The 72,089-nt window shown below is 40.3% G+C and overlaps 1 non-coding gene across 1 annotated transcript; it reads right to left on the bottom strand.

Annotated features, from left to right (window-relative positions):
- Nucleotides 1-21,226: 21,226 nt before the first annotated feature.
- On the bottom strand, nucleotides 21,227-21,298 carry trnae-cuc (transfer RNA glutamic acid (anticodon CUC)). Its single transcript has one exon. It is a non-coding gene; the product is annotated as a tRNA-Glu (tRNA).
- Nucleotides 21,299-72,089: the final 50,791 nt, after the last annotated feature.

Genomic DNA, 72,089 nt, shown 5'->3' with positions numbered 1-72,089 from the left:
ACAATGCACTTCTGCCATGACCCTCCCCCGCCAAATTCTTATTGGCTGACGTATATGTGATGATTGCTGACGTGTGTGTGTGACGATTGCTGACATTTTCTTTGTCTCTTCCGCGAATGAGATAAATAATATTATTTGATATTTTACGGTTATGTGGTTATAATTTCACATTTAAGTGGCTCCGGAGTATATGTCGCACTATGAAAAAAACTGCGACTTATAGTCCGAAAAATACGGTACTCAATATCTAAACTATTTTGAGCAAAATGGTCAACTATGTTTGCTTGCTATGCAATACAAATATTGGGTTTTTGCAAGCAGAACCGGAATTGGCATAAGATACACAAAACCACCCAGAATATGGTGTGACTGTACTGTAGGTTCTGCAAAAGAAGCAAAGATATCACTGCAAAGGTTAGTTTCCTGGCTTTATGCCAGATGGTCCTCGGGTCACTGCCCAGTTGAGTGTTTGCCTGTCAGGGAGACAGTGAGGGTGCCTCACTTTCTAATAGAATATGACTGCCAAGTCCTTTACAAATCAATAGGATAAAGGACACAAGTGTTAAAACAACATACATAATTTGCTTTCTTGCAAGCTAAAACAAAAAAAATATCCTAATTCTCACACTGCATGGTAGGATGTCCATTTCTGATTGTTTTTGGCCAAATGTTTTTATTACAAAAAAATGTGAATGCAAACTGACCCTCATGCAGACACCTTGTCCAAATCTCCCCGAATTTGTACCAATCATTAATCACACGTTAATAACATAGACACTATAAAACGCTAATAATTTTAAAACAATAAGACTTAGACTTAAAAACTATAAGAGTCAGACCAAACATTTTTGCTGCATAGATGTAGCACAGACCAATCGGACATGTTTGGGAAGATTCTGACATCGTTGTGGGAGATGGCTCTAGTTAGGGTTAAGAACATGTTAATGTCACGTTAATAACATAAGACTATAAAATTCAACCAGAAACGTTTGTGGCAAAAACAATTGGGACTGATATAGGGAGGTTTTGAAATGTTGTGGGGACTGATTATGAATATTTAAGACTTGAAGAGCATCTGCACTTTTTTTTTAATGTTGCCTATCATTCAAAATTTTTATTAAAGACATGGCGACAAATTGATTTTTTTCAAATGCATTGTAAATATTAAATAGGTGTAAATAAAAGTCTGGTTACAGCGGAGCCAATGGGAGCTCCTCTGTTCCGCCCATAAAATACGAAAAATAACCATTCAAAAAGTGCCATTCATCCATCCATCCATTTTTCTACCGCTTGTTCCTTTTGGGGTTGCGGGGTGTGCTGGAGCCTATCTCAGCTGCATTCGGGCGGGCAAGTTGCCACCTCAACAAAATTGAATTTAAAATTTTTGACCTGAACACCAACCAAGTATTGTTAATATTGTTATTTTAAGCACTAACACAGAAAGTATTTAGCGGGGTCGTGATTACTTCCATGTGTGCCTATGTTTACATCATCGAGTGGTCTGCTGCTTCGTCGCATTCCTTCTCCCTATAAGTTTATTGCAGATCAAAAATCATGCATCCCACCTGAAAAGGAGATGGATGAGAGGATAATCCAACAAGGTGGGCCACTTTGACAGCCATTTAGGACCTAGAACTGACAAGAACTACATAGAAAGCACTTGTTCATTTGCATCACAAATGAATGGAACACGTTTGGGAGTGATTCATATTATATTGATGGGGGGTGTTTTTGGATGGATGGCTATAACCAAGTGTCTCTGATCAAATCCTTATATTATAAATCCTACATCCTTTTTTTCTACAAAATCATTGTTGTTACGCTTCAATCAATCAATTGTGCTGAAAATTTTAATTTTCCTGAAGGACCTCTCCTGACGGAATAAATAAAGTACTATCTAATCTAATCTAATCTAATCTAATCTAATCAGCACTCTGCTGTGTGGTGGAAAAGATGGTGTGTGTATGTACAAGCATGTCCGTGTGTGTGTGTGTGTGTGAGTGCGTTGTGCACGCATGGGTCCATATGAGAGGTCAATTTGGGGATGGCAAAAAGCCGCTGCCTGACCAGGGCTCAGAAAATCTGCAGAGACTCTTCCCACTCCCCACCAAAAATAGTTTTCACTGCTGGACTCTAGAAAGAGGTTCTGTAGCAGAACATCCAGGTTCTGTAACAGTTTTCCTCCTTCAGGACGTAAGACTCTTGAACGCATTAAAATAATCCCCTCAATTCCCCCCAAAAATGGACTAACTCGCTGGAATATAAAGACAATATAAATACATCCATAAACGTGGATGCATATGCAAAAGTGCTATATATATATATATATATATATATATATATATATATATATATATATATATGTACAGTAATGTATTTATTTATATCTGCACCTTATTGCTTTTTTATCCTGCACTACCATGAGCTAATGCAACAACATTTAGTTCTTATCTGTACTGTAAAGTTCAAATTTGAATGACAATAAAAATAAGTCTAAATCTAAATATTACAGTGTATTGGTGAGTTCCCCTGAAATTTGGGCTTTATCAGAGATTGTACTGCATTCATGTTTGGAAAAATTCCCTCACAATCAGTTGGAATAAATAAAGAGAAAGAAACAGTGAGAAATTGTAACTACAGATTACTCTAACGTTATACAGTTCTGAAGTTAGTGTAGTTGTAAAGACTTCTTCAGGTCATTTGTCGTTGTAGGTGCCCACACCTGTGAACAAGAAGTATAGCCAGTAGCCTGTATGTTTTAAGGTCAGGTTCGCCAACTGCGAGCTGCTACACCAATAAGCAGTGAACTGATAGCTTTGGGCAGAAGCTACTGCTAACTGCGTTCAAAAGCCTCCAGTACACTTTGGATTCTTCTGCTGACTGGAACACACAGGAAGCATTTGCTAAAAGACCTAGGGAGAAACTCCACTCCTGGCAGCAGTCATCTGAGGGCCCTTGTCCCCATGATTGCACAGAGACCCTCCATAGTTGGCAAGATGATCGCTTAATCAAACCCTGGGTTATGGGCCCAGCACTCTTCCGCTGTCCTCCAATCTGCTCCATTGCACCTGAGTCTCACCTGCTGCTCCATTTATATAGAGGAGGGGACTGGTGTGGCCAATCTGAAGCAGTTGATTGACAGAGGCAGCTGTCAACTCACACCTGCAATCATTGTGTATAGTCTCTGCTGTGTCCATTAACACAAGCATACAAGCAAAATGTTCTAATCAAGAAAAGTCTAGCTCAAATTGGGAGTATCTAAAATTTGTACTATATACACAAAATACCTATTCCTCTGAAATATTGTTCACAAATATGTCTAAATCTGTGTTAGTGAGCACTTCTTCTTTGCCAAGATAATTCATCCCACCTCGCAGGTGTGGCATATCAAGATGCTTAATAAACAGCAGCATTATTTGGCTATTATTAGGCTGCCCACAGTTAAAAGGCCACTCTGAAAGGTGCAGTTTTGCTTTATTGGGGCTCTGGAGGGGTCGGAATCTGGTGTGACCACTATTTGCCTCACACAGTGAAACACATCTCCTTAGCGTGAATGGTAAATGGTTTATATTTGTATAGTGCTTTTCCACCTTCAAGGTACTCAAAGCGCTTTGACACTATTTCCACTTTCACCCATTCACACACTGATAGCGGGAGCTGCCATGCTAGGCCCTAACCACGACCCATCAGGAGCATGGGTGAAGTGTCTTGTTCAGGGACACAACGGATATGACGAGGTTGGTAGAAGGTGGGGTTCGATCCAGGAACCCTCAGGTTGCTGTCACGGCCACTCTCCCAACCTCACCACGCCATCCCCAAGGGTAGAGTTGATCAGGTTGTAGATTGTGGTTTGTGGAATGTTGGTCCACTCATCTTCAATGACTGTACGTCGGTGTTGTTTAGGCAGTTTATGTAATGTTGAATGTGTTGGATGTACATGTCCTTGTGTACAGTGAGACCAGTTTTTTTGTAAAGACGTTCAAGTTGGCGTTTCTTTGTTTTTAATTTGCGGAGTGTGGGAGTAAACCAGGGGGCAGAGTTGGTGAAACAGAGACGCTTCAGATTTTTTCTGGAGCCAGCATGACCAGTAGATGAAGATTATTGTTGTAGTAGCTGACCAGTGTCACAGTTCCTGCAGTGTCTTGTGTGTCTGTCTTGTCTGTCTGGGGGTGGTCATGTGTGGGCGGAGTTTGGGTTCCTGGCTTCCCAGTCTGGCACACCTGGCGCTGATCAGCTCACCCCCCTGCCTGCCATCTACTAATCACCTCCACTCCACAGAAGCCCTGGTCTCCTTACACGACGCTGCCAGATCGTTACACAGCTCTCCAAGTGGTAATGCTTCTCGCCAGTTCTCGTAGTATTTTGATAATCTTGTTGATCTTTCGTTTGTGCCTTTTGTTCCTGGTATCTTGTTCCTCAACTCACCATTGTTTTCCTCTGCCTCCAGTGCCTACCTCCTCTAAGCCTGCCTGCCTGCCAGACACTTCCTCTCCAGCCAACGACGCCTATCCCTCACCTGCTTCTCTTGTCTGATTTTGGGTCTGTGGGCTTGTTAAATCGTGACAACCAGTTCATCGGCAGAGGAAAGAGAGTTACTGTTCTGGAGGGTGTCAATGGCCGTGGAAAGATTGTCAGAGTTGATGTAATTGATTTTGCGAAAACAGGAAAAGGTAATTGTAGAAAAACTTTATTTGACATTAAAAGATAGTAGCAGGTGATTGGAGTAAGGTAGTGAATTGGAAGTGGCATTAACAACATTTACACCTGAACAGCAAACCAAATCCAGTGTGTGTCCTTTACAGTGGGTAGGGAAGTTGATGTACTGCTGCAGAACAAAGCTTTGAAGACAGGATGAAAAGTCACTGGCGATTGTACTGTTGGTGCTGTCCATGTGAAAATTCAAATCCCCCAACAGTACAATATTAGTTTAAAGTGAAGAATGATGAGCAAGAAAAGCAGGAAAATCACTAATAAAATCTTTGTTTTATTTTGGTGGACGGTAACCAGCAGCAATGATTATGGGAGTAGGTCCAGATAGCTGCAAAACTGTGTATTCAAAGGAGCAGAAGACAGTAGAAGACACCGGTGAAATTTTCTACTTCTTGCGATAGATCATAGTGAGACCTCCTCCGGGACCAGTGGCGCAAGGTTTGTAAGTGTAAACAAACCCGGTAGGAGTAATTAACAACAATTTCAAATTAGAAATGGTCTCAACTGACGAGGTGCTTAATAAATTGAGCGCGCTCCACCCAACAAGGCCACTGACCTTGACAATATCCCCTCCAGATTCCTCATGGACTCTGCCACCGCCATTGCCCCAATAATCACACATACAGTGGGTACGGAAAGTATTCAGACCCCCTTAAATGTTTTACTCTTTGTTAAATTGCAGCCTTGTGCTAAAATCATTTAAGTTCATTTTTTTTTCCTTTTAATGTACACACAGCACCCCATATTGACAGAAAACATAGAATTGCAGACATTTTTACAGATGTATTAAAAAGAAAAACTGAAATATCACATGGACATAAGTATTCAGACCCTTTGCTGTGACACTTGTATATTTACCCCAGGTACTGTGCATTTCTTCTGATCATCCATGAGATGGTTCTACACCTTCATTGGAGTCCAGCTGTGTTTAATTCTAATGATTGGACTTGATTAAGGAAGCCACACACCTGTCTATATAAGACCTTACAGCTCACAATGCATGTCAGAGCAGATGAGAATCATGAGGTCGAAGGAACTGCCTGAAGAGCTCAGAGACAGAATTGTGGCAAGGCACAGATCTGGCCATGGATACAAAAAAATTTCTGCTGCAGTAAAAGTTCCCAAGAGCACAGTGGCCTCCATAATCCTTAAATAAAAGACGTATGGGACGACAAGAACTATTCCAAAAGCTGGCCGTCCAACCGAACTGAGCAATCGGGGGAGAAGAGCCTTGGTGAGAGAGGTAAAAAAGAACCCAATGATCACAGTGGCTGAACTCCAGAGATGCAGTGAGGAGATGGGAGAAAGTTCAAGAAAGTCAACCATCACTGCAGCCCTCCACCAGTCAGGGCTTTATGGCAGAGTGGCCCGACGGAAGTCTCTCCTCAGAGTAAGACACATGAAAGCCTGCATAGAATTTGCCAAAAAACACATGAAGGACTCCCAGACTATGATAAATAAGATTCTCTGGTCTGATGAGACAAAGATATAACTTTTTTGCCTTAATTCTAAGCGGTATGTGTGGAGAAAACCAGGCACAGCTCATCACCTGCTCAACACCATCCCTACAGTCAAGTGTGGTGGTGGGAGAATCATGCTGTGGGGGTGTTTTGCAGCTGCAGGGACAGGACGACTGCTTGCAATTGAAGGAAAGATGAATGCGGCCAAGTACAGAGATATCCTGGACGGAAACCTTTTCCAGAGTGCTATGGACCTCAGACTGGGCCGATGGTTCACCTTCCAACAAGACAATGACCCTAAGCACACAGCTAAAATGACGAAGGAGTGGCTTCGGAACAACTCTGTGACTGTTCTTGAATGGCCCAGCCAGAGCCCTGACTTGAACCCAATTGAGCATCTCTGGAGAGATCTCAAAATGGCTGTCCACTAACGTTCACCATCCAACCTGACAGAACTGGAGAGGATCTGCAAGGAGGAATGGCAGAGGATCGCCAAATCCAGGTGTGAAAAACTAGTTGCATCATTCCCAAGAAGACTGACGGCTGTATTAGCTCAAAAGGGTGCTTCCATTCAATACTGAGCAAAGGGTCTAAATACTTATGTCCATGTGATATTTCAGATTTCTTTTTTAATAAATCTGTAAAAAATGTCTACAATTCTGTGTTTTTCTGTCAATATGGGGTGCTGTGGGTACATTAATGAGGAAAAAAAAAATACTTAAATGATTTTAGCACATGGCTGCAATTTAACAAAGAGTAAAACATTTAAGGGGGTCTGAATACTTTCTGTACCCACTGTATACTGTAATAAACCTCTCAATTGAACAAGGCCAAGTAACCAAGGATTTCAAGATAGCAAGCGTAATCCCCCTTTATTAAAAAAAAGAAGCAAATTACAACCTGGTAACTACCGACCTGTTTCTATTCTCAGTTCCATTTCCACAGTAATGGAAACAATAGTTTATGGTCGATAGATATCTTGCTACTAATAAACTAATGTACAAATTCCAATCCAGCTTCAAAACTAACCACAGCACTGACACATGCCTTCTCTATCTGACCAACCGTATCAAACATGAGGTGGATGCGGGCAAATACTGCGGCATGGTCCTGCTGGACATTCAGAAGGCCTTTGACACCGTTAACCACGCTATACTGTTGGATAAGCTCAGAGCAATCGGATTTTCGATAAAACCTCATTGAGCTGGATGCAATCTTACTTGGAGGGGAGGAAACAGGTGGTAGAGGTGAAGGGCAGCGTGTCCCCTCCCCTCTCAGTAAGCTTTGGAGTGCCACAAGGCAGTATACTAGGACCTTTACTGTTCTTAATATACGTAAATGACATGCCATCAGCATGCGACTGTGAATTGTTCCTGTTTGCGGAGGACTCGGCCCTGCTGGTATCCGGCAAGGACAAGTCACAGGTAGAACAAATCCTCAGTGCTGAACTCCTTAATATTTGCACCTGGCTCGCTGACAACAAGCTATCCATACACTTAGGTAAAACGGAATCCATCCTATTTGGGTCCCATATCAACCTTAAGAAAGTCAGTGACTTCACTATAAAAGTGGGTGACATTGTTATCACCAGGAAAGATGAGATCACCTAACTAGGTTCCATTCTAGAGGCCAATCTTTCCTGTGATAAAATAGCAACCAAGGTAATCAAAAAGGTCAACCAACGAACGAGATTCCTTGACAGAATCTCCTCTCTGGTCAACAAAAGCACCTTAAAGATTCTAGCGGGAACTCTCATTCAATCTTTTTTCGATTACGCTTGCACCCCCTGGTACCCCAGCACCTCTAAACCCCTCAAATCTATACTTCAAACATCCCAGAACAAGCTAGCCCGGTTACTTTCAGACCTCCACCCCAGATCATACTTCACTCCAACCCACTTCTCCAAAGTGGGCTGGCTCAGGGTGGAGAGCAGAGTAAAACAACTTGCACTGAGCCTAGTCTATAAAATCCGCTACACCTCCCTGATACCTAAGTACATGTCAAACTACTTCCTTAATGTAAATGACCGCCATAACCACAACACCAGGGGGGGCTCCACAAACCACGTTAAACCCAGATTCCGATCTAACAAAGGTCTTAACTCATTGTCTTTCTATGCCACATCAATGTGGAATGCACTCCCAACAGGTATAAAAGTAAGTGCATCTCTATCCTCCTTCAAAACCGCTCTAAAACAACACCTCCAGGCAACTTCCACCCTTTACTAATACCCTCCTCCATTCACATCCCATCCCCCCGGATTGTAAATGACCTAATGTAAATAACAAATGTTTTTCTAATGTATATACTTGTTCTTATGCTATCTGAACTCACTATGTTGTCTGCTCGCTGTACATATCCTACTAAGTAAGACATACAATGTTTCAATGTCCATTTCTCTGTTGATGACTGAAGTACTGATATCAACCAAAGTTCCTCATCCAACCCCCCCGATTGTAAATAATTCAATATATATACCATGATGATTAACTTGTGTGATGACTGTATTATGCTGATTGTTTATGTTTGTACCATGAATTGATTGACTTGGACCCCGACTTAAACAAGTTGAAAAACTTATTCGGGTGTTACCAGTTAGTGGTCAATTGTACGGAATATGTACTGAACTGTGCAATCTACTAATGAAAGTTTCAATGAATCAATCAATCAAAGTCATTAAGGTCCGAGTTATCACTGACGTGTTGCCATGTTTCTGTTAGGCAGATGAAGTCCAGTTTATGGCCAGCAAGGAAATCCTGGACGAGATGTCCTTTGCTCGTGAGTGAGCGAATGTTAAGAAGACCGAAGTTGGCATTAGCGCTGCCTTTTTTATATATTGGGTTAGCCGACCTAGCTAGGCCGGCTAACACTTTGTGGTCGACTCCCCGGCCAATGTTCCGTGGTGGGCGACGTGTTTTGGACCAAATTGATTTTATTGGTGTGTTTTCACTGAGCTGGTGATTGCTGCGGGACCCATGGTGGATGTATCTTTGGTAAGGCTGGTAGGCTATGTCGGGGCTAGCGGGTATGAACCGCAGGGTGATGTGATGCGTATAGTGCAGCCATCCTTGAGTAGCATAGTCGCATGCCTGTCTGCTGCTTGCTTTGTTGCATGCCTGCTGCTTGCTGCCTCTTGCTTCCAGGAACTGCCGCTAGCTAGCTGAACAAGAATCAAGTGATGGAAAAGAAGAATGCGTAAGTCTTTCCTCGCCAGTACATAGCCTCTCCATCACCATTTCCTTTGCTGTGCCTCCTTGTGGCAGACCCCCGTAACTGTGTGCCTTGCGGCCTCATGTTAAACAGCAAGGGATCCCCGGGGGTGCATAGCTTAGCCTTCATCCTGGCTACCGCCATACGACTGTCCAGTGCCTACTGGCTAACCACTTGGTTATAGGCTACGGGAGAAAACACCTAATGAAAAATATGTGGCGAGGACCCGCATTAGGCAGTCCCCAACAGACCGGTGCTCTGGCAGTTCTTTTGCAACCCCATGCGGCAGAACGTCGTCATCAGCTTTTCATGCCACTGGAGGACACCACATGGGGCCAAGAAAACACAGTGCAGGTAGAGACTGCGCACTTCTACCACCACTTAAATCAATTCACCGCGCAGGTGTTTTTGCTCCTCCTCAGCAGTACCCCCCCCCCCGCCTACGCCTCCCACCGACAAGATCATACTTCTTGGGGATTTAAACGCGAGGGTGGGCTCTGACAGTGGAATCTGGACCGGAACACTTGGTCAGCAAGGGGTTGGTAGGCTCAATGATAATGGCTTCATCCTTACACTCTGCTCTTAACATCAGTTGATCATCAACAACACCCAGTTCCAGCTCAAGGATAAATTCAAGACCTCCTGGCAACATCCTTGCTCCAAACATTGGCACCTCCTCGACTATATTATCACCTGATAATCTCCAGAATGATGCGTGGAGCGGACAGCTGGATTGACCATCGAATGATCAGAGCCAAATTTAAATGGAAGTCTGCCCCCAACTAAAGAAAACACCACCAAACAAGAGACTCAGCTGTGAAGCACTCAAATCCAAGCACTTTGTAGACCAGCTCAGAGCACAGCTTGTAGAAAATTTGTCTGCAATCCCTGATACCCACCTGGACCCTGACATCAACACCTGCTGGAATTCCCTAAGGAGTGCCATCCATCAGGCAGCAGACGAATCCCTTGGGTACACCAGGCATAAACATCAGGACTGGTTTGACAACAGTGCACCGGATATCCATAAACTTCTCAAGGCAAAACACAAAGCCCATGCTGCTTACCTGGCCAACTCACAATCCATCACACTAAAGACTTGACTCTCTTTCATAAGAGCCGAAGTCCAGCGTACCCTCAGAGCCATGGAGAATGACTGGTGGATCAAGAAAGCCAGCGAGATCCAGCTCTATGCTGACACCAACAATTTCCATGGATTTTATGATGCCGTCAAATCCATATATGGTCCACAGAGAAAAAACATAACCCCAGTCAGATCGGCAGACAGAGTCACCCTCTATAAGGACACACCCCAGATCCTAAATAGATGGGCTGAACATTTCAACACTCTCCTTAACTCCAAAAATCCCTCTGACCAGGAAATGTTCACCAATATCCCAACCACTCTCCCCGTCGACCACCTGGATATTCCAAGCCTACCTTTGCTGAGGTCAGAAAAAGCCTTCAAGGGCCTAAAAAACAACAAAAGCCCAGGCCCTGACGGTATCCCAGCTGAGGTCCTGAAGCTTGGTGGCTATCTCGTCACCCGCCGGCTTCACCAGTTGATTGACTCCATCTGGTCCTCTGAAGCCATCCCCCAGGAATTTAAGGATGCTGCTATAATAACCATCTTTAAGAGGAAAAGTGACAAAGCCGACTGTGGAAACAGCAGAGGAATTTCCCTGCTCTCGGTTGTTGGGAAAGTTCTTGCTCGTGTCATGCTCTCTTGCTTAGTTACTCACATCTCTAAGAACATCTTGCCTGAATCACAGTGTGGATTCAGAAGAGATCGCAGCACTACTGACATGATCTTTGTAGCCAGGCAGGTACAAGAAAAGTGCCGGGAACACCACCAGGATCTGTACATCGCCTTCATCGACCTGTCCAAGGCATTTGACACCGTAAACCGGAATCTCCTCTGGAACTTACTGGGAAGGCTGGGGATTCCGCCAAAGTTCCTCAACATCCTGAGACAACTTCATGATGGATTGCGAGCCTGTGTCCGCATTGGAGGCCAGTAATCCCCCTCTTTTAATGTGAAAGTCGGGGTCAGGCAGGGATGTGTCCTATCCTCTGTCATATTCAGCCTCTTTTTCTCAGCAGTCACTCTCTTCTCACACAAAGCTCTGGGAACCACAGATGGCATCCACATACAGTTCCGGCTGGACGGCAGTCTCTTCAAAATCCGGCGCCTCCAGTTCTTCACTAAAATTACAAAACAACAGATCCTAGAACTTCAGTATGCTAAAGATTGTGCTCTTCTTGCCCACACGCCAGACTCTCTACAACGTGCACTTAACATGGTCTCATCCACGTACAGTGCCCTAGGACTCAAGGCCAACATTTCAAAAACACAGATCACTGCGCAACACTCTATCCACCAGTCAGAAGTGCCTGTCTTCAACATTGATGGCCAGCAGCTCACCATCGTTCCACTTTTCACCTACCTCGGAAGCGCCCTGTCCCCCACCTCTAACATCGTTAATGACATCCATTCCGTGTTGGGTATAGAGTCTGCTGCCTTCGGTAGGCTCAAAACCAGGGTCTTCCTGAACAGAAACCTGACAGTTTCCACCAAATCAGCTGTTTACAGAGTTGTTTGTCCGTCGGAAGCCTGGACCCCTTACCAAAGGCACGTCAGAATCCTGGAGAGATACCACATCCGCTGCCTGCAACGTATTCTGGGTCTGACCTGGGAGGACAGGGTCCCTCATGTGGATATTTTTGACCGGACCCAAACACCCAGCATCCAAGTGTTCCTTGCGCAAAGACATCTGCGCTGGGTGGGGCATGTAATCCGCATGCCCGCCCAGAGACTCCCCAGACAGATCCTCTACGGCCAACTCCAGGAAGGCTGTAAGTCTCCTGGGGGTCAGCGGAAACGCTACAAGGACCACATAAAAACCTTCCTGAAGCGCTGTGCTATCCAGGCTTCCGCACTGGAAGTCTTGGCTGCTGATCGCCACACCTGGCGCAACTGCAGTCACGCCGGCGTTGCTCATCTCCAGGAGCAGACCACTGAGAGGAGAAAACAACAACGTATACAGCGACATCAGCGCGCTGCACGGGCCCCCCTCTCAAACGTGGACTACATGTGGCAAACCATGTGGGTCTCGCATTGGCCTGCACAGCCACATTTGGTGGCAAACGAGAAGTGGCGTTTTCCGCCAAACTCCGATGATCAGCAGGTGAGGTATTTCTCAGATTACCATGACAAGATAATCATTTAAAAGTGCAGTAAAAGTGAGCATGTGCCATGATCAAAAAAGAAACTTCAAAAGCACCCAAAACAACTTAAGGCAAGAGATAAAACCGATGAGTAGTTGCAGCAGCGCGCGCCAGCGTTCACTCAACCGGTAGTGCAATGATCAAACACCTGTCGCCCTTATTAGCAGCAGCCGGACGAGGCACATGATTGGAGTGGGAGGAAGAGACACATGCACGAGCAGACTGAAAAATGCACAATAGCGAAGACTGCTTGAAAGCAGACTATCCTTGGGCGTGTGTGCTTGAAATAAAAGACTTTGTTCAAAACCTGACAACTTGGCTCCCAGAAAATCTATCGGCACCAGGAGAACCCACCATAGAGGGAGACTTTCACAACGTGTTAACATTGATGGCCCTAATACATTTATATATATATATATATATACATATACACACACATACAGTAGTCAAATGAATATATGTTTATATATATATATATATATATATATATACATATACACACACATACAGTAGTCAAATGAATATATGTGTGTGTGTATATATATATATATATATATATATATATATATATATATATATGTATGTATGTGTGGGAAAAATCACAAGACTACTTCATCTCTACAGAACTGTTTCATGAGGGGTTCCCTCAATCGTCAGGAGATTGAGATTGATGTTTCCACCCCCATGCTTCACAGTAGGTGTGGTGTTCTTGGGATGCAACTCAGTATTCTTCCTCCTCCAAACACGACGAGTTGAGTTTATACCAAAATGGATACATGGATGATACAGCAGAGGATTGGGAGAATGACATGTGGTCAGATAAAACCAAAATATAACTTTTTGGTGTAAATTCACTCGTCGTGTTTGGAGGAAGAAGAATACTGACTTGCATCCCAAGATCACCATACCTACTGTGAAGCATGGGAGTGGAAACATCATGCTTATGTGCTGTATTTCTGCTAAGGGGACAGGACGATTGATTCGTGTTAAGGAAAGAATGAATGGGGCCATGTATCGTGAGATTTTGAGCCAGTTGAAGTGTACCTATGATGAAAATTACAGACCTCTGTCATCATTTTAAGTGGGAGAACTTGCACAATCGGTGGCTGACTAAATACTTTTTTGCCCCACTGTATATATATATATAGTAAGAGCAATGTGCCGTGTGCCCTTCAAAACAACCTCCCCCGGAACTTTAGATACAACTGGGGTAATTAGTCAGTATTGCACCAACAAATGTCATCGGTGCACATCAAGTTTAAAATAGAATCTTAAAGCGGAACATAAATGTGAGGATGGCGTCACTAGCATGAATGCTACATGGACAACAAACAGAGAACAACAAACTATGCTGGCGGCAGTTTACCTGCGTTTAACACAGATAACATTTTAAAAAATGCTTTTTTTTACGGACAGTCACAGCATGCAGTGTTGACAACTTGGCACCGTTGTCGCTATATCTAGCGACTTTCCATTCCTCTATAAACAGCTACTAGTGACACATCTAGTGACTTTTTCTGGTGTTATTGGAGGCGTTTTAGTGTCTTGGAGACTTTGACACGCAGCATTACTGTCCTCATCGAGCAGTGACGGTTGCTGCTGTGATCCTCTCCCCTGTTCCAAAGATCTCACAGGCGGTCAGGTGTGCTTAACTTGTGCGAGCAGATCGGAGACCCTCACAACACAGGAATTGCAGTAATTTGCGCATGCGCAAATCATTTGCAGTCTTGGCTTTAATGGTGCGTTCCTTGCTGCAGCGTTTTTCAACCACCCTGCCGCGGCACACTGGTGTGCCTTCAGAGATTATCTAGTTTCACCTATTTGGGTTAAGGATATTTTTTGCAAACTAGTAATTATAGTCTGCAAGTTGTGTGTTGTTGTTGAGTGTTGGTGCTGTCTAGAGCTCGGCAGAGTAACTGTGTAATATTCTTCCATATCAGTTGGTGGCAGCCGGTAGTTAATTGCTTTGTAGATGTCGGAAACAGCAGGAAGCAGAGTGCAGGTAAAATGGTATCTAATGCTTAAACCAAAAATAAACAAAAGGTGAGTGCCCCTAAGAAAAGGCATTTAAAGGCCTCCTGAAACCCAATACTACCCACCACGCAGTCTGATAGATTATTTATCAATAATGAAATATTAACATTGCAACACATGCCAATACGGCTTTTTTAGTTTACTAAATTACAATTTTAAATTTCCCGGCAGTTTCGTCTTGGAAACGTTGTGTAATGATGACGTGTGCGCAAGACGTCATGCGTTTTTAGGAAGTATGAGTGCTACGCACACACACAGCTAAACGTCGTCTGCTTTAACGGCATAATTACACAGTATTTTGGAGATCTGTGTTGCTGAATCTTTTGCAATTTGTTCAATTAATATTGGAGAAGTCACAGTAGAAAGATGGAGTTGGGAAGCTTTAGCCTTCAGCCACACAAACACACGGTGATTCCTTGTTTAAAATTCCCGGAGGTGAAAATTTACTATGGATCAGAACAAACATGAATACAGACCAAATGTCAACCAGCAGGTTTCGGTGAGAAAATTTTGGTTAAAAAGCCGCTTCTTACCGGAGAAAAGCTGAGCTTGGGCCGTCCATGAAGCCGCCGTCGACTTCTCTGAGACATTGGCGTCAACACACCCGTGGACACACACCTCCGACTATCAGGTAATATTAAACTCACTAAAACACTAGCAACACAATAGAAAGATAAGGTATTTCCCAGAATTATCCAAGTAAATGTGTTTAAAAACATCGGAATCCGTCCCAATGCAATCGCGTTTTTTTGTGTTTTTTTTTTTTAGTCCGTCGCTATCAATATCCTCAAACACGAATCTTTCATCCTCACTCAAATTAATGGGGAAATTGTCGTTTTCTCGGTCCGTGTGGCACTTTTTGTTGGAGGCTCCCATTAAAAACAATGTGAGAATGTGAGGAGCCTTCAACATGTGATGTCATCGTCTGCGACTTCCGGTAAAGTCAGGGCTTTTCTCCTAACACCGACAGTTGCGAACTTTATCGTGGATGTTCTCTGTTAAATCCTTTCAGCAAAAATATGTCAATATTGCAAAATGATCAAGTATGAGACACAGAATGGACCTGCTATCCCCGTTTAAATAAGAACATCTCATTTCAGTAAGCCTTTAAGCTTAGGGAAGGCTACGCAGAACGAAACTAAAACTTAAACTGGCTACAAAGTAAACAAAAACAGAATGCTGGATGACAGCAAAGACTTACTGTGGAGCAAATACGGCATCCACAAAGTGCATCCGAACATGACATGGATGTCATGTACTAATTTGTCATGTTCGAGCCACCGTAGCCTGTGTTCAGTGTGTGACGTCACGAGAGCGGGGGAGAGTTGAACTCTCGAGGTTGTTAATAAACGGGAGTGATCCGAGGCATTGAGTTAAAACGTGTTGCCTGATTATTATTAAATTAAGACACCTAAATAAGCGTATAGGTGAAACTGAGGACATAACAATGGCGACGAGTGATGCACAGAGCCTGCAAGCCTAGTGAGATAACGCCAGCATATCACAGTTTAATCTGAAGTGTAACAGAAGTTGCTGCTAGCGTTAGCATAGCATTAGCATAGCATTAGCATGGAGAAGACGAGCCTGTCTGCGTTTGATTGCTACTCCGACCCGGCGACGTTGGGACCGCGGTGGACAAGATGGCTTATGTCATTTGAACTGTTTGCTGATGGAAAAGGTCTCATTATCACAGAAGACACAGATGACTTCGTGAAACAGCGGCGGAGAGCACTTCTTTTGCATCATGCAGGACCGGACACACAGGACATCTTCTGCACGCTGGATAACACTGGAGGTGCAGCAGACTATGATGACGCTGTTGCTGTTTTGAATGGATACTTCGTGCCACAAGTAAACGCCACTTTCGCCCGCCAGACATTTCACAAAATTACACAAAATCCAAGTGAGACTGTACAACAATTTTCCACACGTTTAAGACGTGCTGCTAAGGACTGTAGTTTTGGTGCAGGTGCAGACGATCAAATTAGAGATGCTATCATTAGCAAATGCACATCGAGCTATATTCGCCGTAAACTGCTGGAAGAAGGACATGGGTTAGTGCTCGCTCGCACACTTGAACTGGCAGCACAATGTGAGCGAATTGAGGGGCAAATGGCGGAAATGTCTGGAAAAGGTGAGAGAGTAGAGGCGTCTGTGAACCGCGTCACACAGAAAGGAGGGAAATATCAGAAGAAAGGACAAGGAAAATTTGACATGGACAGAGAGAAAACAGACAAAACTTGCTACCGGTGCGGACATGCTGATCACTTTGGGAGGGATCCTAAATGTCCCGCACGCGGTCAAACATGCCGCAAATGTAACGGTAAAGACCATTTTGCCAAACAATGCAAAACAAAAGGTGCAACGGAAAAAGAAAAAGTGCATAACATAGAGAGAGAGCAACATGATTATGCTTTTATGCTAAATGACACTAACAGGTCAGAGAGGCTTAACATGAATGTGGGAGGAGTTAGCTTGAAGATGCTTATTGATTCCGGAGCTACATGTAATGTGATAGATGAAAAGACATGGCAGGGATTAAAAGCAGAGAAAATAAAATGTCACTCTTATATTCCAAAATCAGAGAGAAAACTATTCTCTTACTCATCTAACCAACCTTTACCTATTAAAGGGGCGTTCACATGCCAAGTAAAAATAGGAGAGCGTAGTGAACAAGCAGAGTTCATAGTAATCAGAGGCAATGGGGAACCTCTACTTGGAAAAGAATTAGCCATGAAACTAGGTATACTGAAAATAGGGGCCAACATATCAGCAGTCACAGACCTGAAACAGTCCCTTCAGCACCAATACCCGATTGTATTTCAGGGGGTAGGAAAGCTGAAAACAAAACAGATAAAACTACACATAGACCCAGAGGTGACACCAGTAGCACAGCCACTCAGGCGTATACCCTTTAACTTACGGGCACCTGTGGAGGCTAAAATGAAAGAACTCTTAGATCTAGACATCATAGAACCGGTCGATGGACCAACACCATGGGTAAACCCAGTGGTCATCGTACCCAAGGCAAACTCTGAAATCAGCCTGTGTCTAGATATGCGACAGGCAAACCTTGCAATCATCAGAGAGAGATACCCTATTCCAACAGTGGATGAACTGCTACAGGGGATGAATGGATCAGTGATGTTCAGCAAACTGGACTTAAAGTGGGGCTACCACCAACTCGAATTGACCCCAGAATCACGTGGTATTACCACATTCGCCATCCACAATGGAGTCTACAGATACAAAAGACTTATTTTCGGCGTGTCTTCAGCCAGCGAACAGTACCAACATGAAATCGCTGCCGCACTTGCTGGTATAGAAGGGGTGGAGAACATCTCGGACGATGTCATAGTTCACGCGAAGGATGAAGTGACGCACAACGAGCGACTACATGCAGTTTTGAGAAGACTGGAGGAATGTGGACTGACATTGAATTCTGACAAGTGTCAGTTCAACATGGATCGGCTGATCTTCATGGGAATCCTGCTGTCTGAAAAGGGAATCGGTCCAACAGAGGAGAGCGTGAGAGCTGTGAGCGAGGCAAGAGAGCCGGAAAATGCATCAGAAGTGAGAAGCTTCCTTGGACTTGTGAGTTACAGCAGCGAAGTCTGACAAGACAAGACACTACTTTTGAATTTGGTCCTGAACAGAAAAAAGCGTTTGAGGCGCTGAAAGAGGGCTTAGCCAAAGCAGGGACACTTGCTTACTTTAACAAAGATGCACCAACCAAGATCATCGCAGATGCTAGTCCAGTGGGGCTAGGAGCAGTGTTAATACAGAGCCAGAAGGGAGAGAATGTTCCCATATGTTACGTCAGTCGAGGTCTAACTGATTGCGAACGTAGGTATTCTCAGACAGAAAAAGAGGCCCTAGCTCTTGTATGGGCCTGTGAGAGGTTACACCCATACGTATAGGGTAGACAGTTTGATCTGGTTACAGACCATAAACCTTTAGAATCTATCTATAATCCACGTTCAAAACCATGTGCTCGTATAGAGTGATGGGTTCTAAGGCTACAGCCCTATGATTTTAAAGTAATACATATCTCGGGGAAAAAGAACATAGCAGACCCGTTATCACGTCTACTAGGAAACAGCGTACTGAAACAGAAACATGCACACGGATCCGATGAATATGTGAGATTTGTGGCAGTGAGCGCGACACCCAGCGCACTGACAACCCGTGAGGTTGAGGAAGCGTCAGCCCATGATGAAGAGCTGTGTGAGGTGCGTAAAGCCATCGCTAGTGGACACTTTGAAAAGTGCACAGCATATGCTCTTGTTGCTAGTGAGTTATGTGTGATAGGACAACTGGTTCTACGCGGGACGCGTATCGTGCTACCACAAGCACTGCGGGCACGCGCTCTCTCACTAGCTCATGAAGGACACTTGGGAGTTGTTGGTACCAAACAGCACCTCAGGAGCAAATTCTGGTGGCCAGCTATGGACAAAGCAGCGGAGAGACATTGTAAATCATGCCATGGTTGCCAAATTGTTGCTCGCCCAGATGCAACAGAACCTTTGAGACCCACACAGTTACCGGAGGGGCCTTGGCAAGATGTTGCAATCGACCTACTCGGACCCCTACCGACAGCTGAATCAATTCTAGTTGTAGTTGATTACTACAGCCGTTATTATGAATATGACGTGTTAAAATCCACAACTACATCAAAGGTGATAGATAGTCTTGAGACGATTTTCGGTCGACATGGACTGCCCATCACATTGAGGTCAGATCAGGGCCCTCATTTTAAATCAGAGGAATTCAGTGAGTACTGTGACACCAACGGCATTAAGCACTTAAAAACGACACCACGATGGGCGCAAGCAAACGGTGAGGTGGAACGTCAAAATGCTTCGCTGATGAAGAGGATTCGCATCGCTGTTTCAGATGGACTTGATTGGAGGCGAGAACTCAGAAAATATGTCACAGTATACCGGAGCATCGATCACACAACCACGGGGAAGAGCCCCGCTGAGTTGCTTTTCAACCGAAAAATGAGAGGGAAGTTGCCAAGCATCACAGCAGCAGGACACGCTGATCTGGAAGTCAGAGACAGAGACGCAGAACAAAAAGGACAATCCAAGATCTATGCAGACGAACGCCATGGAGCCAGATATTCAGACGTCAATGTTGGTGACACTGTCCTGGTGAGACAAGAACATACTGATAAACTTACCACACCTTTCCACACAACGCCACATAAGGTGGTGAGCAAATCAGGAAACCAAGTAGTTGTTGAGTCTCCAACGGGAGCCAGATACACAAGGAATACAACATTTGTGAAACGATACAACAACTCTCATGATACACCCACCAGAATGGATGCATCCCAGGACGTTGAGGACTCCACAATAAACAGAGAGACACAACCTGCTCAACGCGCAGAACAGAGTATCACCAGCCATGACACCCAAGACACACAAAGGCCTTCGAGGAAGATACGGTTGCCACAGAAGCTGGCAGACTATGTGATGACATAGACTTTTATCTTGTTACGGTCTGGTGATGTAGTAGTAACATTTAAAAAAGAAAAGGGAGAAATGTTTGAGTCAAGTTTAGTGACAATATTGTGTGGTGTTGTAATGTGAAATTAACAACTTATAAGTAAGGTCAAAGCAGGTTTACAGTATGATATATTTCTTGACTGAAAATGTGTGTTACTAGTGAATTGATGCATGGTTGAGAATACGGAGAAGACATACAGAATATTTGAGTATGTGTTTAATAAGAAATATTTTGAATACTCCCTAATGTTTATAGTTGACAATTGAAAATAACCTGAAGTTTATTTCTAAGGAAAGGAGGGATGTCATGTACTGTTTTGTCATGTTCGAGCCACCGTAGCCTGTGTTCAGTGTGTGACGTCACGAGAGCGGGGGAGAGTTGAACTCTCGAGGTTGTTAATAAACGGGAGTGATCCGAGGCATTGAGTTAAAACGTGTTGCCTGATTATTATTAAATTAAGACACCTAAATAAGCGTATAGGTGAAACTGAGGACATAACAATGACAATCAACAATGTTCCTACAAAGAAGGATAAAAACAACTGAAATATTCTTGATTGCTAAAACAAAGTAGATGCGGGAAATATCGCTCAAAGGAAGACATGAAACTGCTACAGGAAAATATCAAAATAGGAGTGCAAGACAAGAACTAAAACACTATACACAGGAAAACAGCAAAAAAACTCAAAATAAGTCACAGCGCGATGTGACAGGTTGTGACAGTATACCTACTTTGAGACAAGAGCTATATTGATGCATGGTTGGTTATGGTTTGAATTCATATCTAACAATTGTAACAACGACTTTTTACTGTCAACTGAGTTTTGTTTTTTTAATAATTTCTGCTGATGGTGTGCCTCCGTATTTATTTAACGCAAAAAATGTGTCTTTGCTCAAAAAAGGTATATTAAAACACTGCCTTACCGTACGGCTGTATTGATTGATTGATTGATACTTTTATTAGTAGATTGCACAGTTCAGTACATATTCCTTACAATTGACCACTAAATGGTAACACCCCAATAAGTTTTTCAACTTGTTTAAGTCAATCAATTCATGGTAAAAGACTCATTCCCTGACCGGGAATCGAACCCGGGCCGCGGCGGTGAGAGCGCCGAATCCTAACCACTAGACCACCAGAGAGCTCTTGTAAGTAGTTTGCTAAGATATTGCAAAACTTAATCAACTTAATTATTTCTATACTTACTGTCACCAAATTCTGAGCAAATCAATGACTTACAGTTCAGTAAAACATAAAAAAAAAAAGTCCTGTATGACATTCAAATGACCAAATTGCCTTTGTACCCAAATAGTGGGGTACTTTCTTAAGCAAATGTTATTTATGCAAGCAAATGATGACCGTTGATTAATCATGATTCAAGAGCGTCACAGTTCAAGAGTGTGATTTATCTCATTTAAAAAATAATCACTTGACAGCCCCTCCACAGGATGAGGAAACTAGGTACTGTTCCTGTCAGCAAACACATTTTAACGAAGGTTTACAAATCACAAATTGAATACGATTTCATATTTAACCTCTCATCCCAGTACAACTCACTTACCTCCAAACACAAAACCATACACTTCCATGTCATTTTTAAAACCAGCAAAATAATCGGTTTACCACAAACTACCCTCTCCGAACTGTGTGACCGACCGCTCTGTGGTCAGGAGAGCCACCCTGATCACGGTCGACCCCTCACCCTCTCCATCAGTCCTTCCAGTTACTGCCAGTAGGCAAACACTACAAAGTCCCACTGCCCCTGAAAAACATCAACACAAACATCCTTCATTCCCTCTGCAATAATATTTCTGAGCAAAATCAAAGAACCCTTTTTAAAATATTTTTATTTTTTAATAGTCCTCTTTGAATGTACTGCACTTTTTGTTTTTAATGTAAGTTGTGTTTGTTGTTGGGCCTGTCAAAGGATGATTTGTGTACCTGTTAGAACAGACAATGCAGTGTATCCATCTATCTATGCAGACATACATATTAATATATATATATATAACATATACATATATATATATATATAACATATACATATACACATACGCTTTGTAAGCCTTTGCTGTAATCATTTTGTGTACTGCATAGCCAGTTCAATTTAGTTTTGTACTGCATAACCTTCCCTACGCTTTAGTGCTCTTCCTACAGGACTCGTTTTTAGTTTGTTTGCCGTAAAATAAATGTATTTTTATCTGCAAACTATTGCTCGCTATCTTCTGCATTCCGGAATCACGACTACCATGGTCATCACGTGCCGCAAGCCTGATATTAATGCTGCTAACACAGTGTTTTATATGGGGTTTGTCTTGATCCCACATGACAGTTTTGGACATTATTATTAGCTTCCTGTTTTTGCAATTATTTTCTGAACAGTGCCTTATTTTCCATTCTACTTCCTGTCTGCCTATGTTTTCGAGACACTATCTTCTGGCTTGAGCATCTGCCCCCAGTTAAAGGCCTACTGAAACCCACTACTGCCGACCACGCAGTCTGATAGTTTATATATCAATGATGAAATATTAACATTGCAACACATGCCAATACGGCCTTTTTAGTTTACTAAATTGCAATTTTAAATTTCCCGCGGAGTTTCTTGTTGAAAACGTCGCGGAATGATGACGTGTGCTTGTGACGTTATTGGTTGGAGGGGACATATTAGCCCAGCACCACTTACGCCTAAAAGTCGTCTCTTTTCATCGCATAATTACACAGTAATTTGTAAATCTGTGTTGATGAATCTTTTGTAATTTGTTCAATTAATAATGGAGACTATAAATAAGAATGCTGTTGGTGGAAAGAGGTGGATTCCAGCCGCCTTTAGCACCGAAACACACCCGGTGTTTCTTTGTTTGTTGTGAAGCTTTAACACAGAGCGGTCAAGCGAACATGTTTCTCTGCGTCAACCAGCATGTTTTTGGATGGGAAAATTGTGATATTAGTGGATTACTGGACCTCCTCCTGCAGCAGCTGTCAAAAAAGGCAGCTGTGAGCTTGGCTACTCCATGGCTTCCATCAAAGACACTGGCGTTCACCGCAGCCATCTGACTTTGAGGTATGACCTTACAATCTCACTAAAACACTACTAAAACAATAAGCAGACAGGGAATCTTCCAGAATTATCCTAGTTACATCTGAAACGCTCACACTGCTGCCGCCCGGAGCCGGCGCTTTTTCTTTCTTTTTTTTTTTTTTTGTGCTTCACTCTAACTTTCCTTATCCACAAATCTTTCATCCTCGTTCAAATTAATGGGGAAATTTTCGCTTTCTCGGTCCGAATAGCTCTTGCTGCTTGAGGCTATGATTATAAACAACGTGAGGATGTGAAGAGCCCTCACACCGGTGACGTCACGCACACATCGTGTGCTACTTCAGGTAAAGGCAAGGCTTTTTTATTAGCGACCAAAAGTTGCGAACTTTATCGTCAATGTTCTCTACTAAATCCTTTCAGCAAAAATATGGCAATATCACGAAATGATCAAGTATGACACATAGAAAGGACCTGCTATCCCCGTTTGAATAAGAAAATCTCATTTCAGTAGGCTTTTAACAGTTAGGATACTGACCTTCTGGCAATCCCTAATCAGAAAGCTTCTTGTGCGTCATTGTATTCTGTCTAGTGTGTCTGTGTTTTGTTTTGCTATTAACTTCCATGCAGCAATGCTTTCCTTATGCTTGCTCCGTCGATCTTGCCGTTTGGTGCACTTTCCTACTGCACTATATGTTTTAATTGAATATTTTTATCTGAATTTGTCCCCGCATCTTGGGGTCATGACGATGAATAACCATAACAGTATGAAATAATCAGCGATTGCGTGTATTTCATGTTGTGACCGGGTAAATCTACTTATAAGTTTATGACGTTTCTTTTTGGGAAAAACAAATAGCTGTGACGATTTTGAGATGTATAAACAGTGTACATTTTTAAAGTTAAATTGTGATACTTTTGAAAAAGGTGGGGTGAATTTCATTGGGAAAAAACGTGTTTTAAAATTGACTGTGCAGTATAATTTACACCAAAGCATATCCAATATATTATCTGGAACACAAGCAAGTGTTTTAAAGGCCTACTGAAATTAGATTTTCTTATTTAAACGGAGATAGCAGGTCCATTCTATGTGTCATACTTGATCATTTCGCGATATTGCCATATTTTTGCTGAAAGAATTTAGTAGAGAACATCCACGATAAAGTTCACAACTTTCGGTGTTAAGAGAAAAGCCCTGCCTCTACCGGAAGTCGCAGACGATGACGTCACATGTTTGATGGCTCCTCACATATTCACATTGTTTTTAATGGGAGCCTCCAACAAAAACAGCTATTCGGACCGAGAAAACGACAATTTCCCCATTAATTTGATGAAAGATCCGTTTTTGAGGATATTGATAGCGACGGACTAGAAAAAAAAAAAGATAAAACAAAATAAGTTAAAAAAAAAAACGCGATTGCATTGGGACGGATTCCGATGTTTTTAGAGACATTTAGTGGGATAATTCTGGGAAATCCCTTATCTTTCTATTGTGTTGCTAGTATTTTAGTGAGTTAAATAGTACTTGATAGTTGGAATGGTGTGTCCACGGGTGTGTTGACGCGCAGTGTCTCAGGGGAGTCGACGGCAGCTATGGACAGCAAAAGGTCAGCCTTTCTCCGGTAATAACTGACTTTTTAACCACAATTTTCTCACCGAAACCTGCTGGTTGACATTTGGTAGGGATCCATGTTGGCTTGACCGCGCTCTGATCCATAGGAAAGTTTCACCTCCAGGAATTTTAAACAAGGAATCACTGTGTGTTTGTGTGGCTAAAGGCTAAAGCTTCCCAACTCAATCTTTCTACTTTGACTTCTCCAATATTAATTAGACAAATTGCAAAAGATTTAGCAACGCAGATGTCCAAAATACTGTGTGATTATGCGGTTAAAGCAGACGACTTTTAGCTGTGTGTGTGTGCAGCGCTCATATTTCCTTAAAACCTGTGACGTCTTGCGTACGCGTCATCATTACACAACGTTTTCAAGACGAAACTCCCGGGAAATTAAAAATTGTAATTTGGTAAACTAAAAAGGCCGTATTGGCATGTGTTGCAATGTTAATATTTCATCATTGGTGTATAAACGATCAGACTACGTGGTGGGTAGTAGTAGGTTTCAGTAGGCCTTTAAATGGATATTAAAATCATCACATTTAAGTCCCATTTAAGTAAAGTGCAAACCTTTGTGCTTTTGTGTTTCCTATTCAACACCAGATGTAAAAAACAAACAAAGCAAAAAACCTTTTCACATGTTAAATTTCCTTACTTATTTTTTTTATGTTATCTTATAAAAAAAATCCAGACATCAATATTTCGCCTGCATTAGCATGAAATGCAAGTTCACATTCACAACACCCTTTCCGGCGGTCCTGTCCTCCTGACTAAAAGCCTTTTGGACACGAATTAGGATGTCATCCTTTAAAGGTAAATGGCTCCAATTTTACTTTTGATTTTTTTCTCTGTAATAGGTACTTCTCAAATTCCATCCTGGTGTAACCTTGAATAAAGAAATGTATAATTTTCTCTTTTTCCATACTTTGTATTTCCCCCTCTTCCATTTTGTGTAAGCTAACCTAGTTTGTGAAAGAAAATAGCAGGGACTAATAACCAAAAAAAAATACAACAATAAAGATTTTATATACATAAAGCATTTAATGGTCGGTGATGTGTTTGAGCAGGAGAGACCAGAAGGCAAAGGTTTCATTGACAAACTAAAGAATAGACCTGAGAAGCACCATTATAAAATGGTTATTCCGCAACGGAAATACAAATAATTAGTCGGCCATAATAAGAATTGTTTGGGCTCATCTTTTACATTTGCCTCTGATGATTGAGCATTACAAAAGAGAAGGTAGATATCTGTATTCGTGACATGTACAGCAAAAGCTATTGTATCTCTGCATTTAACCCCTGCTCTTGAGGAGCAGTGGCAAGCCATTGTGCAGCACTGGGGAACTAATAGGGTAATGTGGGCAAAGTGTCTCTCCAAGCAGCAGCAACTGGGATGGAGGAAGAGGGATTCGAACCGAGAACCCTCTGGTTACTGAACAACCTGCAAATTCAACCAACCCCCACAAATTATGCATGCCTTCAAGCTTCGTCCGTCCACTGCTCGCAATTTCCCCGCACATTTTGCGCAATCAAATTTGTCTCTGAGTGGCACTCAAACGGGCAACTTAACTGTCTAATCAAAACATATTTTTTATTTTGACGAATCAGAAACAGCAATTTAAAACAATAAATTAACTATTTAATGATCAGATGGCACATTTGTCCTGCATAGCTCAGACTTACTTACGTTTTCTGTCGATAACGCTAAGCCTTCTAGAAAATGTAGTAAACATTTAGCAACACACCATCATTGTCACTTTCTACTTTACATGTATCACTATAAAACATTTTCCTGGCTATAAAGTTGCACCAGTATTTAGGCCCCAGCCATTAAATCTTAGAAGAAAAATATATTTTTACATATATTAGCTGGACCAGACTATAAACCGCAAATATATACCAGCTTGAAAGATTTTGTTAATGTTTTCAAAGGTGTTTGTAAAACGGCATAAAACGTCTAATTGTCACGCCTATGGATTATGTTTTGTTTTGGTCATGTTATATTTTGTTTTTTGGACACTCAGTTCTGTTTTGCACTTCCTGGTATGTTTTTGTTTCCATAGTTACTCATAGTTTCCACCTTGTTTCCAAGTCACGCCCTGGTCCTCAGTTCTCACACCTGCTGGTTAATTACAGTATCACTGCTAGTATTTAAGCCACAGTCACCTGATAGTCAATCTGGCAACTTCCCACTCTACCCACATCTCCATGTACCTACCTTCATGCCTTGCTGTTTGTTGTTTGACCACGCCACGTAAGTTTTGGTATTCATGCCTCAGTGCAAGTTTTGTTTTTTCATGCCACAGTGCAAGTGTTTTTGTTTCATGTTTGTAGTTTGCAGCATTTATGCTAGTCTTTTGTTTTTTTCATAAGCCAAGTTTGTTTTCCGCCCTCGTGCGCGCCCTTTGTTTGCCTTTTGTTGAAGTCTGTTTGTTTAGTAATAAATCATCATGTACTTACATTCACGCCTGGCTCGTGCAAATCATCCTCTGCGTCGAAGAAACAACCTAAGTCCAAGATCATGTTTGACAGTAATCAACCAAAACAGAAGTCATCATCATCAACCTTTTTGGCTGAGATAGCAATGGAAGCCAAATATTTTAAAATGTATTCCCGTGAGAGCCACATAATATTTTTTAACACTGAATACAACTAAATGCGTGCATTTTTTAAGTAAGACCATCATTTTCAGAGTATAATAAGTAACGTATTGTTATAAATCAATCAATCAATGTTTACTTATATAGCCCTAAATCACTAGTGTCTCAAAGGGCTGCACAAACCACTACGACATCCTCGGTAGGCCCACATAAGGGCAAGGAAAACTCACACCCAGTGGGACATCGGTGACAATAATGACCCAGTGGGACGTCGGTGACAATGATGACTATGAGAACATGATACTGTGAAAGATCAATCCATAATGGATCCAACACAGTCGCGAGAGTCCAGTCCAGAGCGGATCCAACACAGCAGCGAGAGTCCCGTTCACAGCGGAGCCAGCAGGAAACCATCCCAAGAGGAGGCTGATCAGCAGCGCAGAGATGTCCCCAGCCGATACACAGGCGAGCAGTACATGGCCACCGGATCGGACCGGACTCCCTCCACAAAGGAGAGTGGGACATAGAAGAAAAAGAAAAGAAACGGCAGATCAACTGGTCTAAAAAGGGAGTCTATTTAAAGGCTAGAGCATACAAATGAGTTTTAAGGTGAGACTTAAATGCTTCTACTGAGGTAGCATCTCGAACTGTTACCGGGAGGGCATTCCAGAGTACTGGAGCCCGAAATGAAAAAGCTCTACAGCCCGCAGACTTTTTTTGGGCTTTGGGGATCACTAATAAGCCGGAGTCCTTTGAACGCAGATTTCTTGCCGGGACATATGGTACAATACAATCGGCAAGATAGGATGGAGCTAGACCGTGTAGTATTTTAAATGACATTGTTCTTCTGAAGCTAACCTATAATAGATAAAATACTTCTTACCATTAATGCGACTCCTTGAACAGGTGCAGTAGAAAATGCAAGAGAATATTTTATATTTTGAACGTTATTTTTTAACACTGTGATTACCAGTGGAGTTATTAATTACTTATCGTGTTAAGCAATGTCAGCTAAGATTTATCGGACACCCAGATGCAGTCATCAAAAGAGCCACATCTGGCTCGAGAGCTTTAGGTTCCCTACCCCTGTCATAGATCAACCAGCTGCGGAAGCGAGCTCTCCAATCATCAAAACAGACTCTACGGTGAAATTTTGATGAATTTACATTAATAAAACATACTAAAAAGAATGCTATGGTAAGTTTGTAATACTAACGCAGACACTTATAAACGTGTTAGCATGTTTGCCAATGCCAATGATGCTAGCTTGATTATTTTACCATAGCCTGTACAAATATGCATAAAACACTCTTACATGCATCACACATGGATGATTTAGTAAGCGTGACTTGTTTAGTTGTATTGTAAAACCTACAAACGTTGCTTTGATTGATGAATTTAGAATCCTTTCGAACAGAAACGCTATGGATGAATATAATTCTGCCTCGAAACATTGTCAACCTGCAATGAGTGAACTCAATCAAAAGATGGCATCATAGCCCAAACAGTAACACACTTTTCAGTGTCTCTGTCTGTGTAATGTGAAAATGATTCGTTGAATACAATACATTATGGCCGTTAGTGAAGAAAAATCTATAAATCAGGGACACCGTTTCAAAAGCCGCAGGGTTCAAAGCATCAGAACAAATCAGCAACTTATAGTTCGTGAAGTACAGTATTCATTCAATACTTAACCCGGTTACGACAATTTGAAAATAAATTTTCATTTATAATGCTGACCTTGCAAAGATGCAACATTTACACAATGTGATGATCATCTTTCATTTACCAACACAATTTGTGTACTCAGCAATTCACAGATACTCTTAAAATGTGGGGATAATGTGTTGGAACATAAATGTTTTTTTTTAAGATGGACAATCACTTTTTAAGCGTCACATAAACATGGAAAGTGTCTGTAACATGTAGACTACAGAGCAAACAGCAGACAATAAGGATGACTTTGGTGGTGTTTATTTCTGTAATTAGAATTAAATATTACTATTAGTTCAAATGAATTCAAACAGTACAGTCATTCGAAAATTAGATCTGATTATGTGCTTTTGCTGCCTTCTAGTGTCTACTTTTAAGTCTGTGGGGTATAAAATGACAAAAACATCAATACCGTATCAATCAATCAATACTTTTTTCTTAAATTTTTGTTGAAATCCTTGCGCTTTTTTATGTTAAGCTAAAAAGAAACACTTCAAACATTGATAACAAATTCACCAAATCACAACTCAATTCAGTGTTATCGGAAAAAATAAGCCTCAAAACATTAAAACTTTTGCCGCAACTTTGTGAAAATGCTGTTGGAACTTCAGACATTTTAGGGTGTAACCATCACAAAAAAGGCAGCGAAAACTTGGAAGGACTGATATTTTTTCGTTCTTGTAACTATTGAACAGTCAAATACATTATTCAGTTAATGCCTTCCTCATCTCTGCATCTTGGGATCCATCTATTGCCGTGGCCACAGCCTGACAATTGGGTCATCAAAAAAACTTCACTTTTACAGATAAACACATTTCCACTTGTGGCGAGTTTTAATCAAGCCTTCGTCACACCATCCATTTAAAATACTTTGATTATACACAATAAAACTGGGAACACAAATACAAGCATAGATAGCCATTCCATAAGGATGCCTCTTAACTATAATATGTTGTGGTCTAGGCATATTCCAGAAGCCTGTCCCATAGCCCATGGTGCTCAAAATCCTCTCACATAAACGTTCCAAACTCTCTGTGGGCCAGTGTCCAAGCAGAAGGCCACATGGAGGGTAAGCAATAAATTCTTCAGCGCTTATTGACTGCAAATTCTCTGTTAGACCTCTGTACCAACCAGTGAAAGCTTTACATGTCCCATGATGTATGGCACTAATAGTAACAGACACACACACAAAAAACACAAATACATTTACTTCCTGCCAGTTCGTGAAGATGGATGTCTCGGTAGAAGCCTGAAACTTAATTAAATGTGCCACACACAGGTGAATATACTGTACTACTTTAGATCTAACAACTTGTAAGATTGCTGAAGTCTGACGAAGAGAATATATTTGATGTACCAAAATACAGTATATAAAATACATAGTTTGCCTCTGCCTCCGTCCACAGACTTAGAGGCCTACAGAAACTCACTATTACCCACCATGCAGTCTGATAGTTTATATATCAATGATGAAATATTAACATTGCAACACATGCCAATACGGCCTTTTTAGTTTACTAAATTACAATTTGAAATTTCCCGGGAGTTTCGTCTTCGAAACGTCGTGTAATGATGACGTGTACGGAAGACGTCACGGGTTTTTTAGGAAGTATGAGCGCTGCACACACACACAGCTAAAAGTCGTCTGCTTTAACCGCATAATTGCACAGTTTTTTGGACATTTGTGTTGCTGAGTCTTTGCCATTTTTTTAATTAATATTGGAGAAGTCACAGTAGAATGATGGAGTTGGGAAGCTTTAGCCTTTAGCCACACAAACACACGGTGATTCCTTGTTTAAAATTGCTGGAGGTGAAACTTTCCTATGGAACAAAAATATTTGTTCCTCAAATATCTGACATTGAGTACTGCGTGGGGCTTCACGGTGGCAGAGGAGTTAGTGCGTCTGCCTCACAATACGAAGTTCCTGCAGTCCTGGGTTCAAATCCAGGCTCGGGAACTTTCTGTGTGGAGTTTGCATGTTCTCCCCGTGAATGCGTGGGTTCCCTCCGGGTACTCCGGCTTCCTCCCACTTCCAAAGACATGCACTTGGGGATAGTTTGATTGGCAACAGTAAATTGGCCCTAGCGTGTGAATGTGAGTGTGAATGTTGTCTGTCTATCTGTGTTGGCCCTGCGATGAGGTGGCGACTTGTATAGGGTGTACCCCGCCTTCCGCCCGATTGTAGCTGAGATAGGCGCCAGCGCCCCCCGCGACCCCAAAAGGGAATAAGCGGTAGAAAATGGATGGATGGAGTACTGCGTGTTGGAGATTAGTTACAGTTGCACCGGGCAGCATAGCTCAGTTGGTAGAGTGGCCATGCCAGCAACTTGAGGGTTGCAGGTTCGATCCCTGCGTCTGCCATCCTAGTCACAGCCGTTGTGTCCTTGGGCAAGACAGCTTCCCCACCTGCTCCCAGTGCCACCCACACTGGTTTAAATGTGACTTAGATATTGGGTTTCACTATGTAAAGAGCTTTGAGTCACTAGAGAAAAGCGCTATATAAATATAATTCACTTCACTTCACTGGACATTGTGTTCTTCAAAGGAATGTGGATTAGATTTCCCTGATCGGACAATATAACTGTCCATCTCTTAACTCATCTATGTGCTTGATAGTAGTTATTGTTTTGGAAGAAAGTACTTCCTTGTTGGCCCTCTGGTTGATATGTTGATCGGCGCAGACACCCTTGGCATCCTAGACAATATCACTGATGCTGTTGCACATATTACAAACCCCGTTTCCATATGAGTTGGGAAATTGTGTTGGATGTAAATATAAACGGAATACAATGATTTGCAAAACATTTTCAACCCATATTCAGTTGAATATGATACAAAGACAACATATTTGATTTTCAAACTCATAAAATTTCATTTTTTGCAAATAATCATTAACTTTAGAATTTGATGCTAGCAACACATGACAAAGAAGTTGGGAAAGGTGGCAATAAATACTAATAAAGTTGAGAAATGCTGATCAAACACTTCTTTGGAACCTCCCACAGGTGTGCAGGCTAATTGGGAACAGGTGGGTGCCATGATTGGGTATAAAAGCAGCTTCCATGAAATGCTAAGTAATTCACAAACAAGGATGGGGCGAGGGTCATCAATTTGTAAGCTAATTGTCGAACAGTTTGAGAACAACATTTCTTAACGAGCTATTGCAAGGAATTTAGGGATTTTACCATCTACGGTCCGTAAAATCATCAAAAGGTTCAGAGAATCTGGAGAAATCACTGCACGTAAGTGATGATATCACGAACCGTTGATCCCTCAGGCGGTACTGCATCGAAAACAGACATCATTGTGTAAAGGATATCACCACATGGGCTCAGAAGGACTTTGAAAAATCACTGTCAGTAACTACAGTCGGTCGCTACATCTGTAAGTGCAAGTTAAAACTCTGCTATGCAAAGCGAAAGCCATTTATCAACAACACCAAGGAACACCGCCGGCTTGGCTGGGCCCGAGCTCGTCTAAGATGGACTGATGCAAAGTAGAAAAGTGTTCTGTGGTCTGACGAGTCCAAATTTCAAATTATATTTGGAAACTGTGGACGTGGTGTTCTGCGGAACAAAGAGGAAAATAACCATCCGGATTGTTATAGGCGCAAAGTTCAGAAGCCAGCGTCTGTGATGGTATGGGGGTGTATTAGTGCCCAAAGCATGGGTAACTTACACATCTGTAAAAGCACCATTAATGCTGAAAGGTCCATACAGGTTTTGGAACAACATATGTTGTCATCCAAGCAACGTTATCATGGACGCCCCTGTTTATTTCAGCAAGACAATGCCAAGCCATGTATTACAACAGCGTGGTTTTCGTAGTAAAAGAGTGAGGGTACTTTCCTCGCCCGCCTGCAGTCCAGACCTGTCTCCCAACGAAAATGTGTGGCGCATTATGAAGCGTAAAATACGACAGCGGAGACCCCGGACTGTTGAACGACTGAAGCTCTACATAAAACAAGAATGGGAAATAATTCCACTTTCAAATCTTCAACAATTAGTTTCCTCGGTTCCAAAACGTTTGAGTGATGTTAAAAGAAAAGGTGATGTAACACAGTGGTGAACATGCCCTTTCCCAACTACTTTGGCACGTGTAGCAGCCATGAAATTCTAAGTTAATTATTATTTGCAAAAAAAAAATAAAGTTTATGAGTTTGAACATCAAATATCTTGTCTTTGTAGTGCATTTAATTGAATATGGGTTGAAAAGGATTTGCAAATCATGTATTCCGTTTATATTTACATCCAACACAATTTCTCAACTCTTCAGGAAACGGGGTTTGTAGTTATTCAAGTACTTGCTTATATTTTAGTTTGTCATTATTTTTTATTATTGACATTGAACAAGAGAGCACATTTTACCAAGTCAAATTATGTGTGTTAAACTTACTTGGCCAATAAAGCTGATTCTGAAAGTACATGTCGCCTATTATGCTTAGCACCAAGACCATTGCAGGTGTCTTTCCCAAGTCTTGGAAACGACTTATTATCATTTAGTTTGTGGTTGTACGTTGGAGAATTTTTCACCCTTTGAGCTGGAGGTAAATGTGGACGTCTTACAAATGTATTCCAAATGGGAATATTCCAATGCTTTTTCACTTTCCAAGAAAAAAAAATCCTTGCATGGAGCGCACCAATTTTGTGCTGACCTATCCAACAGCTTTCAAGGGGAGCCTTTGCATGGGTTACTTCTTCAGCTATGTTGAGAATTGTGTTGTTGCAAAAGCATTAAAAAAAAAATTACATATTGAGTAAAAAAAATATTCAGTCTTGGTTCACAAAGAAAAAAAAAGAAAAAGAAATCCAAGACTTAAAGAATGATTTTAAAGCGAATAAAGCAGTAAGCTAGCAGGAGCAAACCGACACGTCTGTAGTCCTTGAAAGCAGGAAGTAGTAAAGAGCAAACGTGGGCAAAGGGAATGATTGTCTCTATGGGCAAAGCTGGTAGTACACGAACAATCTTCATTAAAATAAGACGATATGCACCGCTTTTGCTCTTATTAACATTGTACATACATGCAGTCTTAGTAGATCACCCGCAACACGCCCACTAAGAGAATAGACAATTTTATACACACTGTTTAACACTACTATTTGGATCATAGTAGATCAGATCCTAAACTCGGTCCTGACTGGAAGGTGTGACAAATAAGTAAAATTATTTTATTTAAAGGCCTACTGAAACCCACTACTACCCACCACGCAGTCTGATAGTTTATATATTAATGATGAAATATTAACATTGCAACACATGCCAATACGGCCTTTTTAGTTTACTAAATTGCAATTTTAAATTTCCCGGGAGTTTTAGCTGCACACTCACAGCTAAAAGTCGTCTGCTTTAACCGCATAATTACACAGTATTTTGGAGATCTGTGTTGCTGAATCTTTTGCAATTTGTTCAATTAATATTGGAGAAGTCACGGTAGAAAGATGGAGTTGGGAAGCTTTAGCCATTAGCCACACAAACACACCGTGATTCCTTGTTTAAAATTCCTGGAGGTGAAACGTTACTATGGATCAGAGCGCGGTCAAGCGAACATGAATCACGACGGATTGTCAACCAGAAGGTTTCGGTGGGAAAATTGTGGTAAAAAGTAGCTTCTTACCGGAGATCAGCTAAACTTGTGCTGTCCATAGCTGCCGTCGACTCCCCTGAGACACTGGCGTCAAGACACCTGTGGAGACACACCTCCGACTATCAGGTACTGTTAAACTCACTAACACAATAGAAATATAAGGGATTTCTCAGAATTATCCTAGTAAATGTGTCTAAAAACCTCTGAATCCGTCCCAACGCAATCGCGTTTTTTTTTTTTTCCAGTCCGTCGCTATCAATATCCTCAAACACGAATCTTTCATCCTCGCTCAAATTAATGGGGAAATTGTCGTTTTCTCGGTCCGAATAGCACTTTTTGTTGGAGACTCCCATTTAAATCAATGTGAATGTGTGAGGAGCCTCCACATTTGTGAAGTCATCGTCTGCAACTTCTGGTAGAGGCAGGGCTTTTTTGTCAGCACCAAAAGTTGCAAACATAATCGTGGATGTTTTCTACTAAATCCCTTCAGCAAAAATATGGCAATATCGCGAAATGATCAACTATGACAAACAGAATGGACCTGCTATCCCTGTTTAAATAAGAAAATCTCATTTCAGTAGGCCTTTAAAGACATTTTACTGTTGATGGGTTCATACTGATAATTGAATACACATTCAATTTATTTTGACGCTAGACAAAAATAATCCAAAATATTTCTGCAACAAGAAAACCACTTTTTTGCCCTTTTTTAATCTCTACATTTTCATTTTGTTTCAAGCTTCAGTCTGAACTCCCTTCCATCCTTTGCTGTCTTCCTCAACAATTTACTGTTGTCTCCTTTTTTAAATTTTTTTTTTATTTTTATCTATGAGCGCAGCAACCGTGGACCATCTGCACACATTACTGCAGTTCCGAACAGAAACAGGGCCTGAGGAGTGTCCCATCGTGCGTCACTCAGTGTCTTTCATTAGCTACCCACCCCCATTTACACACGCTGTACCCCTCTCTTGCAGCCCCTTGGCCTCAATCTCCTTTGTGCTGTGATATGCATGCACTTTGATGCCTAATAAATGGCTCCGTCCTTTTTGACATGAGCAGCCTGTGCCTGCCCCGTTCAGCCAATAATTAGCCTGCTCTCCTTAGCAGCCGGGTACAAATTATACGCCACTCTCCCTCTTCCCCTCCCCAACTTTCATTCATTTATAGGCACAGTCTGCTCACCTCTCCCTCTCCATCTGTCTGTCACTTGCTTTAACTTCTTTAAAGATGAAACTGGTTCTTTGTACACGTTTCTATGACTAAATGAGCATTGCTTATTGTATGTAATTTGGATTTTTTTATTTTAATTACTGGTTTTGATACACAATGACATATATGACTACACAGCGAAGGAAAGAGGACCCTAAACTGTTCATGCAACTCCACCTCTTAACCCAATATGAAAATTTCTGTTTAAATATTTAAGTATTATATCACTTCATAGTGTGATTAAAAAAATAACGATCGGTAATAACAACAAAATTATATGTACGGTATTTTTCGGAGTATAAGTCGCTCCGCAGTATAAGTCGCACCTGCCGAAAATGCATAATAAAGAAGGAAAAAAACATATATAAGTCGCACCGGCGTATAAGTCGCATTTTTGAGGGAAATGTATTTGATAAAACCCAACACTAAGAAAAGACATTTGAAAGGCAATTTAAAATAAATAAAGAATTGTGAACAACAGGCTGAATAAGTGTACGTTATATGACGCATAAATAACTAACTGAGAAGGTGCCTGGTATGTTAACGTAACATATTATGGTAAGAGTCATTCAAATAACTATAACATATAGAACATGCTATACGTTTACCAAACAAGCTGTCACTCCTAATCGATAAATCCGATGAAATCTTATACGTCTATTCTCTTACGTGAATGAGCTAAATAATATTATTTGATATTTTACGGTAATGTGATAAAAATTTCACACATAAGTCGCTCCAAACTGTGAAAAAAACTGCGACTTATAGTCCGAAAATACGTTATATACCTTTTTATAGAGTGTACATGTAATGTAATGGAGGCTAGTGACTATGTGGTGTGTACGTCAGCTTTCAACACTTTAGGACAGTGGTTCTCAAATGGGGGTACGCGTACCCCTGGGGGTACTTGAAGGTATGCCAAGGGGTACATGAGATTTTTTCAAAACATTCTAAAAATAGCAACAATTCAAAAATCCTTTATAAATATATTTATTGAATAATACTTCAACAAAATAGGAACTGTGAAAAGAAAAGCAGCAATGCAATATTTAGTGTTGACCGCTATATTTTTTGTGGACATGTTAAATAAATATTGATGTTAAAGATTTCTTTTTTTGTGAATAAATGTTTAGAATTAAGTTCATGAATCCAGATGGATCTCTATTACAATCCCCAAAGAGGGCACTTTAAGTTGATGATTACTTCTATGTGTAGAAATCTACATTTATAATTGAATCACTTGTTTATTTTTCAATAAGTTTTTAGTTATCTTTATATCTTTTTTTCCAAATATTTCAAGAAAGACCACTACAAATGAGCAATATTTTGCACTGTTATACAATTTATTAAATCAGAAACTGATGACATAGTGCTGTATTTTACCCTTTTATCTCTTTTTTTCAATCAAAAATGCTTTGCTCTGATTAGGGGGTACTTGAATAAAAAACATGTTCACAGGGGGTACAACACTGAGAAAAGGTTGAGAACCACTGCCTTAGGAGCAATGCTGGACAAAGAGCTTTTAGCTCATTTCCTAGAGCTGCTGCGCTTAACTCTCAACTAGTGAGGATTTGTGTCCGCGCCCCTGGTAGGGTGGAAGAATGCGTTATTTACATATGTTAGGAGCAACATAATTTCTGCACCAATAAGTATTCAGATATTTTAAGTAGACAGAAAAAATGGACACCCATTAATAATGGTAATTTTCCATTTACAGCTAAATGATTAAAACTGATATTGTTGTAAATTAGTCAGGAAATGTATATATTGGTAAATTGTACTTAAAACCATAAGGCCAGGTTTCATAATCGCATACCCATCACACCTAATGAAAGATTACGACCTAAATTTATTTTTTTGGAACGTATTCAATGTATGACCAGGAAGAAGTCATTAATTACACATAAAATAGTCAAACTTATTTCAGGATGCATCAGGACCATTTTGACAACACTCCCAAGATTATGCCGAGAAAAAATGAAGATGTAAATATGTTAATACTATTAGAGACATCTGTTTACACCTGTTCCCTGTAGAGGCCTGGGTATTTTTGTTTTGGAATCAACATGATTGTATCGGTGTTTACGATACCATATCAGGGCTTACAGGTGCCAAATCAATTGTAATTACCTCTGCCAGGAAGTCATGTATTCACTGGGATTTGTCTGTTAGTTAACAACATAACCCGGAAGGTTACAGGCAAATTTTGATGAAACTTTCAGGAAATGTCCGAAATAGGATAAGAAACATGTAATTATTTTTTTTTTGAGTAATGCGAACCATTTCTACATTACCACACATTATAGGCCTGAACTTTTTTGCTAAAGATAGTGGATGACTGGCAAGATGGTCACTTTGTTTATTTCCTTCCTTTATAGAGCAAACGCGTTCAGCTGCTCAGACCAAAAAACTGAACCGTCTTACAGCCTATTTACAAACGACAGACGAACATGCAGAAATTCAATTATCTTTCAATTAAAGGAGATGTTTGCAAACTTCACACAGCTGCCAAGAGGATGTTAACTTTCCAAAGAGTTACTGTCACATCTATGGGATCATGTTTTGTTTCGATCATGTTCGGTTTTGTTTTTTGGACATTCAGTTCCTGTTCCTGTTTTTTTTTATTACCTTAGCAACTCATTAGTTTTCACTTTGTCCTCATGTCACGCCTCTGTCCTCATGTCTCACACCTGTTCTCACTAATCACCACAGTATTATTTAAGCCTGTCTGTTTCTGTTGTTCACTCTAGCAACATCACTTCCTTCTCACGTCTACCACCTGCTACGCACCTTGCAAAGATCCATGGCTCGGTCACAGTTCCATGTCATGTAAGTTTTTGTTTATAGTTCATAGTTAATTGCCTTTGTGATAGTCTTTTGTTTTAATAGCCCAGTTTGTGTACCGCCATTGTGCGCGCCTTTTGTTTTTTCCTGTTTTTAGTTAGTGTTAAAATAAATACATGTCTTTACCTTCACGCCGTTTCCACTCCATTCGCTTTGCACCTCGGGAAAACAATCCACGTCCAAGTCCTAGTTTGACAGTTACCAGCATTATATCCCGCCCTCTTTCAGCTTTTAAAAATTACGCTCGTATGTAACTCACACACTTTTGCTTTGTTGTCTGTCAGCTATTGATTGCGATTTGGCAAAATTTGGATAATAAAATTACCTTTCAATGAATGTAGGGCTGGGCAATTATATGGTCGTAATCGTTGATCGTGATTAATTTTATTTCGATCATGGTGGTCAGCTGGTAGCATATTTCTTCGATCAAACATGACAGATACGTCTGTTAGATATTACTGCAGTAGTAAACAGTGGAAATACAACAACGGTAAATGGGTTATACTTGTATAGCGCTTTTCTACCTTCAAGGTACTCAAAGTGCTTTGACACTATTTCCACATTCACCCATTCACACACACATTCACACACTGATGGCGGGAGCTGCCATGCAAGGCCCTAACCACGACCCATCAAGTGCAAGGGGGAAGTGTCTTGCTCAAGGACACAATGGACGTGACAAGGTTAGTAGAAGTTGGGGATTGAACCAGGAACCCTCAGGTTGCAGGCACGGCCACTCTCAACTGCGCCACGCCATCCCCAATGCTAGGTACAATCCTGCACGTGATCCTTTATGTGTGTGGATTTATGGTTGTGTGTGTGTGTGTGTGTGTGTTTGTGTGAAAGTTTGTTGGTGTGCGCGACCTGCCGTTCCACCATCGCACAAGTCAGTCTCCTCACAACCTAATCAATGTTCAATCAGCGTTGTGCCTCTTCTCTTTACACAGCTGGAAGTGCAGCCAAGAAGAACAAAATAAACAAATATGACTAACACTAACATAGAAGTTGAAACACAACAATTAAAAGGAGCAGCGGCTTTAGTTTCAGTACCTGCTGTAGCACCCCAGTAATCTTGCCCTGAATGCGGACTTGCAGGCACTCAGGATGTCTATGTGACTGTATTGGTCCCAACTGGGAGACTACACACACGGACCTATTTAATCAGAAAATTGTTTTATCTAAATATTTTTATTCAGACTTTATGTTTATGTGTCTTCAAAGATCCCACTCCTCTGATACAGCATCCATCCATCCATCCATTTTCTGCAGCTTATCCCTTTCTGGGTTCCGGGGGGTGCTGGAGCCTATCTCAGCTACAATCGGGCGGAAGGCGGGGTACACTCTGGACAAGTCGCCACCTCATTGCAAGGCCCTGATACAACATGTTCTAAAAAAAAAAAAACCTCTGCACACAGGCACTTAGTGTTCTTTTTGTTTGTTTTTGGATGAAAAAAAAAAAAAAACGTTTTGTTCCTGAAATAATCATTATACTTGTTTTATGTGTTGATATACTGCACATCATTTTAAAGTACTGTATTTTCCGGACCTTAGGGCGCACCGGATTATAAAGCACACTGCCTATGAATGGTCTATTCAGTATTTTTTACATACAAGAGGCACACCGGATTATAAGGCGCATTAAAGGAGTCATATTATTATTATCTTTTTTCTCAATTGAAAACACTTCGTTGTGGTCTACATAACATGTAATGGTGGTTCTTTGGTCAAAATGCTGCATAAATGATGTTTTACAGATTATCTTCAAGCCGCTTTCTGACTGTCGCTTCCAGATGTGCTGTTTTGTGGGCGGTCTTATTTACGTGGTTCACCTTGTTGTAGTGGTGTAGCATGCAAGGGCGGGAGTTGAGTTGCGTTGAGTTTGAGTTTATTTCAAACATGCAAGCATACAACATGATACATCACAATTTCCAGTTTCTCTTTTCAACATGTTCGAAAAGGAGTAGGACGAAGCACAGCTTATTTAATCCTACCCCTTTCTTTTTACATAACAGTTGCTAAAAGAAGTGGAAGAAGTGTCAAAAGATGGAGCTAACTGTTTTAATGACATTCAGACTTTACTTAAATCAATAACGGAGCAGCATCTCCTCATCCAGAAACAAAAAAAAAAGCCGGAAATGTGACCTGTGAAAAACCGTCTGACCGGAACTCTAATAACTAAAGTTTCTTGGGTGAATAATATAAACTCACTACACCAGTATGTTTTAGTGCTTTCATGGCGAGTTTACTAACAGATATAAGTAAGAACTTTACACTACTTTATATTACAAATGGCAACAGTAGAGGATGAATTTCCCATAACAAGAAGATAGAGAAAAAGAAGAGGCTTATTGACTACCGACTACAAAGGCGAAGGATTTATGCAGATTCGAAATACAGATCAGAAGGTAATAAAAGTTGCTTTTCAGGCTTTGACTCAGACTAAGAAAATACTTTATTAATCCCCGAAGGGAAATTAAAATTTTCAGCACAATCCCATTCAAGATCAGACAAACATTACAGGGAGACAGAACAGGATTGCTGACGGGTCTGCCAACTTCCGGCGCCCCGTACAAAAAAGGTGAGATACAGGTAAACAAGTGGGGGAAAATACAAAAATTAAAAAAACATTTTTTTTTTAAATTTGTATAAATTTTGCATAATATTGCGAAACAAAATGCCAGATAATATGTCTTAACTTTTACACACACCATAATAATGCTCATGTTTGATGCGCCGACAATCCACCAAGCGGTGCGGCTTCATATCTTACCAAAGTCGTACTCAAACATTTTGATAGATTTTTGAGGGCCGTGTGTAATGTTCTATATTTTCAATGGAACATTTAAAATGTTGGTGTTGTTTACTTAAGTCGTATTGCCATCATACATCTTACCACGTATCTCTTATGTTTGACTGCCATCTACTGGTCACACTTATCATTACACCATGTACCAAACTAAATTGCTTCGAGGTGGTTATTAGGGACACTGTCAAGTTTTGAGAAAAAAAAATTTAAGTGCGCCTTATAGTCCATAAAATACGGTACCTCAAATTCAAACTGCGCTTAAATGTATTTTCAGTCAATATAAGATACAGAATTTGGGTTTTGCAAACTCCACAATCTTGGTCACCACCTGCTGTTTGCCAAAGCACAGGTGAGAAGCACTGATAAAGTAATTTAATAATAAAAAACCAAAATTTTCCATTTGAAAGTGTTGTTTGGTAAATGTTCACTTGAATTAAAAGTCGTATAGTATTCACTACACCAATTATGCTTTGTTTTTCTGCAAAATGTTTGTGATGACAAGCAAAAAAACTAAATAACTTTGAAAGGCAAAAAAGTTGTTCTCTTTACCCCCACAAAATGTGCTGAAAAAGAGGCAAAACCATGGCCCTAAAACCAGGTACCATAGTGTGGGCGACCTGTACTGTTGCATCTCTTGTAAGCACGATTATATATACCACCTAAATCAGGGGTTGGGAACCTTTTTGGCTGAGAGAGCCATGAAAGCCAAATATTTCAAAATGTATGAGAGCCATATAATATTTTTTTAACACTGAATACAACTAAATGCCTGCATTTTTTAAGTAAGACCAACATTTTGAGTATAATATGTCTCTCATTTTTTTAAACAACATGGTTATTCTAAAGCTAACCAATAATAAATATAATACTTCTTACCATTAATGCGACTTCTTGAACAGGTGCAATAGAAAACGGATGGTTGGATTAAAATGCATGAGAATGTTTTATAATTTGAACGTTATTTTTAACCAGCGGAATTATTCATTACTTATCGTGTTAAGCAATGTCAATTAAGATTTATCTGAGAGCCAGATGCAGTCATCAAAAGAGCCACATTTGGCTCTAGAGCCATAGGTCCCCTACCCCTGACCTAAATGACAGTTGTCAGCTGTTATCATATATTACCTCAATCAAACATGGTGGAAATGTTTGTTACAAGACACTACTTTAGTACACAGTAGAGATGCAATACTACTTTAGTACACAGTAGAGGTGCAATACTCGCTATAATCCTGCGCGGGACGACCCCCTTCAATAAATTAAATACAAAAATCAGGATATTAATCAAGGTCAGATGAAATGAAAAAATAAATAGTGATCAAATATAGTGATTTTTTTTGCCACATTGCCCAGCCCTAGTTGAATGCAGCCTATCATAACAACTGGACTGTGAATCGTTAGTTGTTTCTCTTGGACTGTTTTCGTTTGTGTACACGTGACTGACTAGCCTGAACACCAGATACATTCCTCGAGTTGACAAGCAATATTTATTAGATTTAATTCATAATTCTAAGATGTTTAAGAATATAGATATTCTGTTTAACCACTAATGTTGACATTAGCTAGCCGGCGGAATTCTTGTAATTTTTTGTTTAAAAAATGTAATTATACAATAGCCTTTTTTAATTACCTCCACCAGGAGGTTAAAGTTAAAGTACAAATGATTGTCACACACACACTAGGTGTGGTGAAAAGTGTCCTCTGCATTTGACCCATCCCCTTGTTCACCCCCTGAGAGGTGAGGAGAGCAGTGAGCAGCAGCGGTGGCCGTGCCAGGGAATCATTTTGGTGATTCAACGCCCAATTGCAACCTTTGATGCTGAGTGCCAAGCAGGGGTCCCATTTTTATAGTCTTTGGTATGACTCGGCTGGGATTTGAACTCACAACCTACCGATCACAAGGCGGACACTCGAACCACTAGGCCACTGAGCTGAGTAAGTTATGTTTTGCTATGGTTTCGCTGGGAAGATCTTGATTGAACTTTTAAGGGAATGGTAGACATGGGGTAAGGTACAGGTGATTAGATTTTAGGGGTGATCAGGATCACCGTCTGGATTCAGGATTCTGCCTCACAAAACAAAGGTCCTGAGTAGTCAGGGTTCAATCCCGGGCTCGGGATCTTTCTGTGTGGAGTCTGCATGTTCTCCCCGTGAATGCATGGGTTCCCTCCGGGTACTCTGGTTTCCTCCCACTTCCAAAGACATGCACCTGTGGATAGGTTGATTGGCAACACTAATTGTCCCTAGTGTGTGAATGTGGCTGTGAATGTTGTCTGTCTATCTGTGTTGACCCTGCGATGAGGTGGCGACTTGTCCAGGGTGTACACCGCCTTCTGCCCGATTGCAGCTGAGATAGGCACCAGCGCCCCCCGCGACCCAATAGTGAATAAGCGGTAGAAAATGGATGGATGGGCCTGAAGGACCTCTCCGCTCTCCGAGTGCTTTTCTAGCTATTGAGGCAGCTATTCTCACATCACTGATATGAGAGTTGAATTAGTGATGACCAGCCATCATACATTTTAGATTTTTAATCAAAACAATTAAGCACAAACTAATGCAGACTACAAAATAACTGGATGAATAACAGCCATGTGAAATGGTTTTATTACTAAAAGCACCATGTAATCAAGGGAAATCACAATGGTTATGAATCTGGCAAATGCACAGCATTCAAAGCTTTTTGCTGTAATGGGTGACACTATTACAAGCATTAGCCCAATTCCCTCACGGATGCAGTAGCGAGATGGGTCAGAAACACACACACACACACACACACACACACACACACACACACACACACACACACACACACACTTTTGTTTCAGGTTCAGAAGGGTGCTGCGGTGAGCAGAGGCAAGAGGGCAAAAGGGACGTGCTGGCATAATGCATTTACTAATAACTGTTTATTATTGTTGGTTCCCCAGGGGGTGCACTTTATGGAAATGTCTGTATATGAAGGGCAGAGGTGTGAGAAGGCCACTGGGAAAATTAGCGTTTTAGATTCCCTTGCAATGTCCTACCAGCTGCCTGTGGCGTGTCACCCTGACAATCTGATTAAACATTTCCTTGTTTATGGTCATGCCTAACCTTAAGGTGACTTATTGGTAGCTCCTTTTTTTTCCATGCATGTTCTTGGCTTGACACGTTACTTCCCATCGCGATCCCAGATAACATACATCTACAGTTCACACTTTGGAAAAAGGTGCAACACTACTTCATTAACATACACACACACACACACACATATGCGGCACACAACTGCACCGTCTCATACTTTGGCAAAGTGTGATCTTGCACTTATTTGCATGCATTAATTAGAGGCTTTGCGCCTAATAACACAAAATGACAACTGCAGTGCATTAATTAATCACCTGTTCCAATGATATGCAGAGCACATCTATATAGTCACAACAGTTTTAGTTCTGCATATTTTAACACTGACATATTAACATGTACATGTACTCTGATAGTATTAGTTTTTTCACTTTTAAATACGTTTGTGTAATGTAAATCATCTTACATTGTTTAGTTACTCTCGGTGAAAAATGTACTTTACTTTGGTGTGTGTGTGTGTGTGTGTGTTATTTTGTTTCTACCCTTCTTGAGACATCAACAAGGAAAAGTACCTTCCATATGAGGACCGGTGAACAAGTTAGGACCAAAATCATGGTCCCAATACGGAAAAACCATTGAATGTAATAGAGAATGTCTCATTTGCACCCCTGGTGGTGAAATCTATCAAAATTTGGGTGGTCCCAAAAAGGAAAGATTTTTCAAATTGGCTGTATGTCGGTTTTAAAAGTGCTCCCTCTCTGGTCAACATATGAAATAACAAGTGTGGGTAAGAAATTGAAATGCTCCCCCTCTAGCCAACAATAAAAAATAAGAAATAAATGTATATAGAGACATACTGTAATAACTTGAAGTAAATAACGAAGATTAAAAACCAATTAATAATAAAAAAAAACTAACAAAAATTTTACCTTTTTATATTTGCATAGTTTGTATATATTATCAATGATGTAAAAACCCTGTTTCCATATGAGTTGGGAAATTGTGTTAGATGTAAATATAAACAGAATACGATGATTTGAAAATAATTTTCAACCCATATTCAGTTGAATATGCTACAAAGAAAACATGTTTGATGTTCAAACTGATAAACATTTTTTTTTTTTGCAAATAATAATTAACTTAGAATTTAAAGGCTGCAACACGTGCCAAAGTAGTTAGGAAAGGGCATATTCACCACTGTGTTACATCACCTTTTCTTTTAACAACACCCAATACATTTTTGGGAACTGAGGAAACTAATTGTTGAAGCTTTAAAAGTGGAATTCTTTCCCATTGTTGTTTTATGTAGAGCTTCAGTCGTTCAAAAGTCCGGGGTCTCCGCTGTCGTATTTTACGCTTTATAATGCGCCACACATTTTCGATGGGAGACAGGTCTGGACTGCAGGCGGGCCAGGAAAGTACCCGCACTCTTTTTTTTTACGAAGCCATGCTGTTGTAACACGCGCTGAATGTGGCTTGGAGTTGTCTTGCTGAAATAAGCAGGGGCGTCCATGAAAAAGACGGCGCTTAGATGGCAGCATATGTTGTTCCAAAACCTGTATGTACCTTTCAGCATTAATGGTGCCTTCAAAGATGTGTAAGTTACCCATGCCTTGGGCACTAATGCACCCCCATACCATCACAGATGTTGGCATTCTAACTTTGCGTCGATAACAGTCTGGATGGTTAGCTTCCTCTTTGGTCCGGATGACACAATGTCGAATATTTCCAAAAGCAATTTGAATTGTGGACACGTCAAACCACAGAACACTTTTCCACTTTGCACATGTCCATCTTAGAAGATCTCGGGCCCAGAGAAGCTGGCGGCGTTTCTGGATGTTGTTGATGAATGGCTTTCGCTTTGCACAGTAGCGCATTAACTTGCACTTACAGATGTAGCGACCAACTGTATTTAGTGACAGTGGTTTTCTGAAGTGTTTCTGAGTCCATGTGGTGATATCCTTTGGAGATTGATGTCAGTTTTTGATACAGTGTCGTCCGAGGGATTGAAGATCACGGTCATTCAATGTTGGTTTCCGGCCATGCAGCTTACGTGGAGTGATTTCTCCAAATTTTCTGAACCTTTTGATGATATCATGGACTGTAGATGCTGAAATCCCTAAATTTCTTGCAATTGCACTTTGAGAAACGTTGTTCTTAAACTGTTTGACTATTAGCTCACGCAGTTGTGGACAAAGGGTTGTACCTCGCCCTATCCTTTCTTGTGAAAGCATTTCTTGGGAACCTGTTTTTATACCCAATCATGGCACCCACCTGTTCCCAATTAGCCAACACACCTGTGGGATGTTCCTAATGAGTGTTTGATGAACATTCTTCAAATTTATCAGTATTTATTGCCACCTTTCCCAACTTCTTTGTCACGTGTTGCTGGCATTACATTCTAAAGTTAATGATTATTTGAAAAAAAATGTAGCATATTCAACTGAATATGGGTTGAAAATGATTTGCAAATCATTGTATTCCGTTTATATTTACATCTAACACAATTTCCCAATTCATATGGAAACCGGGTTTGTAAATACAAATCTTTATATATCCAGAAAGGGTGGTCCTACAGAGGTAGGCATTTTTCGGAGGTCTCAAGAAGGTAACAAATACAAGAGTGAATGTGTGTGGGGGTGTGTGTGTGTGTGCGTGTGCGAGAGGCTGTCTTTATTTTGCTGCACAAAACTGATGCGTTTGACTGTTTCAATTTTGCTAAGACAACGGACGTTATTTGACATATAGATAAATACATAAATTCACTACTATATTATAATTATGTATTATAATATTTATTATAATAAGACTTTGGTCATTTTAATACCTTCTGATTTATTTCCTGTGGAGTCTGGTGATGGGATTCCATTCCGCCAATTCCATCGAAATAGTGAAGGGTGTTGAAGTTTTCGCAGTGATGAACGATGATTCAGTGATCCATTGTTCACTTCCTAGTTCATTCACCCAGTATCTGTCAATCAGTGAGTCGACAAGCACGGCCTTCCCTAAGCTGAAGCCGAGGGGCCCCTCACCAAAAAGGGGGCACCGATTTTGACGGCGGAATGCAATGATTGGCTTTCATAGTTGTCAATCTATGTGTACTCTCTCTCTGTCTCAGATGTGTTGTTTTTTCCTACTGCTCCGAGCGGGGGTGCAAACGCTGGCCGCGGGTGAGAGAGGCGAGCTTGCTGACTACTGAGCTAAAAGCAAAGGCGATTTCCAAGATCTCAGATTCTTCAAGTCGACTGGTGTCTGTTACAGTTGCACAGATGTGGAGATGTGTTCACAAACAAAATTATTTCATTGTCCAGCTCGACCCCGAAAGGGACAAGCGGTAGTAAATGGATGGATGGATGGGTTTGGCCCTGTGACGCGGTGGAGACTTGTCCAGGGTGTACACCACCTTCTGCCTGAGTGCAGCTGGGATAGGCTCCAGCATCCCCGAGAGGGACAAGTGGTGGTAAATGGATGGATGGTTGATATTTTTGCATTGTTGCTGTTCTCTTGTGTAAAATCCAGATTTTTTTTTTTTTACCTAAGGCCCCCCCTTAGGTAAAGGCGACCCTGGCAGCAGCACTCGCCGATATGTAACACGGCGAGTGATTCAGCTCAGGCAGGAAGTGGAAAAGAGAGTTGATTTGAGGCAATAAACATATTTGTTGCTATTTCCAAGGAGTTAATTCATTTATGAAAACAGAGTTAGACTAACAGGGGCATAATTACTTACACATGACATAGTTTGATGTGTTAATTTAGCTAGCGTAGGCAGGTGTGAGTTAAGGATCGAGTAAATGGCGACAAGATTCAGTAAGAAACTTCCGGGTTTTGAAGGATACGTTCATCACCAATCTACAATTGCACTTTATTTAACGCACATAAAAAGGTTGCAACATTTGTTGGCAGAAAAGAAACCTTACAGAACTTTACGGCTGTCTTACTATAAATGTAAATATATACAAATATATAGTTTAGTTACAGTTAAGAACATGCATAGGTACTAAGTCATTTTGTGTGTGGTTATGCATGTGTGTGTTCTTTTTAATGACAAGACTGCACGGTTGTGTTGACTTCAGCATGAATCACTGGGAGAGCCTATTTTCCTCATTCTTCAGCGAAAGCAGGAGGCCAAACCCCACTGGTTTTGGCAGGAAGTTGTGTTTGTCTGCTGTGTTGCTCTAAAGCCTGTGTGCCTGTGCCTCTTGCGGTTAAGATGAGTAAAACATTATTTAGCCTTGCCTGGCCGGAAAAGACTAAGGGGCACACCATGCAGTAAACTTACTGGACACAATGTTGAGTACACATACTGTAGTGTGTTGGTTTTAAATAGATTCTCAAATTATGAATTGATTTTAAATCAGAATAAATAAGAATTGCAATTTCGATGTGAATCTTTTTTTTTTCCGAGCACCTTTAACACCTACACACATTCCGTCATGCATTTACCAAAAGTAAAACCAGTGTGTATTTAAAAGTACCACTACCACTTCCTATTCTTTACTGCTTGCTAGTGTTACCATATCTGAGTTATTGTGTAGAAATATGGAGAAACAACTACAAATGTGCATTTCATTCACTAACGGTGTTACAAACAAGATCAATTAGAATAAAACATAATTTTGGATATAAAGAACATGCAAGCCTTTTATTAATTAGGTCAGCTATATTGAAATTGAACAATTTGGTGCATTTGCAAACAGCAAAATATAAGTATAAAGCAAACTATAACCTGCTACACAAGAATGTACAACAATTTTTCTCAACAAAAGATGAGAAATATAACTTAGAAGAAAATCTCATTGAAAAAATGTGTATGCTCGTACACAACTTAAAACCTTTAGCATATCAGTATGTGGAATTAAATGATGGAATGGATTAACCAAATAAATCAAACAATGCACCAATATAATTCAGTTTAAGAGACTGTTCAAACTACAAGTGTTCACAAAGTACACAAAACAAGAATTATGATGAACATCTCAAACCCTTTGCTTACTATGGTATATTGTTAGTTCATTATTCATTTGTTCACTGTTCTGTTACAGAGAACAAGGATATTGGATAAAATTGCTATGGTATGAAAAGGGGTAGGATTACATGAGCTCTGCTTCTTCCTACTCCTTTCTGGACGTGCTTTAATGAAACAACTGGAAATGTGTGATTAATTACATTGTATCTTATGCATGTTATAAATAAACTGAAACTGAACTGAACTAAAGATAATGGCCATGGATGACGTACTGGCTGTCCAGAGTCGGGACCCAGGATGGACCGCTTGCCTGTGTATCGGCTTGGGACATCCCTGCGCTGCTGATCCGCCTCTGCTTGGGATGGTTTCCTGCTAGCTCCGCTGTGGACTGGACTCTCGCGGCTGTGTTGGATCCACTATGGATTGAACTTTCACAGTATCATGTTAGACCCGCTCGACATCCATTGATTTCGTCCTCTCTAAGGTTCTCATAGTCAGCATTGTCACCGACGTCCCACTGGGTGTGAGTTTTCCTTGCCCTTATGTGGGCCTACCGAGGATGTCGTAGTGGTCTGTGTTGTGGTTTATGCAGCCCTTTGAGACACTAGTGATTTAGGGCTATATAAGTAAACATTGATTGATTGATTGATTGATTGATAAGTCAACTATACTTTTATCAGTATGAATAAGACATAAAAGTAAATTCTTACTGCATTTTCATTCATTAGCTACAAAATGGACGAATGAAAATGTAATATTACTTTTACCTTTTATTGTTGAAGGGTCCTGTTGGCAAAAATGGGTATGAGTGGGTCTTTGAGTTATTTCTTGAATTCAAAAGAGAACTCACATTCTTTATTTGAACCCACAGTGGCTTATTAAGTTGCAACACTCAGTAAAAAAAAAAGCACAGAGGCTGAGTCAAAAATAAAAAATTAAAAACTTTTTGGAAAGGCACACGATCCCGGGTTAGCCGTACAATAACCGAGACAGTGGAAGTTATCGTCTAAAACCGAATCATACAAAAAAGTGGGTTGTATGAAAACCGAGGTATGGTTCAGCACGAGAAGGAAATGGTAGAATAACCAGGCAGGCAGCCGGCCTGAACTGTAATTAATGAACAAGTTTCTCATGATTAACTTTTATTAAGCGATACTCCTGAGCCCTTGAGTAGATAGGTAATAGGAGAGGCCTGGAGAGAAGGAGGGAGACATGGAGCACAGGAAGGACGAGGAGGGAGACTCTCGACCCCATTATTTCTCCTCAGCCACTCGTAAAAACAGCATCCCGTAAACTCATAAAATCCTTTCCCACTGTAACTGGGCCCTTAAGCTGCAGCCCGGTGAATTAGAAGGGCAAGCAATGCTCGGCAAAAGACGCCTTCTTAAAAGGACCGTTACACATCAGTATTTTGAGATTTTATTTGCCATTCATCTATTGGCATTAGCAGCGTAAGCCTGCTCAGTGGCCTTGTGGTTAGAGTGTCCGCCCTGAGATCGGTAGATCGTGAGTTCAAACCGAGTCATACCAAAGACTACAAAAATGGGACCCTGCTTGGCACTCAGCATCAAGGGTTGGAATTGGGGGTTAAATCACCAAAAATGATTCCCGAGCTCGGCCACCGCTGCTGCTCACTGCTCCCCTCACCTCCCAATGGGTGGAATAAGGGGATGGGTCAAATGCAGAGGATAATTTCATCACACCTAGTGTGTGCGTGACAATCATTAAACAAAAAGAAAAAAATATATACATACTTGTAGGAGTTTGTAAGAAAACGTTCTGATATGCATTCAAACATGTCATGATTGAGAAAATGTATCATTTATTATAAATTCTGTGATGTACAAATGTTAAAACAAAATACCGTTCAAATATATTTCCATCCTTATAATTACTTTTCCTGCTTTTTTCTGTCATATGTTCCCACTTTTCTCTTAAAGGGGTCACATTATGATGTTTAATCTATATCCAAAACACTGCTTTGGGTCCATATATAACATTTTGCAACAATTGTTCATTACAGACCGTCTTCAAGCCACTTTTTTGACTGTCTTGGTAAACGAGCTGCTTTGAAAGGCGGGTCTTATTAGATGCAAATAAACTCCTCCACACCTCGCCCCAGTTCAGCTGGCTGCGACTGCATCTGTGTCCCGTCAGCCATGTTTGTAGTTTTAGCAGTAAGCTTGCGTACCAACGAATATAAGTTAGAAATAGACGCTACTTTTTTTAATTAAAGATAGCAACAGCGGAGGGGATTTGCATCAAACCGAACTTAAACAAGCCAGAGTTTGACCCACAGCAAAAGAAAGCAAAGAGGAAGAGAAGATGAAAGCATCTCGTAATTTAGTTTGGTAGCGTTTTTTTTCAGTCCATAATGTCACGATTCTGGTTAACCTTGCTTGTGACGTGACCCCAACATGCAGAAGTCAGTACAGGATGTGCAGGTCAAATAATTTGTAATGGCAAAAACTAGTGCAATGTTAAAATACATGAATTGATTAATGTGGGTGGACCCCGACTTAAACTAGTTGAAAAACTTATTCGGGTGTTACCATTTAGTGGTCAATTGTACGGAATATGTACTGAACTGTGCAATCTACTAATTAAATTTTCAATTAATCAATCAATCAATGCACTGGAAGCAGGAAAATGCCACTAAACGATATTTGAAAGCAACCCATCCATCCATCCATCCATTTTCTACAGCTTATTCCCCTTTGGGGTCGCTGGTGCCTATCTCAGCTACAATCGGGCGAAAGGCGGTGTACACCCTGGACAAGGTGCCACCTCATCGCAGGACCAACACAGATAGAGAGACAACATTCACACTCACATTCACACACTAGGGCCAATTTAGTGTTGCCAATCAACCTATCCACAGGTGCATGTTTTTGAAGGTGGGAGGAAGCCGGAGTACCCGGAGGGAACCCACACAGTCACAAACTCCACACAGAAAGATCCCGAGCCCGGGATTGAACCCAGGACTACTAAGGACTTTCGTATTATGAGGCAGACGCCCAAACCCCTCCCCCACCGTGCTGCCCTTGAAAGAAACCAAACATTAACAATGAATTAGGCCCAGCATATATATGAAATACCTCTGATTGGCAACTTGGAAGATGAAGAAGCCCCACTGCTAATCAGGGACAGGTGCAGGAGCCGTCGTTCAGAGGCATGAAAATACCCAAAATAGGAAATACCAACTAGAAATAAGAGCGCTGGACAGGAACAAAATCCCAACAGTGGAAAACACATATATACTGTAAGACCAAAACATGGTATGAACTTTTACCACAGGTCACGACACATATGGCCTCGAAGGCTATGATGTCTGCCTCCCTATTTGAAATGGGTGTGTGCATCCACACAGGAATATAGCATTATATTATATAGTCTGTTTATATCTTATCTACATGTAATCCAGGTAAGAAAACGATGCTACATCAGTAACACAGTATTACATATGTCAATCTACAGTTATTGGGCTGTTTCTGCCATCGAATGTAGTTTTGGGTGAATCCTTCTAGGTCAGGTCAGGCTTATAACGCCACGGGTAAGATGTACCTTCGTGCTACCTGCCGCATTTGGGCAGATGGGGCTCGTAAACCTGGTAAGGCAGCCCATCTCAGAGAAGGAAATCTTCAATGTCAAAACCACCGCTGCCTTGTGGTCAACCCACTCGAGGGTAAGGCTAAGGGAGTAAAGCCTGACAGAAAATCAGGAGCCGGAGTCCCGAAGGCGGTTTGACGTTGTGGCGTCATTCCGGTAACTCCTGCGGCATCGCTGGTGCCAAGCTGTATCGACACTCTTGCTGCCTGGACAACAGCTTGCCCTCCATAAATCCGTAGTTCCATGCCCAGGCCCTGTATATCCACTAAACCCCCTTACTCTTTTTGGGTCTACCCCATCGTCTCCTGAGACGGAAGGATGCTGACGATTCCCCTCGGACCGAGGAGAATTTCTTAGTCATGTTTTGTTCTTCCATGTCCGGCTGGGCCTAGCGTCCGAGTAGGTGCATTGTCACAAAACCCTAAAGTAAAGCAGGCACTTGCTGATTAATACAACCAATAAAGGAATATTGTAGGTCAGTGGTCCCCAACCTTTTTTTATCTGCGGACCGGTCAACGCTTAATAATTTGTCCCGCGGCCCGGGGGTGGGGGGTCCTTTTTTATTTTTATTTCCTTTGTCATAAAAAAGGGACGTTTTTGTCATGAAAAAATTTTAAAAAATAACAATTTTTTTTTTTTTTTAATAAAAATGAATAAAAAATTCTTCTGCGGCCCGGTACCAATCGGGCCCGGTGGTTGGGGACCATTGTTGTAGGTCATGTGTCACGGTGGACATATTTTACTTTGAACTACAAACACGCTCAGATGTCAAATCAGAATCAGAAATACTTTAATAATCCTTGAGGGGAAATTAAGATTTTCTGCACGATCCCATTCAAGAGCAGACCAACATTACAGGGAGACAGAACAGGATCGCTGACGGGTCTTCCAACTTCTACCACCCCTTACAAAAGTGAAGTGAAGTGAATTTTATTTATATAGCACTTTTCTCTAGTGACTCAAAGCACTTTACATAGTGAAACCCAATATCTACGTTACATTCAAACCAGTGTGGGTGGCACTGGGAGCAGGTGGGTAAAGTGTCTTGCCCAAGGACACAACGGGAGTGACTAGGATGGCGGAAGCGGGAATCGAACCTGCAACCCTCAAGTTGCTGGCACGGCCACTCTACCAACCGAGCTATGCCGGTTGGTAGAGAAACAGGTAAACGGTGCAATATTCAGTCCAAGCTTGGGCCCCTGGTGAGATGGTCCAGACTGAGGCAAAGGTAAAAAAATGATTTAAAAAAACTCATAGCCATAGCACACATATACATGTGTGTTAGAGGGAAACATCAAAGAACTTTAGGAAGCGAGGACATTAAAGATATTAAAAGAGCAGAGGTGATGCAATCAACCACTTCTACACACAGACACAAAAGTAAAACAAAACAAAACAAACGCAAACTACATCACAATAATCTAAAATTCCAAACGGCTCATCTGGAACAAGGCAATATTCTTTTTCAAATACTGTATCTCTGCAACGCCTGCATGGTGTATATGCATATTTTCATTATAGCCTGCATGAGAGCCGTGATGTGATGTGTGGGTTTCTGATCTGTGGGGCGTCGAACATTTTTTATCAACGCATACATGTTTAAAGTGCAATTTCAATATTGATGATGTGCATTATGAAAAAAAAGGATGAAGGTTATGGCAAACAGAACAATTGTTAATTTCAACAATTTTCTGTAAAACAGACATTGAGGCTTTAAAATGTTTTGTCCACCAAATCTAACAAAATAAAACAAAACAAAACAATCGCAAACAACATCACAATAATGTAAAATTCCAAACGGCTCACCTGGGACAAGGCAAAATGGTTTTACAAATACTGTATCTCTGCAACGCCTCTATGGTGTGTATGCATATTTTCAATATAGCCTGCATGAGAACCGTGATGTGATGTGTGGGTGTCTGATCTGTGGGGCGTCGAACATTTTTTATCAATGCATGATTGTTTAAAGTGCAATTTCAATATTGATGATGTGCATTATGGAAAAAAAGGATAACGGTTATGGCAAACAGTACAATTGTTCATTTCAACAATTTTCTGTAAAACAGACATTAAGGCTTTAAATAATATTATATATTTTTTTAAATGCAATTGAAAATTAATTTCTGGATGTTTATTCTTTCAAATGATCACTTATACAGCATTTCACAAGCCCCAAAACACTTTTGTAACTAATGATCTATATTGCACATTGAAGAGATTTTGCATTGCACAATGATGTCAGCAGCCCTCAAATACGCGCCACTGCGAAAATGGCAGAGGCTGAATTTGGACAAAGTCTACATAACGCAAGCACGGCCTCAGAGAACAATTATTTCGTAAGGCAAACATCCTTGTAAGAAGATGCATCATAAAGGAGCATTAGTCATTAGCCATTAAGGCTTAAAGCCACTTGGCATTCTCAGGCATGTCCACAAGCATTTGTCATTCAATTGAGGGTCACAATCTATACTGCTTTTTACATGTTTATTACCAAAGTAGATGTTCCAAATGATGTTCGAAGGAGAGAATGAGTCATGAAAAGCGTGAAATGTTATTGCGGGGAAAAAGGCATCCACAAGCCTGTATCTAGTCTTTAATCAGTCAATTGTTACAGCGGTGTCATCCATTTATTTTATATTATTATATGTATGTGCATGTATGGAACTGCAATTACTTGTGTAACTGCAAACGGATATGCACAAAAAAGAATGAATGGATGGATGACCAAAAATAATTTGAGTGAGGCTCTTCATCTTATGTGCTTTCTTTTTTATTCATATTTTTATTATTTTTGTTCTGTCCAGCCACTCAGGCAAATCATGTTGTTGATGTAGATCCCCATTTCTGCATTACAGAGTTGCTTACAGAGTTCTGTACTACATGGTAGTGTGCTGGGGGGCAGTATATCTAAGAAGGACAGCTCCAGACTGGAGAAACTAATCAGGCGGTCCGGTTCTACAATCGGAATAAAACTGGACTCACTGGTGACGGTGGCAGAGAAGAGGACTGTGGACAAACTAGTGAGCATCCTGGATGATGCCAGTCACCCTCTGCATAGTGTTATCAGTAGCCAGAGGAGCCTGTTCAGTGCTAGACTGCTTCATCCCAAGTGCATGACCAATAGACTCAAAAACTCATTTGTACCACATGTCATTAGACTGTACAACTCCTCTCTGGGGGGGAGGGGGTGGTAGTAGGATGACAGGGGATGCAAAACAATAACAGTGCAATAATTGTTCATAACATGGTCACTACTGCCTACTTTCTCTTGTTTTATTCTTATTTTACTGTTATATTTTTATTCCCATTGTGGCTTTTTATCTGTATTCTTATTGTAATATTTTCCTATTTTGTTTCCATTTATACCCTCGTTATTTACTTTTTAATTTTGATGTCAAATCTGTACACTGCTGCTGGAATTTTGTTTTCCTGAGGGAACTCTCCTGAAGAAATCACTAAAGTACTATCTATCTATCTATCTATCTATCTATCCATCTATCTATCTATCTATCTATCTATCTATCTATCTATCTATCTATCTATCTATCTATCCATCTATCTATCTATCTATCTATCTATCTATCTATCCATCCATCCATCCATCTATCTATCTATCTTTACAAAATGTGCTTTATTTTTTAACTCTCGAATGCGCTTTATTTTTTAACTCTCGAATGCCTCATATAGATAGATAGATAGTACTTTATTGATTCCTTCAGGAGAGTTCCCTCAGGAAAATTAAAATATGCAATTAAGAGGACTGTGATGAGTTGGCGACTTGTCCAGGGTGTACCCCGCGTTCCGCCCGAATGCAGCTAAGATAGGCTCCAGCGACCCCCTGTGACCCCAATAGGGACAAGCGGTAGGAAATGGATGGATGGATGGATAGTTAAGAGGAGTTTAAAGGGAGTTTAACAGTATTGTTGATATACTGTATACCAGTGGTCCCTAACCACCGGGCTGCAGCACGGTACCAGGGCCGTGGCCGATTGGTACCGGGTCGCAGAATAATTTTTTATAAATTTTTATTTTTTAAAAAAAGAAATATGTATATATGTATATATATATATATATATATATATATATATATATATATATATATATATATATATATATATATATATTTTTTTTTTTTTTTTTTAATCAACATTAAAAACACAATATACACTTACAATTAGTGCACCAACCACAAAAACCTCCCTTTTTCATGACAAAAACGTCCCTTTTTCATGACAAAGAAAAAATTGAAAATCAAATAAAAGGATCTCCCCCCCCCACCTGGGCCGCAGGACAAATTATTAAGCGTTGACCGGTCTGCGGATACAAAAAGGTTGGGGACCACTGCTGTATACTGAGTACAATTAACTTGTACTAACACTATTTGAATTGAGGGCCTTTAATAATTTAATAAAACTTTTCTTTTTATAATGACAGAAGGATAGTAAAACATACATATTTTAAAAACAGGAATTCGATTAAATTTTTTTGAACAGGGGTCTCAAGCTCAATTTAGCTGGGGGTCACTAGAGGCAGAGTCTGTGTGAGGCTGGTCCGCAACGCGCATTTCTCATGAAAAGCTTTGTTCAAAAAAATTACATTTTTCTCAGATGTCTTAAAAAATGTTTAACACAAAATAAGAGGAAAAATAAATTAAAAAAATTAAGAATTATGACGAAAATAAGTAAATACATGTTTGGGGATATGGAGTATATTTTAATTCACTGTCGTGTTTAGCCAGCGCACGTAGAACATAATTTCCACTTTATCCTGTTCAGCAGCACGGTGGTGGATAATAGCCCAGTAACAGTCTCTATTGTTTTTGCACTTGATGTTAATGTCTTTCATGATGTCAGGAACTCTAAGGGATTTGTAGATAGTACAAAGTACTGAGATAATGAATGCAAAAAAGCGACTACTACTGGACTGTTATCCGCCGTGTTGTTACTGGAAAAAAAAAGCAGATATGTCGTTGTGCATTTTGTAATAATAGACAAAGTACATTAAATATAAATCAATGTAGTGTTCATCGCGTGAGACAATACAAATACAATGCAAATAGCGCGATGCAAATACAAAATAATGACCCACAAATAACAGTGTGACCATATAAATGGACCGGGTTATTGTTATTGCTGACGGACACCATGCACCTTCCTATGACACCTTCGTCCGACTAAACATGGTTCACAAAGAGGCATATTTGGCGCAATGTAAACGTTCGCGAACCAAAAAGAACGCAAATGGAGGCGTTCGTGAATCGAGGTTCCACTGTCCGTGTTTTTGTTTATTTGGGATTTGCATACATCTAAAAAATCAAACCATGGAGGCATGGCGTAGATATTTCCTTTCCTTGTTTTTTAATTCTTCTAGTCCAGCCACTTAGGCAAATCATATTGTTGATGTAAGATCCATACCTGCAGTACAGATTTACTTTACAAAAGTGAAGTGTGGGATTATTTTCCTGTTGCCCTATTTGTATTTGACTTTATTAAATGTTCATTCACACGATAGGGTCAATTTTAGTTCTACCAATCAGCCTATTCCCTTGTGAAAGTCTTTGGAGGTGGGAGAAGCCCGCAGTACAAGGAGAGAACCCACGCAGAATCAAACCTGGAACCTCGCTGCGAAGTACGAGCGCTAATCACCGTGCTGCCCCCTGTACACGTTTTTTGATAAATTCAAACTTGATTATCCCTTTGGGGATTAGTAAAGCAATTGTGATTGCGCACCTAAATATCCTTTTTAAAAAATCCTCTGGGTAAAAAAGCAGTTTTAAATGTGTTTTTGTTCATTTCCATCTATTGCAGGGGTCGGGAACCTTTTTGGCTGAGAGAGCCAAGAAGCCAAATATTTCAAAATGTATTTCCGTAAGAGCCATATAATGTTTTTTTTTAACACTGAACACAACTAAACGCGTGCATTTTTAAGTAAGACCAACATTTCTAGAGTATAATAGGTCTCTTGTTCTTTGTAATAACAGTGTTATTCGGAAGCTAACTGTGGAGGGGGCGTGGCCTGCGGGCCTGCAGCGAAGCAGGGTGTTGCCACGATCAGCCTCGAAATCAGCGATAGGTGCGTAGATGGCCCACCTGGGCCTTGTTATCTAATCACCTGTCACTCTGTTATAAGCAGCAGCCAGTAGGAGAGATGGGGTTGGAGCTGGAGCCAAAGCACAAGCAAGGACGACAGAGAAAAAGACAATTGCTGGAAAGCAACTGAGAGACTTATTGAAAAATAAAACAATATTGTAACCCTGAAACAGGCTCTCAGGTCGGGGCTTGGTGGTCTGAAGGACCCCCAGGGGGGCAAGCCCCACACTAAGCAATAATAAATAAATAACTTCTTACCATTAACGCAACTTCTTGAACAGGTGCAGTAGAAAACGGATGGATGGATTAAAAATGCATGAGAATGTTTTACATTTTGAAAATTATTTTCAACACTATGATTACAAGTGGAATTATTCATTACTTATCGTGTTAAGCAAAGTCAGATCAGATTTATCCGAGAGCCAGATGCAGTCATCAAAAGAGCCACATCTGGCTCTAGAGCCATAGGTTCCCTACCCCTTATCTATTGTATGAACACATCTGACTGGAACTCTACACAAATAACCATCCTTGTTTGCATTCACCTTGTGGGCAATGAAGATTATTTAATTTGCTTAACATACATATTTTTGGACTGTGGGAATATCCCGAGTAAACCCATGCAAACACACTGAATGTGTTTTTTTAATGACTGTACAGAACAGGACAGATGTTGTGCATGGATGGATGGACCTTTATCAGAATCTGAATCTGAATCTGAATCAGAATAGTTTTATTGCCATTGTTTGAGAACGTGTTCACAAACTTGGAATTTTTGTTGGTACAATCGTGCAACATAAAACACATATAACACAGACCAGGTGATAAAAATGAGCGGTAACTGAGCCATCAGATCTTGTTATTGTTCATGTGTCTGAAGACTGAGGGGCCATCAGACACAGTCTATGGAGGTTCCATTGTTGTGAACTTAAAATTGAACTTAAAAAGTACAACAAAATTACATTATCAGTAAAAACCTGTCCAAGATCAGACATACAGTTACAGCGTAGACAGAACGGAAAGATCTGGTCGCCTTAAGGGCGACGCCCCGTAAAAAAGGTAAGAATATGGTAAACATAGGGGGGAGAGGAGGAGGAGTAAAAAAGCATGCCCCAATTTAAACTTCTACAAGGTGGGGCTCAGTTTGAGACCAAGAAGCACTTATACATGTTACAACATACGACATGAGACTTGCACCGAAAGGGAGGGGGCAGGCTTCCGACCCAAAGCTGCTGCCATTAGGGGCGCTGCTCTATAGTCCGTCATATCACGTGGAGTGAGAGACGAAGATGTGGGGAGCGGGCTGCGCGTATTTTCCGTGAATATATTTAGCGTGTGTGTGTGTAAGTCTGGCTTTGTTCCATGACGTTGGTGCTCGCAACAGTGATAACACAGCCAGTCTGATCAACAAAAGTCAGCAAACAACAGCATGTTCCTCTGCAGGCAGGGACTGAGCATGTTTTAGTATCAGTGCATGTGTGCATGTTTTTGTGTGAAACACAAAGAAATATGGGGAGTGAAATTATATCTGTGTCTGCACATTACTGTGTGTATCACACTTTATGCAGATGACGCTATATCGAGCTCAAGGATCAAATGGGATCAGGGATCAAGGTAATACCACGGCACCAACCTATCACCACCATTTCAAATGCAATATAACCAATATATGTGACATAATTGAGGAGGACTTGGAAATGCACCTCGGTATCACTAACCACAATGCTGAAATTGTTGTTTGTGAATATTATCAGGAAATCTGCTATTGCAATTGCTATCTGGAAATGTTGGACAATTGCTCAGAATTGAAAAAGCTTACATATTTCCTGGTATCTGTAAAGGTAGGAAAAACACACAATAGGGGCGACGGCCAGCCTGATGTATGAACTTTTAGCCTTCTTCGGATCCAACTGACACCTCTGGAAATTGAAAACAGTGAGGGCCTGTGTTACCGACGAATGGTCCTAGAGTACCGTCCGGGCATTTCCCATTCATGCAATATATATTCCCATTCAGCCCCACTGCAATAGATATCTTGGAACATGAATGAAATCTAAATTAAATCTTAACATACTGGCCTGGTGTGGAACCGATTTGTAGGGACCCATACAAGAGTAGGCTGTCGGCAAACTATGGAGGAGTTGTTTACAAAAGAACATGGGAAAGTAACTGCAAACACAACAAAGTGTCATGGTCCTTTTGTCACGCGTTGGGACACAAGTACAGTTGCATTTAAACTACCACTGAACCAGCAAATGTGGTTTTAACGGCTTTTATTGAGCCATTAATGTCTCTGCTGTAATTATAATGTTGGTGTGGCATTGAAACTCTTATGTTCTTTAAGCACTTAAAGACACAAAGTGTTGCAGCACATTCACTGAAATTCTCATCCAACCACCAACCTTTATACACCCTTCCTGCATTAAGGAGTGTTATTTCAATCAATTTGCTGTTTGCGGCAATAAAATCAATGGAGTAAGCCAACAGACTTATTTGAATGGCGTAGTCAAGTCAAGTCAAGTCAATTTTATTTATATAGCACATTTACAACAACTTTTAAATTGAACCCCAGTGCTTTACAGGTTAAAAAAAAAAGCATAGAGCAACAGAAACAGAATACACACAAAAAACATAAACAATGTTCAAAAATAGTGAACAAAATAATGCAAAAAGCAATACGGTAAAAGGAGTCGAATAAAACGTAAAACATTTGCTAAATGTGGTGGCATAGCTCGGTTGGTAGAGTGGCCGTGCCGGCAACTTGAGGGTTGCAGGTTCGATTCCCGCTTCCGGCATCCTAGTCACTGCCGTTGTGTCCTTGGGCAAGTCACTTTACCCACCTGCTCCCAGTGCCACCCACACTGGTTTAAATGTAACTTTTCTTTTCTTTTCTTAGTTTATTTCGAACATGACATACATACAACATTATACATCAGTTAATTTCATCATTTCGCAATACACAATACATCATGTCTGAAAAGGAGTAGGAAGAAGCAAAGCTTATTTAATCCTACCCCTTTTCCACTTCAGAGCGCCCACAATATATACATTCATTCACTGACCTTCTTTACAGCAAAATATCAAAATAGCGAAATGACATCTATGAGTGAGTAACACAGCAGTTTTCTAACATGTACTTAATTATTTCAGTCATTATTAACATACTAAGATGAAGAATATCTTATTTTCAATAAGTTTGAAAGTGTTTCTCATAATACTTGTTCTTTGTACTTTGTAAGCACTATTAATTTAAACATCCTCTTAAATTGGGTCATATCAGTACAATGTTTAACTTATTTACTTAATCCATTCCATAATTTAATTCCACATACTGATATGCTAAAAATTTTAAGTGTTGTACGTGCATACAAATGTTTTAAGTTATATTTTCCTCTAAGGTTATATTTCTCCTCTTTAGTTGAGAAGAATTGTTGTACATTCTTTGGTAGCAGGTTATAATTTACTTTGTACATCAATTTAGCTGTTTGCAATTTTATCAAGTCATCGAGCTTTAATATTTTTGACTCAATAAATAAAGGGTTTGTATGTTCTCTATATCCAACATTGTGTATTATTCTAATCGATCTTTTTTGTAACACAGTTAACGAATATAACGCAGTTGTATTGTATCCCCATATGTCTGCACAATAACTCAGATATGGTAACACTAGCGAGCAGTAGAGAATATAAAGTGATTTTTGGCCCAGGACGTATTTTGCTTTGTTCATTATTGAAATATTTTTTGCCACCTTATGTTGTATGTTTTGTATATGAGATTTCCAGTTCATTTTATCATCTATTAATACTCCCAAAAATTCTGGTTTCTTTTACCCTTTCGATATCTATTCCATCTATTTGTATTCGTGTCTGATGCTCTTTTCTACTGTTACCAAATAGCATTATTTTTGTTTTACTGAGATTCAAAGATAGTCTGTTTTTATCAAACCATTTTTTAAATGTATTCATTTCTTCCGTTATTATTTGTATTATCTTCTGTGTGTTCTCTCCTGAACAGAAAGCAGTTGTGTCGTCTGCAAATAAAACTAACTTCAAGTCTTTTGTAACTTTGCAAATATTGTTTATATAAAGATTGAACAATCTTGGTCCCAGTATTGATCCCTGGGGTACACCACAAGATATATCCAATCGTGTTGAACTATTTTCACCCATCTTCACATATTGCTTCCTGTTGGTTAAATAACTTCTTATCCAGCTCAAGACCAAACCTCTGATGCCATAACGTTCTAGTTTTTTAATTAAAATATCATGATTAATTGTGTCAAATGCTTTTGTTAAATCCATGAATACTGCGGCTGCACATTCCTTACCGTCTATTGCATTGGTCATTTCCTCTGTTATTTTGTTTAATACTATTGAAGTTGAGATATTTGCTCTAAATCCAAATTGGTTCCCCGCGAGCGTCCCACTTTTATTGATAAATGTATCTAATCTACTATTGAATAGTTTTTCTATGATTTTGGAGAATTGTGGAAGTAATGAAACTGGTCTGTAGTTAGTGAACTGGTGTGTGTGTCTCCCTTCTTATAAATTGGTACAACTTTTGCAATTTTAATTTTTTCAGGGAATTTGCCGGTTAAAAATGATACGTTACTAATATATGTAAGAGGTTCTGAAATGTCTTGTATAACGTTTTTTTATTGTTACCATATCTATTCCATGACAGTCAGTTGAGGTCTTAGATTTACAATTATTTACAATTTTGGTTACTTCTTCTTTTGTCAGCTTCTTTAAAAACATGGAATTGGGATTTCTATCTATGAGCTCACTCAAGTCCTCAACTGACCCATCATCTGCTTTTGGAATTCTCTGTTCCAGATTTTTTCCGACATTAACAAAGTAGTCATTAAAACGTTCAACTATTTGATTCATATTGTCATTTTTTGTATTCCCAACTAGAAAGTACTGGGGGTAATCTTTCTTAGCACCATTTTTAATGATGCTATTTAGGATGCCCCATGTCGCTCTAATATTGTTTTTATTCCTGTTTAATAATTGACTGTAGTATTCCTTCTTAGATGCCCGTAATATACCAATTAGCTTGTTTTTATATTTCTTATACTTATTTTCTGCCTCGATGGATCTCTGTGTTATACATATTCGATATGAAGTATTTTTTTGTGACATGCATTTCTCAATCCTTTTTTCATCCATGGTTGGTTGTTTTTCTTTTGCTTCTTACTGAGTTCTTTCCAAGGACAATGTTTATCATAGAGTGTTACAAAGGTGTTGAAAAATTTCCCATATGCATCATCCACATCATCTTCATTGTATACATTGTCCCAAGTTTGTCTCCCCAAATCCTCTTTGAAGGAATGTATTCTTTCCTCTGTGGATAGTCTTTGAAATGTCTTTTTGTCGATGTTTTTCTTCTTGTAATTCCCATCATAAACAGTAAAAACTGGCAGACGGTCACTGATGTTGGTTGTTAACAGTCCACTTATTGTATTATTATCAAAGACATTAGTGAAAATATTATCAATGAGTGTAGCACTGTGACTTGCAATTCTGGATGGCCTTGTGATTTGGGGATACAAACTCATACTGTACATTGTATCTATAAAATCGTTAATGGACTTTTGCTTGTTGGGGTTCAAGAGATCTATATTGAAATCTCCACATAGAAAAAGTACTTTTTGGCGGATTGCACTAAAAGTTCCCTTAATCCAGTCTTCAAATCCTTCAATACTTGAATTGGGTGTTCTATATATACAACTGATCAATATATTTCTCCTTCTTTCATGACATATCTCAATGGTTATACACTCTAAAACATTGTCAAAAGCTAGTGACATGTTTTTTTACCACCCTGTAATGGAAGTCCTTCATCACATACACAGCAACTCCACCTCCATTCTTATCTGATCTATTAATATAAGTGAGTTCATATCTTTCTAGTTCAAAGTACATTCCTTTTTTTGTGTCCATCCATGTTTCTGATACAGCAATAATTTTGAAAGGTTCCAGAAATTGTTCCAAAAATGATTTCATATTGTTAAAATTTGCGTACAAGCTTCTGCAGTTAATATGAATAATTGACAGTTTATTTCTGGAAATAATGTTGGTGTTGAATTGCACTTCTGTATTGTCCACATGAGAACAAAAATGAGTGTCTGGATCTACAGCACTGTCCAATTCTGTCTCGTTATGATCAATGCTGGAAAAGGTTATGAATTCTCTTTCTGATTGATTATTGTTTGTTTGTGTCATGATTGTGTATTTATCGTTATTGATATTTATCGAGCTCTGCTATTTTCCTTATGAGTATTACTCTTGCTTCTTCTGGTGTTCCATTGAGTTTAATAAATTAGGGAGGCGTTCGGGTGGCATCCTGACCAAATGCCCAAACCACCTCATCTGGTTCCTCTCGATCTGGAGGAGCAGCGGCTTTACTTTGAGCCGCCGGTGTACCACGAAGGTAAGCGGGGATATCTGACAGCACGAGAAGGGGGTTTGTCCAATATCCCGGGTCGAAACTGAGTACCAATGTCGCGTTAAAGTTTTGAGGTCGGATATTAAACAGTGCTTGGCGATCATAGCACAGTAGAGCAGAGACATCCCAGTAAGCACATAAAAATTAGGCTACAGCAAACAAAAAACAGAGGCTTCGAGACCGGAGACTCGCCGAACAAGCTGGCGCCATCTTGTCTACGTCACAGGCGTAGCATGTATTTGAGTTTCAAGAGTTCCACGTTAACCTCTGAGAGCAGCTAAAGGCTACTGCCTGAGTCATGGAAAGATTCCCTTTAAATGCTACAATTTAATATGTCACATATAGTGTATGTCAGACAGATTGTCTTCAACAAACAGAAAAGAGTCAGTGCGTCAACTAAGTGCTTGTAAATGTTTCCACTTACAGTATGTTAACTTTAAAGAATGACTCATCTGAAACACCTTGATGATGTGATCACTGAGGGAAAAGGCAACACTAAGGCCATGTCTACACTAAGCCGGATAACCCCTTACACAAATAATAATTTAGCCTAAGCCCCGTTTCAGTCACACTGAACCATCGTTTAAGATTCCCTCCTTGGATATTTTTACATGCCTAAATGCGCTGTGTATTTCTTGAATCTCCGACACTTAGCTTTGTATGGACTCATTGATCGTTTACAAACTGAGTTTGGAGAGGAAGTGACGTCAGAAAGACCATGCCCCAGACAGGAAGTGACGTCAGAAAGATCACGCCACAGCCAGCTTCATAACAACCGGAGCTAACCACTAGAAATATGGAGGCGAGCCATCCAGATATGCCCGTGTTACTCCTTTTTCTACATGTACATATGCTTGTGGAAATCACACATACCTTAAGAGAAAGCCATTGCAGCTATTTGGGATACATCACTTCTCAGACGGCAAGATAACTTTCGAATGTCCAGGTCAGCTGTGATTCTACTTACCGAATAACTTTATCCATTTGTCGAAGTAGAGACAAGGAAAATTTCAACCAGAAGCTTGTGGATGGCTACCAAAAGTACCTTATTGCAGTGAAACTTGCCAAAGGACGTGCAACCAAATAATAGCATTGCTGTATGTATACTTTTGACCCAGCAGATTCAGTCACATTTTCAGTAGACTCATAATAAATTCATAAAAGAACCAAACTTCATGAATGTGTTTTATGATCAAGAAGTATGTGCTCCAATCACTCTATCACAAAAAAGTAAGAGTTGTAGAAATTATTGGAAACTTAAGATAGCTATGACATCATGTTCTTTACAAGTGTATGTAAACTTTACGTATGTATGTATGTATGTATGTATATATTATATTATGTAAAAAAAAATATATATATATATATATATTATATTATATAAATAAATATATATATATACATATATATACACATATATATGTGTGTATATACATATATATGTATATATACATATATATATGTATATATACGTGTATATATACGTATATATATATATATACACATATATGTGTGTATATATATATATATATATATGTATATATATATATATATATATATATATATATATATATATATATATATATATATATATATATATATATATATATATAAAATGGGCAGCACAGTGTCACAGGAGTTAGTGTGTGTGCCTCACAATACGAAGGTCCTGGGTTCAATCCCCGGGGTCGGGGTCTTTCTGTGTGGAGTTTATATGTTCTCCCTGTTTACTGAGTGGGTTCCCTCCAGATGCTACGGCGATGAGGTGGCACCTTGTCCAGGGTGTACTCCGCTTCCGCCCAAATGCAGCTGAGATGGGCCCCAGCAACCCCCGATACCCCGAAATGGACAAGCAGTTGAAAATGGATGGATATATATATATATATATATGTATATATATATATATATATATATATATATATATATATATATATATATATATATATATAATCAATCAATCAATGTTTATTTATATAGCCCCAAATCACAAATGTCTCAAAGGACTGCACAAATCATTACGACTACAACATCCTCGGAAGAACCCACAAAAGGGCAAGGAAAACTCACACCCAGTGGGCAGGGAGAATTCACATTCAGTGGGACGCCAGTGACAATGCTGACTATGAGAAACCTTGGAGAGGACCTCAGATGTGGGCAACCCCCCCCCTCTAGGGGACCGAAAGCAATGGATGTCGAGCGGGTCTAACATGATACTGTGAAAGTTCAATCCATAGTGGCTCCAAGACAGCAGTGAGAGTCCCGTCCATAGGAAACCATCTCAAGCGGATCAGCAGCGTAGAGATGTCCCCAACCGATACAGGCGAGCGGTCCATCCTGGGTCCCGACGAGCGGTCCATCCTGGGTCTCGACTCTGGACAGTCAGTACTTCATCCATGGTCATCGGACCGGACCCCCTCCACAAGGGAGGGGGGGACATAGGAGAAAGAAAAGAAGCGGCAGATCAACTGGTCTAAAAAGGAGGTCTATTTAAAGGCTAGAGTATACAGATGAGTTTTAAGATGAGACTTAAATGCATACACACACATATATATACACACACATATATACATATGTATATATATATATATATATATATATATATATATATATATATATATATATATATATATATATAAACATACATATATATGTATGTATATATATATATACATATATATATAATATACATACACACACACATATATGTATATTTATGCATGTGAATATGCTTTTATAAATATTAATTTTTTGTCATTTTAGCTAGTATTCCTTGCATATGGTAATAATACTATGTAATCATAAATCATATGTTATGCTTTGTTCTCTCGCCATCTTTTCTATGTTTGTAGCATTCCGTGTTTTCATATTTGAGTTTCATGTCAGGGCTGGGGCCTCTCCTCTAGCACAGAAAAGTAAGTTGCAGCAGAGCGTTAGAGATGAAGACAAACTGGTAAACAAATAAATAAATAAGTGTAGCGCAGAAAAAACGACAAGACATACAGCTGCTCTCTCTCTGCAAGCTGGTTTCACCTTTCCAACTCGCTCCTGTCGACCGAGTGACGCGTTTGATTTTGCCGCATTCATACATCAGTGCACCCGTGCAATGCTGACACCTCATCTCGGCCTGCCGACTTTGGCTACCGAGGCCCTGTTTTGCATAGTGCAAGTCCCCTCCCCCCACAGCCGCTTCCTTTTCGTCTCTTCAGTGTGACACCCTGCCCATCTTTAAAGGGAGACCGATAGATCAGGAAGATGAGCTGGGTTTGGGAAGAAAGTGTAGAGGAGATTGCCTGTGACAAGTGTGCATGTGTGTGTGGGGGGGTGGGGGGGGGGATAGTGCAATCTGGAAGAAATCAAACAACCAAGCAGAAGCTTTTCACTAATTTATGCTATCTCTGTCCCTCATCATGTCATTGTCTGTGGCTGTCAATTAAAATTGACATTCTCTCCACTTTCTACTGTAACTTGCTTTTTTTAGACTCACCGTGGTAACCGCAAGATTCAGCCTTTTCGTTTTTTGTTGGTGCGCGCACCCACATCACTTCAGCAGGACCCAGCTATCAGCAATAATACGTACGCATGGAACTCACCAGTCACACAGCTCCTCCACAGCATTGACTACTGTGATATAATTCAATGAAACCTGGATTTTCTGCATGTGCATAATACATCATGGGTGGGAGTAGTGATCGAAATATCGATGTATTGATACCAAGGTGATTATTGGATCGATACTACTGTAATGGGATTGATACTTTTGTTAAATTTGTCTTCTATACGTCGTCAGATTAGTCATTTTTGCGCACATATTTCATGTGACCTCTGCTGCTCTCCTGACTGACATTATTTTTTCACAAATGTGTTGTGAAAATGATTTTAGTTGTATCAATTATATTTTAAAGGCCTACTGAAACCCACTACTACTGACCACGCATTTTGATAGTTTATATATCAATGATGAAATATTAACATTGCAACACATGCCAATACGGCCTTTTTAGTTTACTAAATTGCAATTTTAAATTTCCCGGGAAGTGTGGTGTTGAAAATGTCGCGGTATGATGACGTGTGCGTTATACGTCTTGGGTTGTAGCAGACATTATTTTTCAGCCCGATTCAAGCTATATGTAGTCTGCTTTATTTGCATAATTACACAGTATTCTGGACATCTGTGTTGCTGAATCTTTTGCAATTTGTTCAATTAATAATGGAGAAGTCAAAGTAGAAAGATGGAGGTGGGAAGCTTTTAGCCTTTAGCCACACAAACACAGCCGGTGTATCCTTGTTTAACAGAGCGTTCAAACGTACGTGGATCCCGACCACATGTCAACCGGCAGGTTTTTGGTGAGAAAATGGTGGTAATAAGTTGGCTCGTATCGTAGTTATGAGCGGAGCCTGCGTCCTCCAGCCGCTGCTGCGGCGACTAGTACCTCATCCCACGGAGACACTGGCGGTCACTACACCAGTGGCCACACACCTCTTCCAGGTATCATATAATTTCACTTAAATACTAGCAACACAATAGGCAGATAAGGGATTTTCCAGAATTATCCTAGTAAGTGTGTCTAATAACATCTGAATCGCTCCCACTGCGATCGCCTTTTTTTTCTTCTAGTCTTTCACTCTCAATATCCTCATCCACAAATCGTTCATCCTCGCTCAAATTAATGGGGAAATTGTCGCTTTTTCGGTCCGAATCGCTCTAGCTGCTGGTGGCTATGATTGTAAACAATGTGAGGATGTGAGGAGCCCTACAACCCGTGACGTCACGCGCACATCGTCTGCTACTTTCGGTAAAGGCAAAGCTTTTTTATTAGCGACCAAAAGTTGCGAACTTTGTCGTCGATGTTCTCTACTAAATCCTTTCAGCAAAAATATGGCAATATCGCAAAATGATCAAGTATGACACGTAAAATGGACCTGCTATCCTCGTTTGAACAAGAAAATCTCATTTCAGTAGGCCTTTAATATATTGCATATTATCTAGCTCAGGGGTCGGGAACCTTTTTGGCTGAGAGAGCCAAAAAGCCAAATATTTTAAAATGTATTTCCGTACGAGCCATATAATATATTTTTTAACACTTAACACAACTAAACGCATGTTTTTTTATGTAAGACCAACATTTCTAGAGTATAATATGTCTCTTTTTCCTTGTAATAACATTGTTATTCTGAAGCTAACTGTGGAGGAGGCGTGGCCCGCGGGTCTGCAGCGAACTAGGGTGAGCCAGGACCGGCCTCGAAATCAGCGAGAGTTGCGTAGATGGCCCACCTGAGCCTTGTTATCTAATCACCTGTCGCTCTGTTATAAGCAGCAGCCAGGAGGAGAGATGGGGTTGGGGCTGGAGCCAGAGCACGAGCGAGAACGAAAGAGAAAAATACAATTGCTGGAAAGCAACTGAGAGACTTATTGAAAAATAAAACAATAGTGTAACCCTGAAACGGGCTCTCATGTCGGTGCTTGGTGGTCTGAAGAACCCCCAGGAGGACAAGCCCCACACTAACCAATAATAAATAAATAACTTTTTAACGCAACTTCTTGAACAGGTGCGGTAGTAAACAGATGGATGGACTAAAAATGCATGAGAATGTTTTGAACATTATTTTTAACACTTATTACAAGTGGAAATATTCATTACTAATCATGTTAAGCAATGTCAGCTCAGATTTATCCGAGAGCCAGATGCAGTCATCAAAAGAGCCACATCTGGCTTGTGAGCCATTGGTTCCCTACCCCTGATATAGCTGCTTTTTTGTAGTTTTGTAATAGCCCCTTTTTTATCTAACAATTGTGTGCACTACAACTGAATAAGGTAAATATTGTTTTATCTATAGACTTTTACACTGTTTTAAATGTTGTATTTGGTTATATTTCTTTCCCTGTTTTCCCATAATCATAATCAATCTCTATATTTACTGTACTTGTATCAGATCGATTGTGTATATCTATTCAATTGTGTATATCTATTCAATTGTGTATATCTATTCAATTACTTCAAACTTGTTGAACAAAAAGTCCCAAATTGTAAGTATCTGCTCTGGAATAAACACTCATGTATACTCAAAGATGTTGTTTTATTCTTAAAAACCTCTTCAGCCAATGTTAAAATGTGTGTGGGTGCAGTGCATCATACTCAGATGTTATAATGCCCATGAGGTTTGAAGAAAGAGCAGATTTATGGTACAAATGTCACACTAGTGAACTTTTTCTTTCCTGGTCATACTATTGTTAATGTCAGTTATGATAATAGCAGTGTTCAGAACATTAGATAGGTTATGTTGGCGGGCAAGAAGTCTGTAGGTTTTTTAATAATTATTTTACAGTTTTTATGATATTGATTTGAAGATTGACAAATAAATC

This window comes from Nerophis ophidion, linkage group LG09 (genome assembly GCF_033978795.1).
Source record: "Nerophis ophidion isolate RoL-2023_Sa linkage group LG09, RoL_Noph_v1.0, whole genome shotgun sequence".
NCBI lineage: Eukaryota > Metazoa > Chordata > Actinopteri > Syngnathiformes > Syngnathidae > Nerophis > Nerophis ophidion.
The sequence above is the reverse complement of the archived record's forward strand: the minus strand, read 5'-3'. Positions and strand labels throughout refer to the sequence as shown.